Consider the following 72,089-nt stretch of genomic DNA (forward strand, 5'->3'; position numbering starts at 1 on the left):
GAGAGGAGATTCCCGAAGATGAAGAAACGAGAGTCATCACTGGTACTTTTCCTTAGTACCCTCTTTATAAATTAGTTCTTATAAATTAGTTGCTAAGTATATGGTAGTTAATTATGCTTTAGGTAAAATCTATATGAATATACGGCATGTGCTTTGTTTGACTCCAACGCTACGAGGCCTTTTGTGTCCATGGCATTTGCACGCACGTGTAACCTACCAACCCAAACATTACCTCAAGCTGTAATAGTGTCTATTCCTAATAGGAGTACGATCATCTATACCCAAGTACTTAGAAACTGCCAGCTAAGCCTGAATGGAAGAATAATGGAAACCGATCGAATCGTCTTCAATTTATTAGGGTTCAATATTATACTAGGGATGGACTGGTTATCCAAGTACTTTGCTAGGATAGATTGCCGAAACAAGGAGATTATCTACGATCTACCAGAAGTTGGACAGATCTATTACACGTGAGGGACTATGAAGGCTACCCCCCTCTAATATCAGTTTTGCAAGCAAAGAAGTGCATCACTAATGGTACTACGACTTAGCTAGCATTCATAATAGAATATTCTGATAGTAATAAGGAGATTCAAGAAATACCCATAGTTGAAGAATATCCTGAGATTTTCACTGAAGACCTACCCAGATTACCCCCGATAGAGAAACTAAATTTGTTATAGAATTGGAATCTGCTACAATCTCTATCCATAGAGCACCCTACCGTATGGCCCCATTAGAACTGAAAGAGTTGAAGGAACACATAAAGGAAAATTTGGAGAGGGGATGCATTTAACCTAGTTCTTCACCTTGGGGTGCACCAGTTTTGTTTATAAAGAAGGATGGGTCATTAAGAATGTGTATTCATTATAGGGAATTGAACAAGGTAATGATAAAGAACAAGTATCCATTACCGCGTATCAATGACCTATTAGATTAATTGCAAGGCGCATCGGTGTTCTCGAAGATAGACTTAAGGTCAAGATATCATGAACTCAAGATTAGGGAACATGATATCCCTAAGACGGTGTTTTGAACTAGATATGGGCACTATGAATTCCTAGTAATGCCCTTTGGTCTAACCAATGCCCCTGCTATGTTCATGGATATGATGAACAGAGTATTCATACCCTACCTAGATAGCTTTGTTGTCGTATTCATTGATGACATACTGATTTACTCTAGAAGTGAGGAGGAGCACAAGCAGCATCTCTGTTTGGCATTGCAAAGGTTAAAAGAGCAGAAGTTATATGCCAAATTCAGCAGGTGTGAGTTTTGGCATAAGGAGGTAAAATTCTTAGAGCATGTGATCTCAAGCCAAGGAGTGGTTGTTGATCCAAGCAAGGTCGAAGCTGTGGTGAATTGGAAGTGTCCAACTAACGTACACGAGATCCAAAGTTTCCTGGGATTAGCAGGTTACTATCAAAGGTTCATAGTAAGATTCTCCAAGCTATCAGGACCACACACTACCCTAACCAAAACGAATGCCAAGTATGTATGGATGAGAAAGTGTGTGTAGAGTTTCTTGGAGCTCAAGGAAAGACTCACAACTGCATTGGTGTTAGCACTGCCTGAACCACATAAACCTTACGTGATTTATAGTGACGCGTCTAAATCAGGACTTGGATGTGTGCTCATGTAGGAAGAACGGGTTGTCGCCTACGCTTCACGTCAATTGAAGAACCATGAGCAAAACCACCCCACCCACGACTTAGAACTAGCCGCTGCAAATTCCACTCTGAAGATTTGGAGGCACTATTTGTATGGCTTAACTTGCGAAATCTACACTGACTACAAAAACCTCAAGTAGTTATTTAGTCAGAAGAATTTAAATATGAGGTAGAGAAGGTAGCTGGAAACGATTAGCAACTACTAGTGTGAAATCAAGTATCACCTTGGGAAAGCTAACGTTATAGCAGACGCACTAAGTCATAAGATGCAAAAGAATGATTCTTCAGATTCCGCCCCAGAGGAGTCACTTCTACATAGTATGAGGAGTTTATTAATTAAGGATCTCCATCCTGATGCATCTCTCACAGCAGTACAAGAAATTGTACTTGTACCATATGTTATGATAACAATGTTAATGTAATTGATGAAATTTTTTGTTTTTGAAAGTTGAAGTGAAAAATGTTCTTTGTACGAAAATGTGCATAAAAGTTTTTTCTGAAAAAGTTATGGAATCTAGATGGGAGACAAATACTAATTTTCTACATAACATGCATTTCATAAATATCATTTATCATGCCTAATTTATCTTTGTGCACGTTGGTTTTTTAACTTACTGAGATTTCAAGTAAATCTCACCCATTGTAGACCCATTATCATTCTACTCGGGATGATATGAGTTGTATCAGGACCAAACGAGGACAGACAAGATGGACCAGTGGATCTGATTGATTGAAGAGGAGATGGACCTCGATCGAAAATTAGATCTTATATTGAAGTTCATAGCTCTAACCCTTCGTACCTTAGAGCATATGAAGGAGTTGATCTAATCATGGAGTAATGTTTATTAAGTATTTGACTCATTTTAATTTTATTGTATGCCCCTCCAAAGAATGAAATGAGGACGAAGCAATAGGACGGACATTGCCCAAGGAATAGGTGACAAAAGCTTGGACATGTTTTATGTAATGTATCAACTCATATTTTGTAAAAAGGGACTTTCTATTTAATTTAAGGAATTTTGTTGCAAACTCCATTTTAAGTTTCCAAAGCAGGTTTTAATTTTAGCTATAAAATCTTTATATCCCAAGGAGGAAATGAAAAGTCTTAAAAAGTTCAGTGATTTTCATGTCTTTCTCGAAAGCTATTTCTCAAAGTCACACCATAAGGACGGGCATTATAGTTAGATGCTACTCAATTCAAATTTAAATTAAAAAAGAATAAAAATTGATACAATGGGATTATTGCTCAATACGTATAATATTGTGTAAAGTGGTTGGGATATTGGAACTAGATTAGTTAATAAACATAGGTAGCTAAAGTTTAGACAAGATATGGTTAATTTGAAATTAGGTATATAGTATCTAAACAATTTTATTTCGAAACTCTAGGCCGATTAAAGATTAAAATAGCATTTTTTTTTTCTCTTGTTGCATATCTCTCTCCCATCCATCACATTGCACATAACCATTATCTTCAGCTCTCCTCTATCTATACTCTGCTCCATATCTCTCTCCTTCCCACCAGCCCTTAATAGATATAAATGAAATATATATATATATATATATATATATATAACATAAATCACAACATATATATTAACAAAAACCAAGACCCTAACAATAAAAATGGCATTTTCTCTCTCCTCTCATTTCTCTCCTTCCAAGCCACTGCCCTCCCATCCTCTTTTCTTCTCCCCTTCATCTCAAGGTTTAACGCCACAATGGCCACCAACCTCTCTTCTCTCTACTCTCTCTTCTCCTCCCACTTCACTCATTTTTCTCTCAGTTAGTCACAAGTCTAACCTTTGTGTTTTAAATCCTGAATTACTGTTTTTAAATATTGCAAGTGATTTTTAAATGAAGTCCAATGTTTTAAAGCCTTCGCAATATTTTAAATGTTCAAAATTATTTTAAGAGGGGTATTTTAATATTGTTGAACCAAGCCTAATTTTCAAGTAAGTCTTTTTATATTGTGAAGCCCCGAAAATAATATAGTTTTAGTGAATCATTTTATTTAAATAATTTTAGTTCTTTAAGAGTATTCATTATTTCATTCTATGTTAAAAACTCTATTTAATTAGATGGTTTTATTCTCTTAAAAATGTTTAGCAAACTTCAAAATTTTATTTTATGATGAAAGATTATATTTTTAGAATTTAAGTTGGGATTTAAATTAGTCTTAGGCCTCGTTTGTGATGGGAACCAAGGTGGGTCTACTCTTAAAGATCATTTGCAAGTTCCAGATGGGCCAATTATAAGATCAAGGGCTAAGAAGATCAGGGAAGCAATGCACGGATTGGTGCAATCCACTTGAGATGAAGCTAGCAAGAGTCCAACACTCAAGATGGGCTTGAAAGAAGAACGTTTTCACAGATGAAATAAGATGAGTTGAGATAAAAGTTGAAAGTTGAATAAAATATTGTTAGAATTTGAAAAAGTTGTAATGATTAGATTAGATGAGATGTGATGAGTTGAGATGGAATGTGAAAACAAACGAGAACTTATACTATTTCTATTTTTTAGTTAGTCTATTTTCAGTGTTTAAACCTCCATCGTCGCTTCGCGCTGGACCGAGCCCCTAGCCGACGTCAACAACTGTCCCTTCCTCCCCCGAGTTCTGCCCTCTTTGTTTCAGGTTTCCCATTGTCTCTGCTCAGATCCACTGTCGTGGTGCACTGTCGTGCACCACCACACTATACTGCGATGCCACCAAGCCCTTCGCCGGTGCCTTCTCCCCTCTCTCTCTTCCCCGTAGCTCCTTCACTCTCTTGGGGTCCTTAGATCCGCCACAGCTAGGGACACCGTGCACCACCACCTACCACCGCGACGTCGCCAGGACACTGCTGGAGCCTCCCCTGCTCCTCCATGCCCAACCGAGCCCTCCCTCTCCCTTGCTTTGTTTTGCAACCCACAACGACCAACTCTCCCGATGCCGCCATGGGCCACCCATGAACACCCCTTTCAGATCCCTCTAGACATGAGCCAAGCCGCCTCGAAACAACCCAAACAGCCACCGAATGTAGCCTTAGCCTCCACCTATGGCCTTTCCACCGCCACCCACGAACTCCCCACTATATTGGCCACCCTTCACAACCTAGATCTCTAACCAGATCTAGCCGAAAAACACTAGGTCGATCCCCCACGAAATAACCCATTTCAAGGTCACGAAAGTGACCACGATGAAATGGTCACCGCCCAAGCTAGTGGCTTCCGACACCACAGGGCCTTGCCGGACAACAAGCAACTCAACGGGTCATCCCAACCCATGGTATAAACCCTCTTCCTTTTCCTTGTTAGTTTAATTATTGTGGAGTTGGATATGGTGTCTTGGAGTTCGCTGTGTTAGGTTATGTGAATGGAGTAGTTGTGGTGGTTTGTGAGGTTGTGTATTGTGACATGTGTTTTGTCATGTTGTGGACTGTGTTGTGTCAAGTATAGTGTGAAGTGATGGGCTATGATATAGTGTGGAGTTTGTTGTGAAGTGTCGAGAACTGTGAAGCAATGTCCCGGAGTAGGTGTGATGTGACCATGTAGTCGGAAGTGACGAGCATCACTATGTAGTAGTGTCGTGGCTAGGAGTATGTGTAAAGTGACAGAGTAGTGTAATGGTTACGTAGAGGGAGTATGACAGGATGTCAGGAAGTAACGGGGAATGCATATGGAGTCGTGCATGTGATGAGTGAGGAGATGGTACAGAAGTGAAGTGGCAGGATGTCAAGTGAAGTGATGGATAACGGTGTAGCTTTGAAGTAGTTTCGAGCTACGTGATGTGATGGGAGGTGTAGTTGTGAATGTGGTTATGTCGTGTTAAGTGTTGGGATGAACTGTGAAGTTGGACGGGTAGCATGAAGGGGCTAGTCAGGTTTAAGTGAAAGTTAGTGTTGGAGTATGGAGCTTGTTTATACAAGCAGGAGTTTAATGGATTATATGTTGCTAGAGTTGACTTAAAGTTGTGTGGTATGTATGCATTGTAACAGCCCACAAGAAATTCACTGGTAGAATTTCTTTTGACCTTAGGAACCTCGTGATAACCCATACATTTTTACGAATCGACCAATCGCTCAGGTTTTAGTCTGTCATCATAATCAGTGTTATCACTCACTGTGGTGCTAAATTTACGAGTTTAATTATTTGAGGTAGTTAGAAGTGTTAGAATGCATTATGGTCTACGCCATTAGACTCAGTGGATTATTTAGGATTTTATGGCGCAATAACTTATTTTCATAATTCCGGACGAAACGTCTGTTGAAAATTGTGAAATTATTTTTAGGGGCACTTTGGGGTTGAATTTCGGTAAACGATTTTCACTATAGGTTAATATGAATATTTAGAATTTTTCAGTACTAATTTTATTATGCAATTTTTTGGAGGGAATAGTAACCTCGATAAGCGCACCTAGTGCAGTGTTTTTAAAATCACAGTGTGGAATGCCCAAATTAGGTTAGGGAAGTTTTATTTGGACACTCGGCAAGATCTTAGCCACACATAGTGAATAGTATTAGACACTTGGCACAAAGAAAAACCATTAGTTAGATTTGTGAAGGAATCAAGGTGTGAGATCATGCCACCTAAGCAAAACTGTGTTTCATCTGTTCAACCAAATTGTGCCAGACCAAAGAGGGTTTCAACCCTAGCAAAACCCTAAATGGCTGGAATCCAATTGAAACCCCAAAAGCTTGGTTGAAACCAAAACCCTAAATGGTTTTCCCAAACCCTAAAGTTGGTCTCCAAACCCTTTTTAACCCGATTTCTAGCATTGTGTTTAATCACTTGATTAAATCACTTCCACATGCTATTAATTAATCAAATCCTTGTTATGACATCATTATTCAACCTTTCAAACCTTGGTAATTTGATTGGGCCAAGAAAAATTGATTTTGGGCTTGATAGCATCTCAAACCCTAACCAAACCCCCTTTAAACCCCAAATTGAAGCCCACTTGGTGGGGCCCACCAAGGCCCACGAAATTGGCCACCTTGGCAAAGCTTCTTGGAGAAGTTTCCTCCCCCACATGGCAGACCATCCACTGCCATTGGCTGCACCCAATTGTGCCTTAATGTGAAGGAGAAATCCACTCCATCAACCTCCATCTCTCACAGCTGCTGTAGGCAGTCCATGCCTCTCACTATTCTCTACTTTATGTCACATAGCCAACTCCAATCAAGGGTCTTTCAAGTCCATAACTTCCCCTTCCAGGAGTCTAAAGTCGTGCAAGACACACTTCTCTCCATTTCATCACTTCTTTCCCCCGTTCTTAGAGAGAAACCCAAAAGCGCTCTCTCGGGCAGATTTCTATGTATTTTTACGTGGCTATTTTCGACCCTTTGTAAGTATTTTCGCACGATTTTTCCTTCATCTAAGTTGTTCTTATTTGAGTCTAGTTTCCGTAGATATCTTATTCGTCTCAATACATGCTCATTTGATTAGTAAAAAGTATTTTTAACCATGCAAAGGTCATTCTGGGCGTGAAACTGGAGAGTATGATATGTTTTGGAATTTTTGACCAAGCTAATGGACATATCTTGGTCCGAAAATTTTATGGAGTATTGTTAACATGTTTTTATGAATGTTCATTGAGGTTTTATTGCATGACTAAGCTTTTGATGTTAGATTTCCTTAGATTTAGAAACTTGAAAACTGGAGGTGGGAAAACAGTTTTTGTTTTGTGAAAGTTTAAATATTTCGTAGTATAATCTTATTCTAAAGGCTTTGATATTTTTATATGATGATCCTAAGCCTCTTATATACATTTTAGGATGTTATTTCGAAGATATTTAGTATTATTTTTCAAGATATGATTTTTCTATGTAAGAGGATTTCGGTTTGGCCTAAGATTTGATGTTTTTGGGTTAGATCCATGTTTTGTTGAATTTTAGCCATGTGATTTTAAGTTTGATGGTTAGATCTTCTTTAGGACACATTGTTATACCATGTGATGTTTTAGTTTGAAGATCACATGTCTTTAAGCCATGGATCAAGAGATTGATCAAATGTAGTTGAGAGAAAAGTTTCTGTTTTGGACTATGTTTAAAACCAAAAACTCCAAGTGTTGTTTTGTGATTTTTGGTGACTTTTGTTTGATGATTTAAAGCATGGTTGATCTTAGAATGATGTTATGAATATGTTAGAGGTAAGATTTGATTTTTTGGAATTCTTGGAGATGTTTTTATTAAGGTCAAAACTTGTGATTTAAAGGGCTTACTTTTTGTTAAAAAGTTTGGGTCTTTACAAAACGTTTGGTGTTGATGAATACATTTTTCCTAATGGATATTTTAAGTGTGTTTTTAAACTTAGGATAGGAAGATCTTTGTTACAAAATTTTGGTTTAATCATGAGTTTTGAATTTTGAAAGAATTGAACCAAAATCAAGAGAAATGGCCTATGTAGGTTTCGGCAATAGTGAGTTTCCATAGTTGTGAATGGTTTTAAATTTTTCTGAGTTGATATTTGAGTTTAGGATAAAATTTACATGAGGAATGTAAATTTTGGTAACTTTTGGAGATAGGATATGAAATCCTTAAGTTAGGGGTAAAATAATCATTTTCCCACTTGTAAAGGGTAAAATGGTAATTTTACTCTAAGTTGCCTCTTTTCACATTTCTAATTGTTAGTAATTAATTTCTAACTTTTAGAATACCCTCTTACAGTTCCTCGTGTTTCACACTTATTCTCGTAGAACGCGACTATCGAGGTAAGTTAGCTTTTAACTTACTATCAGTTTAATGTGTATGAGTGATAAGTAAGGGAACTAAAGTGTATGCATGCATGTTATCATATGTTTCATGCCAAGTCATTACATATTTATCTGTTACACAGAATTTATTCTATCACGAATTATTCATCTGTTACATAAGATATTCTGTCACGTATTTCTATACATTGCTATGCATTGCAAGTATGTCATGTTAAGTTAAGTATGCCATCTGTTATATGTATTTCATTCCACGTAATATTCACTGTCATATGTTATGCCATGTTACAGAATATTGTCTGTTATATGTTATGCCATGTTAAGAAATAATATATGTTACATGTATGCCATGTTATAAAATATTTTCTGTTACAAGTAAGTCTCAAAGTAAGTCATGTATGTCATCTTCTGTTCACGTCACGTTACGCTATGTCAGGACTTCTGTCTTTTCATATTCATGTCATTCCGTCTTGAATACAGTTTGTGTATCTCGAGAACAGTCTTGTTAAGTTATTCAAGTCAATCACGACCCTAAGTGCTAGGATGGGGTAATATCCTAGTGAAACTCCTTTGTTCACGCTGGAGTGTCTAAATAGGTGTGAAATTTCCTGGGTTGACGAAGTACAGTCAACAGGTTGCGAATAGGGCCTAATTAGCTGGTCACCGGAGCGCGCCAGGCACTAACGCCGATGGAGCCAAACTTTATTTTACGTGTGTCCACAGCAAGTGTGGCACAAACAATTCATGGGGCCACAACAACTGTGGAGCATGAAGTATGGGGCCACAACAACTGTGGAGCATACACTACGTGAGACACAGCAATTGTGACACGTAGGATACGTGGGGCCACAACAACTGTGGAGTACGTATTAACGCACTCACAGCTGGTATAGACACCTGTGTTGTGATGCGGTAATCGGCAGGGACACACGGCTCAAGGGGACCTGTGTAGCACCCGTATGGTCACTTTAATGACTAAGTCTACTGAATAAGATTCCAAGTTCATGTATTTCACGTTCAAGTCATGTTTCACGTTATGTTATGTTCAAGTTTACGTTCATGTCAATTTCAAGTTTATGTCACGTCAAGCTAAGTTTCAGTTTCAGTTCAAGTTATGTCAGCTCATGCCATGTTATGTTTACTATTGACTTTGATTGTGCATTTATGCCTTTATTGCCATGCATGCATCATTAACCTGTGTGAAGGTTTTTTGTTAACTTGTTGAGATTTGTAATCAAATCTCACTGTGGTAGTCCCAACTACCATTCCCCCCGAATGGTAGATCTTATTACAGGATCTGAAGGAGAACTAGGGATCGACCAGCTGGAAACGGTCGACTAAGCGACGGTGGGACTTAGATGTAGTTACCCTAGATTACTACTTGTATTTTGTGGAGTGCATCTCCAGCACTCTTTTGTTCACAATCATTTTGGACTAGTATTGTGATCTCGGTTGTTAGTATGCCTTTATGTATGAAGTATGTTTTAAGTATTTGGGATATTATAAGTTTGGTGCATGGTATTGCCAAAAGAAAAAAAAATTTATCCGCTGCAAATATTGCATAATGCTAGACGCATGTTAGGAACATTGCATCTTATATGTCATGAATGAGGGCAGGTAACCTTGTGTTGCATGTCCCGACGCTTCAGATGTCCGTCCGATCCCAAGCGAAATCTGTGGGCGTCACATGCATGGTTGAGAATGAAGATGAAGTGTGGGTTAGGGTACGAAAAGGAAGGAAGTGACGTATGTATTGACTAGAATGGGGTTGTATAATTTGGTTGGTCCAAGTTATGCATCGGGATGGAATGGTTTGGTAGAAAGCATGTCAGGAAGTGTTAATGTGTCTTAACTTTAAGGTGAATCGTGGAGGCTCACTTTAAGGATAAGCACTTGAAGTAGTTTGGAAAAGGTGACCTCAAGAGGATCACAGAAAGAGGAAACGTGATAAAGGAAAACATAGAAGATAGGGATAGAAAGAAGATGGTGTCTAAGTGATGAAAGTTCAAGTGAAGTGTAGCTTGTTTTTCTAAGTTTAGTTACTTATACACTTGAAGAGCGAATGATGTGAGGTTATGTATGCATGTATGTTACCATCTGACACGCACATGAATGGACTGCATGAAATGAGTATGGCATGGAGGCCAGATAAGTATTATGTTCATACTTTTATAGAGTTTTCTAATTGACATGAAATGAAAATGAGATGTTTTCTATATGATGCTTTATGAAATTAAATGAATGATGTTTTATGCTAAGTATAAATGTTTAAAGATATATGTATGTAAAGATCATCCTTGGCAGCCCCTACTTATGCACCCAAAGTAATAATTGCATGCATGTGAATGGATGCTATATGTAGTATGTATTGTATGTATTTTCAATGAAACAAAATGTTGAGATTTATGCCTGATGCTTTGAATGATGTTTTAAATGATGTGATGAAAGTATTTTTAAGTGACGCTATTAACTAAGTTTTAAATGATTCCATGAAATGATGTTTTAAAGATGCCATGAACTGAGTTTTAAATGATGCCATGAAATGATGTTTATGATGATGTTTAAGCTCATACTTTTAAATAATGTTTATGAAATGAATGGACTGATGACTGAAATGAATGAAAAGGAAATGACTAGAATGAATTAGGGGTGTAAAACGGTCGGTCCAGACCGGACCGGACGGAAAAAATGCATGGTCCGGTCCAATAAGTAGAGGAATTTCGATCTTCGGTCCGGTCCCGGGTGGAGATTTCTCGGACCGGACCGGACCGATCGAATAAAAAATAAAAAAATATATTATATATATTATTTATATAATAATTGTACAATTAATAATATAAAATTTTAAATATATTATTAATACTTGTTAATATTCTATAAATTAACAATATTTTATATATATCTTCATCTAATCTATCACTATTAACAATATAAAATTTTAAATATGTTATTAACACTTGTTAATATTCTATGAATTAACTAATATATAATATCAATTAGTTAATTATATAGTAATTATATAAATTAATAATGTAATTTTCATTGACTATATAAAATATTTTTTTATTGAGTTTGTTACATAATCTACATTAATAAATCACTTAATTTAATTTAGTATTTTTTATAAATTTTTTTATTAATTGATTTAAAAAAATAAAAAAAAGGAAAAAAAAATTAGGCCGGTCCAATGATGGACCCATCGCCGGACCGGACCGTTTGCACCCCTAGAAGGAATGAATGATGAAATGAAATGTTAAGGTTTCTGCTCAATGCTTTTAAATGATATTTAAAGTGACACGATGAAAGTGTATTTTTAACTGACGCTATGAAAAGGATTTTAAATGAGGCTATGAAACAATTTTAAATGATGCAATGAACTGATGTTTACGATGATGCTTATGCTTTTAAAGGATGTTTTAAATGTTGAGGTTCAAGCTTATGCTTTTGAATGATGTTTATGAAATGAATTGATTGTTGACTGAAAAGAAAGGGAAAGAAAAGGACTAAATGAATGAAAGGAAATAACTGAAATGAATGAATGTTTTAATGTATGAAAATACTTAATGGCCATAACTAAATGAATGATGGTACCAAAGGACTGAGCAGATTGCAATGCTAGGTAAGTAGTACTAGCGATGCACCCAGTGGTACCCCCTGACTAAAAGGGATTCCGAGCATGTGGCCACAAGTGGAATCCGGGTCTAAAGGAAGACTACTAACCCTAACACCAGGGGGTAATAGTGTGTACCGGCCAAAGGAAAGTGAAAAGAATGAATAAATGCATCTATGTTTTAGTTTCTTTATGAATGAAAGTATAAGGTATGGGAAATGTTTTCAGAAATGAAAACATTTTTAAAGAAAAACTCCACCTTGTAATATTTTAAATGAAATGAATGCTTATGTAAAATATGTATAATGAATGATGAATGCATGAATGAAAACTTATGTTAGTATATTTTAACTATATGAAGTAATGCTTACCAAGTATTCGACTCACTTTAATTTTTATGTATGTCTCTCCCCCTTTCAGGGACAAAATGAGGACGACATAGGTTATGTATATATAATGTTTGCAAGGTAAATCACCAATAATGGCAGTAATAGAGAATGCGAAAAACAATACAAATATTTTTACAATACTTATCTTAATGTTATAAAAATAGACATCTATTGGATAAAAAGCAATAAATGGTATATCAAACCTATAATTTTATAACTTCAAGATAATTTCATCAACCTGTCATCACAAAATCTCTTGCAAAGAATAAAAATAAATTAAGGAAAATAATAGTATACAACAACAAATATCAATAATGATAACGATAATGATAGATGAGGACGTAACGAGATGGATTGCGACAATCATGAAGATGAAGATGCAATCAGATCATGATAGTATAAAAAGAAGATCAAATGATAAATGGTGAGATGATTATAAGTATGCTGACGTAAAGAGATGAATCGTGATGGTTATGAAGATGATGTAATGAGATCATGATGAGATGAAACAATGATGTAATGATAAAAGATATGAAAAGATGATGATATAAAAAGATTACAAGTTAAGCTGAGCAAATTTGTAATACCTTGTATTTTAGTGTATTTTAATTGAATGGTTATTTTTATTAATTTAAATATTGGTTCTTTTGTTTTAAGTTTATCGAATTTTTTCTTGGTTTATTTTTATGATTTTTAAGTTGTAAAATTTATTTTGATATGTTTTCTTAATATTAATTATTGTTATGCATTTAAATTGCTCTTCACTTTAAATTAGTTTATTGTTGGATTTAATTATTTTATTTTTATTTAATCATTACGTTTAAATTATTTTATTTAACATATTGTTTTGAAATCCTTTTTGTGACTCAAAGATGTGAGGATTGGACCTCATTTCTTTCCCTTACTTTTTCTTTTTCTTTTTTTCTTTTCCTCTTTTTCTTTTCTTCTATTCTTTTTCTCTTCATTTCTTTTTCTCCTCTCTCCCTCTCTCCCCCCCGTCCGTTGCGTCGTCCTCCACAGCGCCGCCCATTTCCGTGACCACCCCTCCCAACCATCTCCCCACTGGCCGGCGACCTCACCCCCTCCATTTTCTGCCCCTCTAGTGCCACCGTGAGTCCCAATGCACGGCTTAAAGCCGCGGCACCCATTGAGCTTGAGCGCTACTGTCGAGCCGCCGTCGCGCCACCATTGGCCACCACCTCTTTACCACATCACGGGCGACCCCCCAGCTACCTAACCCACTCATTCTCAGCCCCGATCCGCCACTGATGAAGCCCATCCATCTCCATTTCCGTTTTGAGCTTTTTGGACTCCAACCGCTGCCCACGCTGCCACGGCCACCCACGGCCAACCACCATCACCATTAGCTTCACCAACATCTTTAAGCCCTTCCTTTGTAATCTCAAGTTTTCGTTTGTCTCCATTCAAAATCTAGCATATTTTGAGACCCACGACCTTAGTCCAATCCATTTTTCACTATTACATTGATGTGTCGCCACTTCTAGTATGCACTTAAGTATTTTTTCAAAGAACTTTTGAGATTTAAATGTATTTTTGCACTAACTCATTTTTACTGTGAATTGGTTGGTTGTGCCGGACTAAGTCCGAGGAGTAAGGGGGTCGGTTGAATTGGAGGATGGAGTTGTTTCTGTGACTGAACTATGTTAGGATTTGTTGGTTGTTGGATATTATGACGTATCATGTACATTGCATAATTGCACGCATGTTCATGTTTAAATGAAAACTAGGTTTTCATTTGAGAAATGGTTTTTGGGTGCATGTGTATCACGACCCCAAGCCGAGATGGGGCATTATCTTGGTGGAGCTTCTCTGGTCACTCGGGAGAGGAATATACTGAGTGACGTCCCCTGGGTTGTCGCTGGGCAACAACGGGATCGGACGGGATAGTAACGTTCCCGTGCCGACTCCGTGGGCCCTCTGCTAGCAGGTGTTAGATGATGCTTGACCACGAACGCGCTGGGCGCGGAATTGGGCATTGCTCATTACGAAGTCACTCGCACGGTCATTACCCATGATGTGACAAAAGGAGCCAGGGTGTGCAGATGATGGTGCGTACGGTTAAAATGGAAATTTGGTCATTTTCTGGGAAAATGGTGGATTACTGATTTGGGCCAAATTCTGGGAAAATGGCAGGAAAATATTTTTATGGAAATATTTCGGGCCAAAAATGGGATTTTGGCGTGCGTTGGAAAATATTTATTTTCAGGGAAAATGTTGTTTTGGGTCTAATGCATATTTCATCATATGCATGCATAATTGCTGGTTGCATTAATGCAATTTTACTCTCGAGGGTTGTTTGGATTATTACTTACCTGCAGTTGATGCAGTTGATGCTGAGGGCGAGCCTGAGGATTCGGCTCCACCAGAGTGGGATCACTCGTTTATACATTTGGGCTTTGTATTATATTTTTCGGGATAACTGTATAACTATTTTTTAAACGTTTTACTGAATTTGTATTATACAATTACTTAAACTATCTGTTGTGTTGTTCATTGTACACTGTTGCATGTATACACACTTGACACTATCGTTGGAATGCATGACTGTGTTGTCATCATTCGGGCGTCTCGATTCCCGAACTTGTGTATATGGGAGTCGGGGACGCCACAGGAGGTATCAAAGCAGTTTGATTCTGGGTAAAATCGCGTGCAGTACCAGAAAATTTTAAAATTGTAAATTGAAATTATTTATTTTAAAGTTTCAATTTTAACATATGTTATATTATTTTATTTTACCTTATTTTATTTTTGGTGTTGCTTTTGGTTGTGTTTGATTTTGTCCGGAGTTTATATTTTTCGGGATAACTGTAAGACAGGAAGATGGTAAGACCAAGAAGGCAATCCAATGAGCCCGATGATGAAGATGGGAATTACGCCATGGCAAGGGCCTTAAATTGGATGACGGAGTTCCTCCAGCAGAATTTTTGGCCGCAATAAGGAGATCCGAATAGAGCAGTTTAAGCCGGGTGCACCTACGAGCGCTTCCTGGCGCATTGTACCCCTGCCTTTACTGGTGAAGAGGATCCATCAGGCTGGAAGGTGGATTGAAGACCTCGAAAGGCGAATTTGTGGGAATTACCTACTAAAAGGCAAATTTGTGGCAGACGAAGCGGCAACTCCTAGAGATGGAGTTGGGATCTTTTGCAGTTGTGTCTTGGCAGCGCTTCAAGAAAGAGTTTGACAACCGTTTCTTCCCTATTTTTGTGAGACGACATAAGGCACGGGAATTCAATAACTTGGTCCAAGGGGATATGACTGTTGAGCAGTATGCCAGAAAATTTATGGAGCTTGGGCGGTTTGCTACCCACCTCATTGCCACTGAGGAGTTGCGAGCCGAGCATTTTCAGGAGGGTTTGCGACATGAGATACACAAACAAGTAGCTTGTCACCAGATTTCAAATTTTTAGAGGTTGGTTGATATGGCCACTTTTGCGGAATGTGAAAATAGTTTTACGATAGGCTCTCCAGGTCATAAGAGTTTTGCTGGTGAAGGAAGTAGTTCTGGGTCACCACACAAGTTTGTGCAGAGGACTGGGGCCCAACACAGGCAGCCTCTAGTGTTCATGTGGGAGGCTGAGCTGCTGAGCTCCAGATGTAATAGGTGTAACAGAGCCCACGAGGGCGGGCGACTGCGATCAGAGGGGGATCTAGCCTGGGCACTTTGCTCGTGAGTGTCCTAACCAAGCTCAGGGAGGTCGAGGAGGTCAACGTGGTGGAAGAAATAACAGAGGCAGCTGGTGCCTTTGGTGCAAGCTCGGGTTTATGCTGTGACTCCCAGAGATGTTGATTATGAGGATCTAGAGACTCAAGATGCCGGGGTGATTACTGGTATGCGTTTAGTTTAATCTTTATGGGTTATTTTTTTTGAATTTCACTGGCGTCTTTGTTTGCCTCAGGTAGAGTTCATCTGTATGATTTTTATGCCTGTACCTTATTTGACTCTGGGGAATCTTTAGCCACTTTTGCACGGATGTAGTCACGAAGCCTTTATCACAATCTTTGGTAGTGACAATTCCAAATTGTGTGTGGTGCTCTAAAGTTTCTTTAGGCTGTCCTTTGGATTTTGGTGGGAGGACACTTGAGGCAGATTCAATTGTATTCAAGTTGCTTGAGTTTGACATAATTCTGGGAATTGCATCGGTATTCTGCAAACATTAATTGTAGAAGTCGGGTAATTAGTTTTCAAGTTACAGAAGGAGACTATTTGGAATTTGTGGGAAGCAAGTTGAAAGTGAGACCAACAGTTATATCTGCAATTCAAGCGAAGAGAGACATAGCTTATGAAGCAGATGCCTTTTTAGTTCAAGTGGTGTCTATGCCATCTGAGAAGAAGTCTTTAATGGATATTCTAGTTGTGGAAGAATTTCCTGACGTGTTCGTGGATGAGTTGCCCGGATTGCCTCCATTTCGCGAGATGGAATTTGTTATCGATTTGGAACCTGAAGTGGCTCCTGTGCATAAGGCTCCCTACCGTATATCACCGACTGAGTTAAAAGAGTTGAAAACTCAATTGCAAGAACTGGTTGATATGAGATTTATTCAGCATAGTACTTCGCCAGAGCGCCTGCCTGCTTTATTTGTTAAGAAGAAGGACGGTACTCTCAGGATGTGTATAGACTATCGAGAACTTAATAAGGTGACTATAAAAAATAAGTACCCTCTTCCTCGGATCGATGATTTGTTTGACCAGCTTCAAGGAGCAGTTGTCTTCTCGAAGATTGACTTGAGATCGGGGTACTACTAGTTGAGGATAAGAGATAGGAGATAAGAGATAAGGATGTGGCCAAGACTGCTTTTAGGACAAGATATGGGCATTATGAATTTAAAGTGATGTCTTTTGAGTTAGCTAATGCCCTACTGCGTTTATGGATTTGATGAATTGGGTGTTTCGACCTTATTTGGATTCATTTGTGGTGTTCCTTGATGACATTTTGATTTATTCTCGAGATTTGAAAGAGCATGCTTATCACCTTTGTTTGGCGCTTGGGAAGTTAAGAGAACATCAGTTGTATGCAAAGCTAAATAAATGTGAATTTTAGTTGGAAGAAGTCAAGTTTCTTGAACACGTGATTTCCTGAGAGGAGTGGCCGTAGATCATAGCAAGGTGGAAGCTGTTTTGTCGTGGCCTCGCCCTTCAACAGTGCGTGAGATACAGAGTTTCTTGGGACTTTCCGGGTATTGAGTTTGTTTGGTGCGAGAAAAGTTTCCAAGAGTTGAAATATTGACAACAGCACCTGTTTTGGCACTCCCGAAGTCACATAAGTCATTTGTGGCTTTTTAGCGATGCATCCAAGTCTAGGTTAGGATGCGTTCTTATGCAGGAGGAACGAGTTGTTGCTTATGCATCTCGTCAGAGGAATTATCTCATGCATGATTTGGAGTTGGCGGCTATAGTTTTTGCACTTAAGATTTGGCAACATTATTTGTATGGAGAAGTCTGTGAAGTTTACACTGACCATAAGAACTTGAATTCTCAGAAGAATCTCAATATGAGTCAGAGCGATGGTTAGAGTTGATTAGCGACTACAAATGTGAGATCAAGTATCATCCAGGAAAGACGAATCTAGTCGCTGGTGGACTCTCTCCTTTGTGGGATGAGAAGACTTCTTATTGAGAGTTCGCAGCATGAAGAATTGTTATATTCGGTTTTGGATGTCCGAGTAGTTGATTTTGAAGAATTGAATACTCTCCAAAGAAGGGATCCAAAGTTGTTAGCCATCAGGAAGAGAGTCAGGAAGTCTAGAGGACCTTTGCTTTATAGTTAGGATAAGGATGAATTGAATAAGGAGCCGCATGAGCTTCTGCCAAAATTCGCTCTTTAAATTCTGAATCTCAGGGAATCACTCTATGATCCCAAAACCGATATATCGAGATTTAAAGAGAAATTTCTGGTGGGAAGGGATGAAAATGGATATCGCCATGTTTATTGAGAAATGTGACACGTGCTGTCAAGTTAAGATTGAGCATCAAAGACCTGTTGGTAAACTTCAACCTCTCCCTATTCCTGAATGAAAGTAGGATGACATTTCTATGGATTTTGTAGTGAGTTGGCCGAGGAGCCCTAGTGGAAAGAACTCGGTTTAGGTGATTGTTGATCGGTTGACCAAGAGTGCCCATTTTTTGCCTATCAATAATACCGACTCTTTGGGAAAGTTGACTCGGTTGTATGTCAAAGAGATAGTGCGTTTGCACGGAGTGCCCAAGAGTATTGTGTCGGATCGGGGACCCGCGGGTTCATGTCCCATTTTTTGGAAGAGTTTGCAAGTAGTTTTAAGCACTAAGTTGAAGTTTGGTACTGCATATCACCCTCAAACTGACGGTCAATCAGAGCGCACTATTCAGACTCTTAAGGATATGTTGCCGGCTTGTGTCATGGAATTTTAGGGGAGTTGGAAAAATCATCTGCTACTAATAGAGTTTGCTTATAATAACAGTTTTCATGCCTCCATTCAGATGGGCCCGTATGAAACTTTGTATGGAAGGAAGTATAGATCACCTATGTGTTGGCGTGAGTAAATTAATTGGGCCTGAGATAATTCAAGAAATGAAATATCAAGTTCGGGTTATAAGGACTAAAATGGAGGAAGCACAAAGTCGTCATAAGAGTTATGCAGATATGAGGAGAAGAGACTTATCCTTTGAGGTAGGTAATTGGGTTTACCTCAAAGTCTCTCCTATGAAAAGCGTTAAGCGCTTAAGGAAAATTTAGTCTAAGATATGTTGGCCCTTTTCAGATTGTAGAGAAGGTTGGACCTGTTACTTATAGAGTTGCATTGCCGGACTATTTTGGCGAAGTTCACGATGTGTTCCACGTATCGTCATTGAAGAAGAGTTTTAGACAACAAGAGCCATGACACTTTCACAAAAGATATCGTCTTGGACCTTAACCTTTACTCTTTCCAACCCACAATCTGCATCGGGGCAACTTCATAAGTAAGTAAGGCTAGGCTAAAGTTGAATGCGTTCTAGGTCGACAGAACGTGGTTCTTGCTGTCCAAAACTCTTCTTCAACAACACATGGAACACATCATGAACTTCCCCAAAATAGTCTGGCAATGCAACTCTATAAGCAACAAGCCCAACCTTCTCCACAATTTGAAAAAGGCCAACATACTTTGGATTATTTCCCTTCCTCAAAGAATAAGTCTCTTCTCTTCGTATCTACATAACTCTTCTGACGACTTTGTGCTTCCGCCATTTTAGTCCTTATAACCCGAACTTGATCTTTCATTTTTTGAATTATCTCAGGCCCAATTAATTTACTCTCACCAACTTCAACCTAACACAAAGGTGATCTACACTTCCTTCCATACAAAACTTCATACGAGGCTATCTGAACGAGGGCATAAAAACTGTTATTATAAGCAAACTCTATTAGCGGCAGATGATTTTTCTAACTCTCCTGAAATTCCATGACACAAGCCCGTAACATATCCTCAAGAGTCTGAATAGTGCGCTCTGATTGACAGTCAGTTTGAGGGTGATATGCAGTACTAAACTTCAACTTAATGCCTAAAGCTGCCTGCAAACTCTTCCAAAAATGAGACATGAACCGCGGGTCCCGATCCGACACTCTAGGGTATTCCGTGCAAACACACTATCTCTTTGACATACAACCGAGTTAGCTTTCCTAAAAAGTTGATATTATTGATAGGCAAGAAATGGGCACTTTTGGTCAACCGATCAACAATCACCCAACCGAGTTGTTTCCACTAGGGCTCCTTGGCAAACCCACTACAAAATCCATAGAAATGTCATCTCACTTCCACTTAGGAATAGGGAGAGGTTGAAGTTTACCAGCAAATTTTTGATGCTCAGCCCTAACTTGACGGCACATGTCACATTTCTCAATAAACATGGCGATATCCATCTTCATCCCTTCACACCAGAAATTTCTCTTTAAATATCAGTACATCTTTGTGCTTCCAGGATGAATTGAATAAAGAGCCGCATGAGCTTCTGTCAAAATTTGCTCTTTAAATTCTGAATCTCGGAAAATCACTTTATGATCCCGAAAACGAAGAATACCATTTTTATCCAAACTATAATAAAAGGATCCTCTAGACTTGCTGACTCTCTTCCTAATGTTCAACAACTTTGGATCCCTTCTTTGGAGAGTCTTCAATTCTTCAAAATCAACTACTCGGACATCTAAAATCGAAGATAACAATTTTTCTTGTTGCGAACTCTCAATAAGAGAGCACTCTCATTGGATTAACTAAAAGTTAAATCCATTGAAAATTTGGCTATTAAACCATAAAATGTGATCACATTGGAATAGCTAAATTCCAAATTAGAATTTAGCTACAGTCACTTCTAAAATAATTTCTAAATTTGAAAGTAACTATTCATTCGTCAAATACATTTTATATCAATTATTTCTCTCTCCCTTTTAAATGATAATTGAAAAAATATAATTAGAATATGATTACTAATTAATATATAATATTATGAATAGTAAAATATGATAAAAAAATTAAATTTACAATTAAAAAAATTAAAATATTTTTGAAATTATTAATTACTCATTATTATATAATGAATAAATGGATAATCCAATGTGGAGATTTGATGTGAATAGTCAAAACTAAATTCATCTTATATTATTTTATAGTCATATAATAAAAAAAATGACTATTCCAATGTAGAGACTTATGTGAATGGAATAGCTAAAAGCTAAATTCATCTTACATTCATAAAAAATGTACTTTAGCTTTAGCTAATCCAATGAGAGTGCTCTAAGAATTCTTCTCATCCACAAAGGAGAGAGTCCAAACTTGATGACTCTGCCTCGTCCACGTCCACTAGTTGAGACTTCCTATTCAAAGCATCAGCGACTAGATTCGCATTTCCTGGATGATACTTGATCCCACATTGGTAGTCGATAATCAACTCTAACAATCACCTCTGTCACATATTGAGATTCTTCTAAGAAAATAGATGCTTCAAGCTCTTATGGTCAGTGTAAACTTCACAGACTTCTCCATACAAATAATGTCACCAAATCTTAAGTGCAAAAACTACAACCGCCAATTCCAAATCATGCGTGGGATAATTCCTCATGAATTTTCAACTGACGAGATGCATAAGCAACAACTTGTTCCCTGCATAAGAACGCATCCTAACCCAAACTTGGATGCATCACTAAAAGCCACAAACGGCTTATGTGGCTCCGAGAGTGCCAAAACAAGTGTTGTTGTCAATCTCCTCTTCAACTCTTGGAAACTTATCTCGCATCTGTCTGACCAAACAAACTTAGTATTCTTCCTAGTCAAAGCAGTGAGAGGTTCGGATAATCGAGAAAATCCTTCCACAAATCTCCGATAATACCTAGCAAGTCCCAAGAAACGCCGAATCTCACGCACTGTTGAAGGGCGAGGCCACGACGAAACAGCTTCCACCTTGCTAGGATCTACGGCCACTCCCTCTCGGTAAATCACGTGTCTAAGAAACTTGACTTCTTCCAACCAAAATTCACATTTACTTAGCTTTGCATACAACTGATGTTCTCTTAACTTCCCAAGCGTCAGACGAAGCTGATAAGCATGCTCTTCCAAATCCCGTGAATAAATCAAAATATCATCAAGGAACACAACCCCAAATGAATCCAAATAAGGTTGAAATACCCGATTCATCAAATCCATAAAGGCGGCAGGGGCATTAGCTAACCCAAAAGACATCACTTTAAACTCATAATGTTCATACCTCGTCCTAAAAGCAGTCTTGGACACATCCTTATCTCTTATCCTCAACTGGTAGTACCCCAATCTCAAGTCAATCTTCGAGAAAATAGTTACTCCTTGAAGCTGGTCAAACAAATCATTGATCTGAGGAAGAGGGTACTTATTTTTTATAGTTATCTTATTAAGTTCTCAGAAGTCAATACACATCCTGAGTATATTGTCCTTCTTCTTAACAAATAAAACAGGCGCTCCCCAAGGCGAAGTACTAGGCTAAATAAATCTCTTATCAACCAGTTCTTGCAATTGAGTTTTCAACTCTTTTAACTCAGCCGATGTTGTACTGCAGGGACCCTTATGCACAGGAGCCGCTCCAAATTCCAAATCAATAACAAATTCCAACTCGTGAACCGGAGGCAACCTGGGCAACTCATCCACGAACACGTCAGGAAATTATTCCTCAACTGGAATATCCACTAAAGACTTCTTCTCAGATGGCGTGGACACCACTTGAACCAAAAAGGCATATGCTCCACAAGCTATATCTCTCTTCGCTTGAATTGTGGATATAACTGCTGGTCTTGCTTTCAACTTGCTTCCCACAAATTCCAAGTAGTCTCCTTTCGAAAGTTGAAAACCAATTACCCGACTTCTATAATTAATGTTTGTTAAATACCGATGCAACCAATCCATTCCCAGAATAATGTCAAACCCAAGCAACTTGAAGACAATTAAATCTGCCTCAAGTGTCCTCCCACCAAAATCCAAAGGACAGCCTAAAGCAACTTTAGAGCACCACACAATCTCACCATTTGGAAGAGTCACTACCAAAGATTGTGATAAATGCTTCGTGACTAGATTGCACATTCGTGCAAAAGTGGCAGACACAAAAGACTGAGATGCCCTAGAGTCAAATAAAGTACAGGCATAAAAATTATATAGACGAACTCTACCAAAGTCAAACACATACACCAGTGAATTTAAAAAAAAAAAAATCAACCCATGCCAAACATCAAATCCAAAGATTAAACTAAACGCATACTAGTAATTACCCCAGCATCTTGAGTCTCTAGAGTCTCGTAATCAACATCCCGGGGAGTCATAGCATAAACCCGAGCTTGCACCAGCTACCTCTGGTTATTCCTACCACGTCGACCTCCTCGACCTCCCTGAGTTTGCTTAGGACACTCACAAGCAAAGTGCCCCTGCTGACCACATCTAAAACACAGGATCCCCCTATGACCGCAATCGCCCTCGTGGGCTCTGTTACACCTATTACAAACTGGAGTTCGACCTACATGAACACCGAAGCTTCCTGCGATCGGGCCCTAGTCCTCTACACAAACTTGTGTGGCGATCCGGAACTACTCTCTTTACCAGCAAAACTCCACCTCTTATGACCCGGAGGGGAGCCTATCGTAAAACTATCTTCACGCTCTGCAATAGTGGCTATAGCAACCAACCTCTGAAAATTTAAAATTTGGTGACAAGCTACTTGTCTGAGTATCTCATGTCGCAGACCCTCCTAAAAACGCTCGGCTCGCATCTCCTCAGTGGCAATGAGGTGGGTAGCAAAACCGCCCGAGCTCCATAAATTTTCGGGCATACTGCTCAACAGTCATATCCCCTTGGACCAAGTTATTGAATTCTCGTGCCTCTTATCGTCTCACAAAAATAGGGAAGAAACGATCGTCAAACTCTTTCTTGAAGCGTTGCCAAGACAAAGTTGCAAAAGATCCCAACTCCATCTCTAGGAGTTGCCGCTTAGTCTTCCACCAATTTGCCGCTTCGCCTTGCTGCAGATAGCTCCCATACAACACCATCTGGGCCTCCGTGCACCCACAGACTTCGAATGTCCTTTCGAGGTCTTCAATCCACCTTCCAGCTCGAAGTGGATCCTCTTCACCAGTAAAGGCAAGGGTCCTATGCACTAGGAAAAGCTTGTAGGTGCACTCGGCTTGAACCGCTCTATTCGGATCTCCTTGCGGTGGCCAAAAATTTTGTTGGAGGAACTCCGTCATCCGATTTAACACCCTTGCCATGGCGTAATTCCCATCGCCTATCGGTAATTCATCTTCGGCCTCATTGGTTGGCTTTCTTGGCCTTACCACCCTCACTTCTCTTTTCCTCAATTCATTTCAGACATTCACGCGTCAATGGCCACCATCCCTTCTTCTCTCTCTTTTTTCTTCTACACCATATTTCTCATTTTCTCCTCCTCTTTTTAATTAGCTTCTCAGTTCATTGCATTATCTAGGGTACTCATGGCCAACACGCAGTCTACGATGGTAATACCACAGCTTGGTCGTGGGTCTCTACGACCCAATACCACGGTCTTCGCCATGAGTCTATAAGTTAGAGAGACCCACAACTGTGACTATAAGTGACGGGTCTGTAAGTTTAACGATCCACCATGGCGACCATGGGCCATAAAGATCTGTGACCCGAGACCACAATATGTGGGTCTGTGCACGATTATTAATTGGTTTCATTTTTGTGAAACGTTTTGGTTTTTTGTTGGATTTGTGATATTTTCATATATGTAAGTTTGTTTGTTTTAGATCTGTAAGTTTGTTGGTTTTTGTTTGGATTTTTATTGGACTTTTTTTGTAAAAAAGATGGGGTCGAACGGGGTGGTCTAACTATGGTGGCTCCAATCTGCCTCCCACTATCCAGATGTGGGCACCCACCTACGGGATAAGTCCCCCCTCCCCGTCCATGCATGTAACAATTATAGTAAAGAGTTGATGCTTTGCAAAATGATAGTAAAAACCCCCGTGCCTATTTCTCCATATTTATTTAGCCTATCTCTCAAATCACAAGAGACAACATAATTTATGAATATATTATGTTTGTATGGTAAACCATCAATAATGGTAGTAATAGAAAATGCAGAAAACAATATAAATAATTTTACAATACTTATCTTAATGTTATAAAAATAGACATCTATTGGATAAATGCAATAAATGGTATATCAAACCAGTAACTTTATAACTTCGAGATAACTTCATCTCTTAAGAACCTATCATCACAAAATCTCTTGCAAATATTAAAAATATATTAAGGAAAATAATAGTATACAAAAACAAATATCAATAATTATAAAAATAAAGAAACTAATGATGATGCTAATACGAAAAGATGAAATGATGATGTGATGAGATCATCATGATAGTTAAGGATGTAACGAGATGGATTGTGACAGTCATGAAGATAAAGATGCGATAAGATCATGATGGTATGAAAAGATGATGAGACGATAAATGCTGAGATGATTATGAGTATGTGTAAGAGATGAATCGTAATGGTTATGAAAATGATGTAATGAGATCATGATTATGATATAATGATAAATGATATAAAAAGATGATGAGATAATAAATAATATGAAAAGATTACGAGCTAAGCCGAGCAAATCGGTAAGGGTAAAACCCAACAGCTTAGTCTACAATACAATGGAGAGCAAGTCTGCTACCTGCCTCCATTCCACTGGTGGATGAGCTTTAATTCGCCCATTTTAAAGTCTAGTGGGCGGGTGCCTAGTTGGCCTTTGGCCCACCCAGCCTTTAATATATATAAATATATATATATATATATATTAACATAAATTGTAATATCATATATATTGAAAAAACAAGACCCTAACTATAATACCACTTTTTCTCTACCTCAATCTCTCTTCTATCGTATCTTTCCTTTCTAGCAGACGTCCCCTCCCCCTTCTCTTTTCATCATTCCTTTCAGACTTTCACGCCTCAATAGCCACCATCCTTTCTTCTCTCTCCTTTTTCTTCTCCTCCATATTTCTCATATTCTCCTATTTTTAACCAGCTTCTCAATTTTTTCCATTATCGTGGGTACTCATGGCTAACCCGTAGTCTATGATGGTGTAAGACAGTGGCTTGGTCATGGGTCTCTACGACCCAATACCACGGTCGAGTCTATAAGTTAGAGAGACCCATGACTGTAACTATGAGTGACGGGTCTGCAAGTTTAACGATCCACCATGGTGACTATGGGCCATAAAGATTTGCTCACATAGCTATTAAGATATGTGACTGAAGACCACGACCATGGCCTGTGGGTCTGTGCACGATTATTACTTGGTTTTGTTTATTTGTTTTTTTTATCTGTAATTTTGTGAGTTTGTTTTGGTTTTTTGTTAGATTTGTGATATTTTTCTAATATGCAAGTTTGTTTGGTTTGATCTGTAAGTTTGTTGGTTTTTGTTTGGATTTTTATTGGACTTTTTTTTGTAAAAATATGGTGTTGAACAGGGTGATCCGACGATGGTGGCACCAATCCATCCCTAGTATCCAGACAATAATGGAACCAATCTAGCATTGCAATCTGCTCATTTCCTCTTAGTATCATCATCTGTTTCCTCATGGCCATTACATAACTTCATATATTTAAACAATTCATTCCTTTCAATCCTTTCATTTTAATTCTTTTCATTCATCAATCAATTTTATTTCATAACATAAAGTATAAAACATCATCATTTCATGGAACATAAAGTCAATAACGGCTATAGATAACATCCATTTCATATGCATACACAACTATTCTTGGGGTGTATAAAAAGGGGCTGCCAAAGGAGGTCGTTACATACATATACTTTAAAACATTAATACTATTTCTTAAAACATGATTTCATTTCTAAGAAAACATCTCATTTTCTTTCATTGCATAAAAAGAACATTTTTCTTATAAACATCATTTTTTATTTCATTTTCAGAAAAAGAAGCATCATTTTCATTTTCATAGAAAATTCTAGAAGAGTATGAACATAATACTTACCTGGACTCCTTGCTATTTTCATTTCATGCAGTCCATTCATGTGTGTGTCAAATGAGAACTTACATTCATACATAGTTGTACATTATTTCTTTTCAAGTGCATATGTAACTTAAACGTTAAATTTGCATAAACTACCCTTTACTTAAATTTCCACCACTTAAACATACTTTATTATCCAAATCCTTCCTCCATACATGTATCATTCAATCAACCTAGTGTAACACCCAAGACCCAACATACATACATTGATCCAACACTTTAACTTCGTACATAATCAAGCTCCATCCACAGTCATCTAACCATCATTTTAATATGTGTAAAATGAATAGAAAGGAATAGAAGTTATACCAAGACAGAGACTAGAATCCGAGTGTTGAAAGGTGGCTATGAAGATGGCCCAAAGTATTGGCAACTGCGGCTCATGGTGAGTCTTCATTGTGCAGTGGCTTGAAATGAGGCTACTGGTGGCCATTTGATGGTAATGAAGTGATTGACCTTGCGTAATTGCTGATAATTTCCATGTTCTTGTTTCCTTTTTGCCATTGTTGTCCATACCTTATTCTTGGTGGAAACATTTTGGCTTGGCTATGGAGGAGTCAAAACAGAGGAAAGGGAGTTGTATGCGTGTTGTTTCAACAGTTTAAGGAAAATAGAAAGGGAGTTAAGAAGGTTAACCAATAAGTTGGACCACCTGCTGCTATGGTTATTGATTCTGCTCCTAGTTGAGATTCAAGACTGCTATGGCTAGTTAGGGTGAAGAAGAGAAGATGATACCTGATTTTAAAAATTAAAACATTAATAATAGAGGGAAAAATGATGAAGAAAGGATAGCAATTAAAACAAACATTGAGCGACTAGGGGCAGAAAACTGTTGCAGTGAATTTACAGCATAACTTCTAGCTTGTTTCTCATTTGCTACATGGCAGTTGCGGTTTGACACTTTTGTTGAGGCTGGTTAATGCTACTATAAGGAACCTTTAGGGGTGTGGTCAATTAAGGCTTACGGAAGTGAAATATGAAAGGTGAAGTACTAGGACAGATCATGAAGTAGAAATTGAAAGGAACTTCAAGAAACCAAGGTTGGAAGATGTTGCAGCCACCTAAAAATTGGGCTGGTTCTATGCCTACTTTTATATGGTAGCTGAATGGTCCCTTTACAAAGTAACTTGGGTGGAGTATCTAACTATTGTTTGATGGAAAGGAAATTGAGTGGTGAAGGGCTGGATAAACAGCTGCTGCTGCTATTTTTCTACTGCTGTTACAGTTGTTGCTGCACTACTTGGATGTTATTTGTTGTCATGGCCACGGTTTGGTTTGGATAGTGAGTTGAGATGAGATAAGTTGAGATGAAAGTTGAAAAGTTGAATAAAATTATGTTAGAATATTATTTTTATTATTATTATTATTTTAGGATTTGAAAAGGTTGAATTGTTTATTATATTTTCTATGAGAATTTGGAAAAGTTGTAATAATGAGATGAAATGAGATGAAACAGTTGTTGTATCCAAACAGGGTCTAAGTTTTGGTTTTTGTCATCACATAGTAATGCTATAGTGCAAATAGACTAAAGGAAATAAAAGGAAGGAAAGGAAAATAAGTACTTTAAGTACTAGGCGTAAAAGAACCAAAAGAATAGAAGAGTACAATGGGAAATTGGAGAAAGCTGAGAAATTGCAGCACTGCTGCTTTTTCTGTTTTGCTGTTGTTTAGGTTGCTATTTTCAGTTCCTACCACTACTATGCGCTTGTTTATAGTGTTATTGGGGTACAGGAATTTAATACACTTATTGTTGATGCTAAAAAGAAAGAAGAAGAAGTATAAGTTTCAGAAAAACTCAAGGGACTAAGGGCTGCAAATTGATGCTGTAATAGCTGTAGAATTGTTGGGTTGTTTCAGATGTGCTATGATGCAGCTGCTATTTTGACACTTCTAAAGATTGATTCTTATACAAGGGGTCTTGAATGATGTGGCCAATTATGGCTTGAGAGGAGAATTTGGAAAGGTAAAAGGGCTGGAACAGATCATTACATCTGTTGAGATTTTCCTTTTGTCATGCAGTAGCGACTGTTACTTTTTGCATCACTCTTAGCTGCTGTTTGATCTCTCTATGAGGAGTTATTTCAAGGGTTTAGCACAAATTCATGGAGAATTAATCAAGGTCAAGATGAAACTGAAGAGAGAAGAGGAATGGGACTGATTTGCAGCAATTAAATCAAACCAGAAACATAGTAAAGATAGATGACAGTTTTTTTTTTCACCTCAAACTTGAACTAGGTTAAGTTGTTTCTCTAGCCTTCGAGCTTCCTCCTTTTTCTATAGACTTCACTATTGTTTTCGTGGTTTCTATGAAGTCTTTTCTACCTCTTGACGTGGCTTGAAACAAGGGAATGGTGGAGAGGATGAGAGCTGAACAATAGAAAGAAAAGAGGATGAGAGATGAACAATAGAAAGAAAAGAGAGGAGCTGTGTTGCTGTTCCACTCAGTTCCAGCTACTTAGAGCTGGTTTTGGTCTGAGATTTTAACGTCATTTGATACTCCTAATGTCACATATTAAGGTTGAGTTAAAGAGATGAGATAAAGGCAAACTAAGGGGCTAGAACTAAAGAGGAATCAGAGCTTAAGTTGCTGAATTTTCTGCACTAGCTTGTAGAGCCAATAAGTAAGTTGTATACCTGTTTCAAAAACCCCCTCCTTCAACTATAATCCCAACTACACAAGCAAAGAATTAGCGTTGAAGAAAAATTGGAAATAAGCATGATTTATGGGTAGACATAGCATAAAAACAGCAAGAGATAGTACTTGATAAACCAGAAAATTCTACGAGAAAACTTACCAGTTTGAATGAAATCCTTAGTTGTTTACCTAGTTATAAGCTTGAGTAGAAGGTAAAAAATACATACTGATCTCTACTAGTTTAACACATAAAAATGGAGGCCTAAACATAATTGAAAAGTGATTCAAATAGAGGAAGAAGTATAGTTAAAACTATAGCAGAACTTTTTTGTAGGAACTGTACAGCTTGGAACAAAACAAGGCAGAAAATCATCTCACCTCTTCAAGCAGTAGATTGCACGAATTATGCATGTTTCTACCTTCCCTCCACTTGGTTGCACACCCAACTAAACAAGTATTAGGGGGAAAATGTAAGGACAGATGAGGTTGGAAGACATCATGACAGAATCTGTTGCAGAAAATTCCAGAACTTAGAAGTGTGTTGCTGCTATCTTTTTAGGTGCTAAACGGGGAACTAAGAGAGGGAAAATTGAAGTTTTAAACTAAACTGAACTTAGTCTTCTTACAAATGAAATTTAAGCCAAAGTTCCAGCCTTGTAAAGTGAAGATATAAGCTAAAAATGAAGGGGAAACTACTGCAGCACAAATAGAAAACATCACAAATTTCCTGATGTACTTTGAGCTCTAACAGGTGAGTTTAATCCAATTTACAGATCCTATTTTCCTTCCTTATGATTATCCACTCAAATACACATGATATAGAAGAAAGATGTGAGAAAAGGAAGGTGAAACTCACAACATAAATTTTGGACAGTAGCAGATATTCAAAGAAAAGCTAAACATGGTTGTTGTTTGTGTGTATTGTGCAGGCTGCTGCTCTTGCTTATTACTTGAATTTCCACTGCCATCCCTTGCTTCAACTGTTATCATCCATTTCAGCTGCTACATGATGGGAAAAAGAAGAGGAAAGCAAGATAGCAAGAGCCATGGACTTTCGGCTGAAGGAAGTGAAGATGATGGCTGTTTTGGGGCTCAAGGTGTCGACCGATTGTGGGTGTTAGGGAAATATGTAGTCTTAAAACAAAGATAGAAAAAGAAAGAGATAAGGATGGAGACGATGAGTACCTGGTAGGATCACAAAGAAACATTCAAAATAGTCCATACAGAATACGTTCTCAATGAAGAGTGCGGGTGGCCTGGGCTGAATATTCCTAGCCAAGAGGATGAGCCAAACCAGAGAAGTATTAGAAGTGGATTTGCATTAAAACTAAAACATCAAAATACCCCCGTGGAGAATTATAAACATATCTGAATCAATTTTCACTAGAAAGATTGGGGAAAAGAAAAATTAAAACATTGACTGCATTCGTTTCAGATACGAATTTATTTGAAGATATAGAGGGGAAAAAAAACAAAAAACCGATTTAAAGATATGTTGCAAATCGTTAATGGTAAAATTCCCCCACCCCCCCCCCCCTCCTATCACCTTCACTTACATATGACCCGCAGAGGCCTTGCAGAACCACGATCGTAGTAGGTCTGCCTTGCCGTGAGAAATCTTTGAGGTGCTTCTCACTGCAGGATAGTTGAGGACCTGTGAGGCAAAGAAACAATAAAAATCGTGTAGACCCAACGGAATGATGTGAGGAATACTCAAGCTAGTAAATTTTCAAGCTAATAAGAAGAAGAACCAGACAAGAAAAACCTTAACGGAATAATGTGAGGAATACTCAAGGGAATAATGTGAGGAGTATTCTTAACTAAGAGGAAGAACCAGACAAGAAAGACCTAGCTAGCAAAAGAACAAGAAGCATATGCTCATCAATCCAAAAGGGAGAAGAGAAACGGATGAGATAAAAAGACGTACATACCATCAATCTTTAATTCGAGCAGACAAATGATTTCGTGCCCGAGCACATCTGATTCTCACGACCTCGACTTAGATTAGAAATCACCACTAGCATTGAAAACAATTAATCGAGAGGCAATTTTTTGCAACAGAGGTACAATGATTGAGCAAAATCGAGGGCAAAGACCAAACCGACACAGGTGAGGATTAACGAGGAATTTCACCGGAAGTCTCTCTCTATTCAAAATTCAAATTGGACAATGGAAAGAAACCAACGGCTAAATCTATTGTTTCCCACCGTCTCGTGGATGTATAAAAGCTGAGGGCTTTGTGGATTTTTTCTTCTTCTTTTTTTACCGTTGCTGGAATGGCTTGAGTTTTGTTTTTAAAAATTTTTAAAATGGAAATAGAACAACGGAAAGAATGGCTAAATTTCTCACTTATAAAATGATTCAAAAACCCACATTTAATTTGGAAAAATATAAATATAAATATAAATTTTTTGGTTTAATTTTTTAATTTTATGTTTAACGAAAATTAAGAAATGTAAAATTGTGGGTTTATTATAAAATTAATAAGACGAAATTACACTTTGTATCTCAAAACTAAATTAAATTTAAGATTGATGAATTCTATGCATTAGCTACTATTCACTTTCACGCCTCAAACTTATATTTTTTTTTTTCACAGGGTGTGGGTATTAGACAATATACATAAAGCCCAACCTTCAGTTCTAAAAGCCCAAGTTCAAGATACCAAAGCCCATGATCAAGCTTCCAGCAGTCTTCACCTTACAACAACTGGAAGTCATCCAGATACATTGCATAAGAATAAAAAGGGATGTCTGTAATTTCATTTGTATTACTTGTTTTTATTTTCATTCTTCGTAATATTTAGAATAATTAGCTAGATTCTATTTTTAAGTGTAGAAAATTATGTTAGGTTGTTAGAGAAAACCGTGTATATGAGGAGCTGTTGTACACTCATTTTCGCATTGCAATAATAGAGTACTGAACTTTCAGCTCCTGCCTTGCACACTGCTCTCTGCACATCAGTGCTTTATTCCTGCTTTTCAATTTCTTACATGATATCAGTCACCCGAGAGCAAACCTCCATGGACCACTCACCTGAACACTCCTCCGATACTCTCTCCCACCACTCTGATTCTCCTTCAGTTCACTCAAACACAATCCCAAACACCTTTCGTGCCAACAATATGGCTTGTTTTTTGAACCTCAGTGACCCCAGCAACCCCTTCTACCTTGACAACGACGATAACCCAATCCTCATTCTTGTCACTGACTTGCTCACCACCGACAACTACGCCATCTGGTCTCGCGCCATGCGTCATGCCTTGTGTGCCAAAAATAAGGTGGGTTTCATCACCGGTGATATCCCACGACCCCATGAACCCGATGACCCCTTGCTTGAACTTTGGGAGCGCTACAACAACATGGTCATTTCCTGGATTCAAAATTCGATCAGCTCTTTAATTAAATCAAGTGTTGTGTTTGTTGATGATGCACAGGATATATGGCTTGACCTCCAGGATCGCTTCTCTCAACAAAACAGGCCACGCATCTTTCAACTCAAGAAAACTCTTGCCAGTCTCCTCCAAGAATAGGAATCTGAAGTGTTTACTATGGTAAACTCAAAACATTGTGGGATGAGCTTTCCATTTATGATCCTATTCTCGTTTACAATTGTGGAACCATGTATACTCTTTTAGATCATTATCAACGTGACTGTGTTTTCCAATTCTTAATGGGTTTGCATGACTGTTATTCTAATGTACGTGATCAAATCCCATACCCTCTGTTACTAAGGTTTTTTCACTGATACAACAACAAGAACGACAACACCAGCTTACTCATCATGCTCCATCACCTAACTCAATGGCCTTAGCCACTAAAAAGCCTTTTTTTTCCACAAAAATTTCCATCCCAACCACAGCCTAACCAAAAGAGTGAAAGACCATTTTGCACTCACTATAAAATTACAGGCCATACACTTGATACTTGCTTTAAAGTTGAAAATGCCGAACCCCCTTTATGTTCTCATTGCCATTTGTCTAGACATACATAAGACAAATGCTACAAGTTGCATGGCTACCCACCGGGCCATAAACTTTTCAACAAGCCCACCAATAATGCAGTTTTTGCCACCCAATCCTCCATATCCAAGTTCTCCCAACATGAGGAAACTAGTGATGACAAAGTGGGTTTAACTAAGGCACAATTTCAGCAACTAATGGCCTTGCTTCAGCCCAAGGAGTCTCCCATTGCTGCTCAGCATTTGGCTAACCAGATTCAGTCCAAGTTACCTTCTCATTCCAACTTCTCTAATATATCTCTTTCCTCATCCAAATACATACAATACACTGACATCCAACACTTTTCCTTGGATAATAGACACAGGTGCAACAGACTACATGGTTTGCTGCCCCTCATTGCTCACTTCTATGACCACACTTGTTTCCCAATCTGTCAAATTACCAAATGGCATTGAAGTTCCTATCTCACACATTGGAAATGTTTAGCTCGCAGGATCCATTTGCCTCACCAAGGTTTTATGCATCCCTTCATTCACTTTTAATCTTCTTTCAGCTAAGAAACTTGCCACTTCTCTCACTTGCTGCCTCATTTTTTTTCTTATCTTTGTTTTATTCAGGACCTTCTCACTTGGACAACGATTGGGAAGGGTGAAGTGAGAGATGACCTCTATCACTTGCTACTAAATGAAGTCTCTCATTCAAGTCTAGTCACCACACTTTCACAGCTTTCCAACACTACCTTTACTGTTTCAACATCTGTTTTGAATAATATTAATGTCCCTAACCTTTGGCATTGTCGTCTAGGCCATCTATCTTCCCCTTGTCTTAGTTTGATTGCTAATCCTATTATAAAGAATAGAACCTCTTATATCAATAGTAAATCTTGTTACATTTGTCCAATGACTAAAATGCATCGTCTTTCTTTCTCGACTAGCCAACATAAAACATCTCATTCTTTTGAAATTATACATTGCGATTTATGGGGCCTTTGTTCAAAAACTGCATATGATGGATCTAAATATTTTTTAACTATAGTGGATGACTATACTCAATGCACATGGCTTTACATTCTTCAAAATAAGTCGAAAACCAGAAAATGCATTGAGACTTTCCACAATCTTGCTAACACTCAATTTAATCTTAAAATTAAAATTTTAAAAAGTGACAATGGGGGTGAATTTTGAATGACTAAATTTTTTAATAACAAAGGAATCATTCACCAGAAAATTTGTGTTGCCACCCCCCAACAAAATGAGATTATAGAAAGAAAACATCAACACTTGTTAAATGTGGCTCGTGCTTTAAAATTTCAAGCTGGTCTTCCACTTGAATATTGGATTGATTGTGTTTTAACAACCACTTATTTGATAAATAGAACACCTAGCCCACTTCTTCAAAACAAAACACCATATGAGCTTTTATTTAACTCTCCACCAACTTCTACTCATATGAAATTTTTTAGATTCTTATGTTTTGCTTCTACCCTTTCCCATGGTAGGAAAAAGTTTGATCCTCGTGGTTGCATATGTATTTTTCTTGGGTATCCATTTGGTATTAAAGGCTACAAACTTCTTGATCTTGAAACCATAACTACTTTTATTTCTAGAGATGTTGTGTATCATGAATCCATATTCCCTTTCCATTCAATGCCTTCACTCACTTCTATCAACACTAACCCTTCACATTTGGTTTTTACCAAGCCCTTACCTGACATTCTCGATTTTCCAGCTCCACTTAACCCTACACCACATGCAAATCACAATGTTTCTGACCCCACACCACATCCAGATCATGATCTCCCTTCCTCATCCATTTCACAACCTCATCTTCCTACCCCTCCAACTTATGGTTCCACTTCCATCCTCCTCTTCGCAGGTCAACTAGACAAAGGAGAGCACCTTAGTACTTGCAAGACTTTCACTGCAAGCAGGCCTCCCTCCAAGACCCAGCTCAATCACTGTCCAATTCATGCATAGACAAAACTGGTACATCTCATCCTTTAACTCAATATCTCTCTTATTAGGAATTTAGTCCTTCTTTTAGTGCTTTTTCAACCTCCATTTCTACTGTTTCTGAACCAGCCACTTACAAACAAGCACTAAAACACCCTGGCTGGTGCCAGGTTATGGAAACTGAATTAAATGCCTTAGAACAAAATCACACTTGGATTCTCACTGATTTACCTCTTGAGAAACAAACCATTGATTGCAACTACGTATACAAAATTAAATTAAACTCTAATGGATCAATTGAGAGGCTAAAAGCCAGGCTTGTTGCCAAAAGTTTTATGCAACAAGAAGGCATAGATTACACATAAACTTTCTCTCCTGTTGCCAAATTAGTCACTATCCGGGTCCTACTTTCTATGGCAACAATCCAAGGCTAGTCTTTACATCAATTTGATGTACATAACACATTTCTCCATGATGATTTAGACAAGGAGATTTACAAAGAAAACCCATAGGTTATACTAAAGGTGAACCTTAACAAGTGTGCCAACTAGTTAAGAGCCTTTATGACCTTAAACAAGCTTCAAGGCAATGGCATTCAAAGTTCTCTTCTTCTTTTATTGCTTTTGGGTTCAAGCAATCTAGAGTTGACTATAGTCTCTTCACCAAAGCAGATGGTAGCTCTTTTACTACATTATTAGTGTATGTTGATGACATTATTATTGCTGGAAACTGTACACATTCCATTACTTCTCTCAAAAACGTTTTGCACACTAAGTTTAAGATAAAAGATCTCGATTGCTTGCGTTACTTTCTCGGTTTAGAGGTTGTACGATCCTCTAAAGGAATACATTTGTGTCAACGAAAGTATGCATTGGACATACTTTCATATTCGGGTTCTCTTGGATGTAAGCCACTCAAATTGCCACTTGAACAAAACTTTAAGTTGAGTAAAGATTTTGGACAGCCTCTTTCAGATCCAAGTCCATATCGAAGACTTGTTGGACGTTTGTTGTATCTCACGATTACAAGACCTGATATAAGCTTCACTATCCAACTTTTGAGCCAATTTATGGATCACCCTACATTTGTATACCTGTCCACAACTCACAAGCTTCTTCGATATCTCAAAACAAATCCTGGTCAAGGAATATTGGTGCCCTCCACATCTCAGCTACAACTTAGAGCCTATTATGATTCAGATTCGGCCTCATGCCCCAACACACGCAAATCCATCACAGGTTATTGTATTTTTCTTGGACACTTTCTTGTTTCTTGGAAAACAAAGAAACAAACAGTGGTCCCTTGCTCCTCAGCTAAAGCTGAGTATCGTTTCATGGCATCCACCTGTTCTGAACTTACTTGGATCAGATTTTTACTAACTGATTTGCAAGTCTCACATCCACAAGGTGCCTTGCTTTATTGTGACAATCAAACGACTACACATCACCGCTAATCTCGTATTTTGCAAAAGAACAAAGCACATAGAGTTGGATTGTCACCTCATCCGAGACAAGATTCAAGAATGTAGTATCATCACCTCTCATGTTCCCTCACAAGCTCAATTGGCAGACATCTTCACAAAAGCATTGCCTGCCCATATCCTTCAGCTGCACTTGTCCAAGATGGGAGTAGTTAATCTCTACTATCCATCTTGCGGGAGGCTATTAGACAGTACACATAAAGCCCAACCTTCAGTTCTAAAAGTCCAAATTCAAGATACCAAAGCCCATGATCAAGCTTCCACCGACCTTCACCTTACAACAATTGGAAGTCGTTCAGATATATTACAACAATTGGGGTATTTTCATAGGGTGTGAGGATGTTTTTCATAGAATGTAAGGTGTGGAGTATTGAATAGTGATTGATAAGAAGAATTTTTCTTTAAGATTTAATTGTTAAGCTCAAATAATAATAAATTAGAAGAGATGATTTAGGGAGGAAGAGAAATGATACTTGATTATATAAAAAAAAAGATATTTATAATCATAGAGTGCACAAGTGTCGCATGAGATCTACATGAAAAAATTATTTTTTTAATAGTAAGCCCCTATTTTTCAAAATGAGTGTGCACAACTCATTACTGTATCTAACATGAACTGGTAGAGATTTTAATTGATATTTCATCTTGCATATATTGGAAGAGCCTTGTTAAGTAGAAGCGAGTTCGCGCACCAAATCCCGTACCGATGCTTACATAACTTCTTTTATTGAAAAGAAAAATAAAAGAAAAAAATTGAAAAAAGAAGAAGATTCTCTATCTCATGAAAATCGTTTCCGTTTTCAATTCACACCGTTTCGTTAAACATATATCTTACATATCAATATCGGTGTTATTTGGTAAGCGAACTTGTTTGCAAGAAAACTTTTTCATCTTGCAAAGAATAATATTATATACAATTTTAGAGTATTCAATCATCGCACACTCCATTTAAAACACCATAAGACTTGCCTTAAAAAATAATTTTTCCTGAATTTTAAATTACTCATTTTTTTCAAAATAAGAGTAGTGATAAACATACAACATTTTACATAATACTTTTTACAACATATTATAAAATAAGAATATTTTTGTAAAATGATATTAATTTTATAAGATATTTTATAAAAATACTCCTCTTTTTAAAATATTATTGTATAAAATATTATATAAAGTGTTATATATTTATTATTTTTTTAACAATATTATATCTTCAATGTACTGCACAATCTTTCCTATACAATAAATGATGTGAAGACCTTGAACTTGACCTTGACGCGTAAAGTTGCGTGATCTTCTTTGCCAGTTGCCACCAAATTTGAAAGTGCTTTCATCATTGAATCCTCGTGGTTTTTGCTACATAATCTGAAAGAATAATGATAAGCTATTATTATTCATCTATTATTTTTTTTTATTTGATTTTTTTTTTATTTTACTAAATGATTAAGAAAGTGAATATTAATAAAGTTATATATTTTTTTAATTTTTTTTAATAATTAAAGATGTTAAAAAATACTTTAAAAAAATAAAAAAATAAAAAAAATTTGAAATACACTTAGATAGTAGATAGATAGTAATACAGTAGTAAAGCCTATCACTACTCAATCTGAAATAGATTTCTTTGTTTGAATCGATGCACCCAAAAATAAATTATTGCATGGTTTATATTTTTGTCAAATAAAACATTGAATTAAAGGAAAAATCTATTTTGACTCTCAAGTTGTACACTCAAATGTATCGATATTTTTTTTATATACTTAATAATTAAAGAATTGATTTTAAATATATTAATGTATTTTTTTATTTTTTAAAAATATTTAAATATATTAAAAAAATGAATAGAAAAATAAAAATAAAAAATTATAAAAGTAACTAGCGATACTACTTAGGCGATAGAGTAGCATTGCTCTGGATTAAATTCTTAAAATAATGATATATACACAACACATTTTTACAATATATTTCACAATAATATTATAAGATAATAGTATTTTTGTAAAAAGATATTAATTTTATAAGATGTTTTATAAAAATACTATTATTTAAAATATAATTGTGTAAAATATCACGTGAAAATCATTTTCCAAATTCTGCTGATTCTTATGTGTAAAGTGTGAAAGTGTGAAAGTGTGAAAAACGATTGCCGCTAATTCTTATGAGTAATGCTAAGATCAACCTCTGTTCACGGTTGATCCTTTGACCTCTTCACCTGGCCTCGCTTTCTATTCAGAGACTCCTTTACGAACGTCAAACATTCTGGCTGACCTGATAAGAACGAAGACGACGAAGATGAAGACGAAGACGAAGCCGCGGTGGATATGTCGTTTAGGAAAAGACAGAAGTAAGGTATGAAAGCCCAGAAAAGTGAGACTTTTGAACAAAATTGCTTGCACTATATTCAAACATTCTGTGTCGGTTTGGTCTTTGCCCTCCATTTTGCTCAATCGGTATACCTCTGTTGCAAAAGCCTCTCGATTAATTGTTTTCAATGCTAGCGGTGATTTCTAATCTAAGCCGAGGTCGTGAGAATCAGACGTGCTCGGGCACGAAATCATTTGTCTGCTCGAATTAAAAATTGATAGTATGTACGCCTTTTTATCTCCTCTGTTTTGTCTGCTCGGGGTTAAAGATTTGCGATATGCTTACCCCTTTCTGTTCTCCCTTTTGGATTGATGAGCATATGTTTCTTGTTCTTTTGCTAGCTAGGTTTTTCTTGTCTGGTTCTTCCTCTTAGTTAAGAGTACTCCTCACGGCCTCTGCGGGTCATATGTAAGTGACGCTGATAGGGGGGAAATTTAACCATTAACGATTTGCAACATATCTTTATAAAAAGTGAGACTTTTGAACAAAATTGCTTGCACTCTATTCAAAGTCAAAAAATTTATAGTCTCGCATTCTCTTCCTTTGAATTTCTTTGCCAATATTTGCTCATTCTTCCATGATCTTATTTACTTGATTTTTCTTCGTCTTTATTTCTTTAATGTCTAACCTTGACGTCCAGTGCAATACGCGTGTAATTTCAGCACCCGGTGGAATTCCAAACCAGACAGAAGCCTCCAACTCCAACGAAACAATATGAATCTTAAAACTTTCCTCTGCCTCCTCAGCCTCTTTATCTCTCTATGTCACTCCTTTGCAGCCCCGACCTTGCTATTTCAGGCATGGCATGCAACCCACTTTCTTTCTCTTTCTATATTTTCTATGTAACTGCATTCACGCATCGTAATAATTGTTTATAATCGTATGGTATGATAGGGGTTCAATTGGGAATCTAGTAATAAAGGAGGATGGTACAATTCACTAAAGAACTTTGTTCCTGATTTAGCTAATGCTGGAATCACTCATGTCTGGCTTCCTCCTCCCTCTCAATCTGCTGCTCCCCAGGGTATCTCCAATTTCTTGTTCTTGCCAAGTTCATTTCATAACTGGTCAGAGTTTGGCCTCACTTTTTTGGCCCAGGTTTATTTGATCACATATTGTTACAAATGATGCCATGTTTAGTTGTCTCAATCTGTTTTTCTAGCTAGAAAATTGAGTATGTGGTGTGAATTTGGGTTGCCTGTTGGGTTAATTGCTTTTGGGTTGGCCTACTTGAAGGTTTTCCAATATGTTTTGTGACTTATATCTGATTCTCATGGAAGTATGATTGTTCAAGTAACATGCAAACAAGAAAAACGTGCATATAAATAAGATGTTGAGCTACAGACAGCCAAAATTAAATGTTTATTTTTATCATCTATATGATCCTGTGCTTGGTCTTTTGACAATAGAGTAGCTAAGAGATGCTCAACCTAAACTCGTTATATTCTAGGATACTTGCCGGGGAGGCTATATGATCTTGATGCCTCAAAATATGGATCTAAGGATGAACTGAAAGTACTGATTGCGGCTCTACATGAGAAGGGAATTAAAGTCGTTGCTGACATAGTGATAAATCATAGAACTGCTGAGAAGCAAGATGGCAGAGGAATTTGGTGCATCTTTGAAGGTGGGACTCCAGATGCACGTCTTGACTGGGGTCCATCCTTCATTTGCAAGGATGACACAGCTTATTCGGATGGTACTGGGAATCCCGACAGTGGAGAGGGCTATGACCCTGCACCTGACATTGATCATCTTAATCCACAGGTACAAAAAGAGTTGTCAGAATGGATGAATTGGCTCAAGACTGAGATTGGATATGATGGGTGGCGATTTGATTTTGTGAAGGGCTATGCCCCTAGTATTATAAAATATTATGTGGAACAAACCAAGCCAGATTTTGCAGTAGGGGAAAACTGGAATTTTAATCGTGGTGTTCTAGCTGAATGGGTTGGGTCTGCGGGTGGGGCTGTCACTGCATTTGATTTCGCAACCAAAGGGATTCTGCAAGCAGCTGTGAAAGGGGAGTTATGGAAGTTAAAGGACTCCAACGGAAAGCCACCAGGATTGATTGGAATAAAGCCAGAAAGTGCTGTGACATTTATTGACAACCATGACACAGGGTCTACTCAAAATATTTCGCCATTCCCCTCTGATAAAGTCATGCAGGGATATGCTTACATTCTAACTCATCCTGGCATCCCAACCATTGTAATTTCCATCTTACTTATTCGTATAATTTTTTGTTCTGAAGATGGCTAATAATTCATCATGGTATCATAACAACTTTGTTGACTGAAAGAGATTGTTTTATGCTTTGCAGTTCTATGATCATTTCTTTGATTGGGGTTTAAAGGAGGAAATAAGCAAATTGACTGCAGTTAGGTCGAGGAATGGGATCAATACCAGAAGCATTGTGAGCATACTAGCATCTGATGGTGATTTATATGTAGCTAGGATTGATGACAAGATCATCATGAAGATTGGACCAAAGATGAATCTTGGAAACCTCATTCCCTCAAACTTTCAGGTTTCTACCTCTGGCAAAGATTACGCTGTGTGGGAGAAAAAGTGAAGAATAGAAATGATTTTGTGCTGAATCAATGTCATAATACCCTGTTACTAATACTTTAATGTAGAATAAAGAGCTGCTCAATTAAGCCCTTAAGGGGTGACCAACATCAGCCACCCCCGTAGAATTGTTGCAAATTCAATGAATATTGTTTTATAAAGAGACTATGAAGAGACAAGGAGAGGCAACATGCGTAATACATCCCTATAATAAATAGCAACTCAAAAGTAAAGAAAACAACAGGATCCAAAATATGAGATAAACTAAAACAGCCTACTACTTGTTTTTTTCTTTTTTTTTTTTTTTTTTTTCCATAGTTATAAAATTTAATTGAAGTTTACTAAGGGTTCACCTCCTCAGAGGTTGCACAGTCAGCTTTCTCAGTTGTTTGAGTTTTACCAATGGCCATCTCTCAAACACTTTCTCGAAAGGCAGTCGCGTGCCCACATTCAACCTCCCCTCCCACTCCTACACTATCAATCAAATTAGTCAAAACTGAAAACTAGACACAAACATATCAAATCAAACACAACTAACCCAAACATGGAATCGGGCGTGCGCGCGCGCGCACACACATCTAAGTACCTAGACTGAAGCTTCACCAAACGAACAGGTTTATTATGTCGAGAAAGGTCGAGTTAACACACACACACATATATATCCAAGTACCTAGACAAAAGCTTCACCAAACGAACATGTTTATTAAATTACTATAGCGAGAAAGGTCGAGTTAACATCTTAAAATGGAGATTAAATATAATTTCATTGAGGCGTTTTATGTTTGCATTATAAAAATAATCTCCAAGGATGAAAATGTGCACCTCAACCAGAAGATTGAGGAAAGGCTGGCTGGATTAATAAAATACATGCGGCTCCAAATAACCTAAAACTACAAACCAACAATGTTGTAAATTAAGGTTTAACATATCCATTCCTATCTTCATTGCCCACATTAGATATGTATAAAAATTACAGAACTTACTAATCAAATGAAAAGGGCAAGATCCAGGGAGAATGTATGCAAATACTCTGGTGCCAAAATTGTTCCATTTCTCATATAATGAAAAATAAAAGTTTGCAAAATTATCCAAATAAATAGAACTTTGTTTTTTTTTTATCGATAAATAAAATTTTATTGATCATAAGAATGCAAAGCCCAAGTACACGGGTCCTATACAAGAGTAACGCCTAGGAGTGATATTCTAGTGATACAACTTTGTACTATTAAGTTACTGGTAGCAGCTATCTAGTATTGTGAGCTTTGGCCAACTTCTGTCTTTTCTTCATGGCTTTAGGCACTTTACTCTTCTGAGCCTCCCTCTTCTCCTCTTTTCTAGCAACTTTCTTATCCACAGGAACCTCTAACTCAGTTTCTGAGGAGGAACTCTCTTATGTATCGCTGGAGTTCTCTTTATCACTAACTTCTTGAGACTCGATTACAATCATGGGAGGACTAGACCGAGAAGTTGGATTAACAGAGGAATCTTTACCAGGGTCTGCTTCCTTTTCAATGGGAGTACGCTAAGCAATTGAAAGAGCATGCTTGAGTCCCGTGATAGTCTGATAGTACATATCTCCCGTGTCTTGGCCATTGGTTATCCATTGCACATCCTCCCCAGCATTCTTTACATGTTCTAGGGTCTTTGGAATTAATGACTGTCAAATCATACAAAACAAATAGAACATTCAACCATTTTTACATAACACAATTTAATGGGGTCCATTCTATCACTGAGTATCTTTCAATTTTTCAGAAATGCACATACCCATACATGCAAAGATGTGCACACACCAGCTTCAAGTATCAAATCGAACCCCAACTTCAGTCCCCATAAAAACCAAGACGAAAAGTAATTTCCATTTCATGGATTTATGAGTATTATGCAAATCAAATTGAGGGAAATGTCAATATCTTAAACATTAACATAGTGAAAGGATGTTTTTCAAAGATATAGGCAGTGGTTCTATTCGGGAATGCTTTGCCTGTGTACACATGAAACTTGCATTCCCATGCTTGAACCTGTCAATTGATCCAGTAGCTGAGGGAATTGATAGTTATAGGAGTCAAAAATATATTGTGATATTAATTTAATGTATTGAAAACCTTGATTAGCAAATATTGGTGTACGACATCAAACCAGCTTCGGTAAGAACTGGCTCAGGCTGCCTACTTGGCAAAAAGATGGTATGTTTAATGTTTATGAGATCTGCTTAAAACTGCTATGTAATGGTGATAGGTCATGAATAGAAACTCCAGTAACATGATATACCACTGCCAAGAAAGTTACCTGCACAAAGACAGTCTGCAATTTCATCCTCCACAGATATGTCTCCTCTAGCCAAAAATTTTTGTTGCACGTAAAATAAGTTGGAAGCAATCACGATAAAGATCTCCTGGTGGTCCTGTGTAAATTTGACAGTATAAAGCAACAAACCTTTTCCAGATAGCTATCCACAGCTTCATCAGCAATAAAAGAATCAACTATGAAATCAAACAGTTCTCGAATTGTCATAACAGCTACACCATGTTTTTTAAAGAAATCTTGCATGTCACCAATGCGCAATTAACTCATATTGCTAATACTAAGCCAAAACAAGAAAGTCTGATTTACTTGAGCTATGCCTCTTCTCATTAATAAAATTTCTTCTTTACTGATAAGAAAAAACTCATATTACTGATTATCAACGTTTTTGTTGGATACTTTCATAAAGAACATACCGAAACATGAAGACAATCTTCACGAAGAAAATTGAGGGCATGGGGATGGTCAAGATCAATTGATTGAGAGACATCTATAATATACAAATGACCCTGCAAATCACAAGATAAATCTAGATGTTCACCAAGTGCACATGGAATCAATTCAATATTAGGAAAGAAAATGATGAATACATCTGTATGCGTGCGCGCTCACACACACACACACACACCTCAAAATAAAGTATGTTATACTCGCTTAGGTCTCCATGCACCAGTTTGCACTTCTGATATAGTGCTCGCATTGCAATAATCATCTGAAAAAGAATGCAAAAAATACTTTATCATTTAAACACAATAGCAAAATAATACATGAACTTTTTCAATTGCCAAAAGAAGGGGGGAACCTCATAGAAATCAGGTTCCACTTTTACACAACCCAAAATTCCTGAAGAATGACTTAAAGAATATGGACACACCTCCACATAACCTTCACAAAACCTGTCAAGAGATAAAGCAGCATCCTTAAGACGAGGTGCAGCCCAACCTACTTTTCCTGTGCAAGCATAAAGACCAAAATTTAACCAGAGACGTAGCTGTACGTTTGAAGCCAAAACCCAATTCCATCCATAAGAGACCAATTAGAAGGAAAAGAAGAAATATCTACAATAAACACTTGGTTTAAATGACTATGAATGTATTCAGTCTGTATCAAGGATAACTACCAGAACTACAGACTACTAGCACATCTATTCATCAACACGATACTTTTTTTAATAGGAGATTAACTATTTTTTTATAAGTGATTATCAACACAACACCTACAAACTCCATGACCAGAACATGAAGTCTCAAAAGAATTGGAGTAGGGCAGTGAATTCCCGCTGCCTTTAGCCTGCACTTCACAACGACCGTATTAAATACTAGATAATAGGACCAATTCTCAAAAACTGGAACAACTTCAGAATATGCCACAAGATCGCATTTCTACTCCAGCAGAACTTGAATATGTGCCAATATCTCATTTACTTTCCATTAAAGTTCAATATCCTAATGATATGTGAAATCATCAGGAACAATGTGTTGGCCTTACCTCATAAGGTTCCTCATCTCTTTCTCAGCCCATGTTTTTACCATTTTCCTGGGGTTATGCTTGCAGTATCCATATTTGAAATGGTAGTCACCTTGTATATAACAATCTGTCCCTTTTTTTTTAGGTGCAACAAGTTAAATTCATTACTAACCCACAAACAAGTACACGACCTCTGATCCATGGACTATATTGCAAGCAAAATTCACGAGCAAACTAAAAGTGCTGCCTAGACATACTTAAATACAAGAAAAAAAGTCTTATATACTTTGATTGCCAGTTCCTGACCAATAGATCTGGTTGCATGATAAACATTTGCCTGTCGCAAAAAGATTGCATGATAAAAAAAGATTGCATGATAAGGACATCTAACCCAACAATACCGACCTTGTAAGAATGAAACAAGAACATACATGAGGTATCGGTACAGAAACTAAAGGTAGCAGCGTCTACATACTTCTTTTCCAGTTGAAATGCAGCCGTTTATATCATGAAATACACCTCGATTTAGCATCTTGGATGAAACCATGCGAGTTCTAGGATCAATGGCCTGGAGGAATTGGACGTTAGTCAGGTATTCCATGTAATCTAGTTTTTGATGCATCCAAAGCAAAAATATTAAGCTACAAACAATCTTCAAAAACATGTTATAAATTGAAATGAGGGCTGGTCAGAAAAATAATGCAGTTATAATGCAGCTATGTACCCAACACAACCAAGGTATGATAACAACTATTTAAAAAACAAATTCTTAAAAGACAGAAAAATGGTTAGATTATTAAACATCATTGTTGATTATGCTGAAGTACTAAGAAGAGAAACTATACACAACCGAGGGTCATGTAGATAAATAGCCCCAAAAAAAAATTCCAAGATCTTCTTCACCACACCGGAGGGATGCATAATGAATAGCAACTCCAAACAAAAAAAATAAGATAAACTATGACAGCCTACCATTTAATCCTTGTTAACAGAAGTTTACTAAAGTTTTGCCTGATCAACAGTTGCACAGTCTGCTTTCTCAGTTGTTTTAGTTTTACCAATGGCTATATCTAGAACACTTTCTTGAATGGCAGTCGTCACAGAGTTCGACATGCCCACATTCAACCTCCCCTCCCACTCCTGCACTATCAATCAAATTTGTTAAAACTGAAAACTAGATACAAACAGATCAAATCAATCATAACCAACCCAAACAGGTAACGGGCGTGCATAAATACATACATACATACATACATACATATATATATATATATATATATATCTAAGTAACTAGACTGTTTATCATGAAGACTAGTATTAAATGAAAAGATAAACCAACTATGCAATTAGAACCCCTAGGGGTTGGTTCAAGTGGTAAATGCCTTGGTCTAGATGATATGCTGTTTCTAGGTCTAAGGTTCGAATCCTCATGGGTGCAAACAATTTCTAGGGACCATTGAAAGATGGGAGCTTCCCCTTGAATTACCCAAGGTGCACTTAAAGGAAATTCCTTGCCAAGAGCTTATGCACCTCGGGATTAGTCTGGACTTTATTCTTGGACTCAAAGTGCTAATAAAAAAAACTATGCAATTAGCATAAAAACATTTCTTTTCCCTACAAAATGTTTTAAAATCCACTTTAGCGTTGAAAACATAATCTTCAGTGCAAAAAAAGCTCTAAAATATTACCTTTTAACAAATCAACTATCTCCAAACGTGTTGAAAAGACAATCTAAATTGTATATCACATACTTACTCGAGTTTCACCAACATAATCGAAACCAAAACAGTCCAATTCTTTTAAAGATGATTAGTATAACAATACCCAGAAGACGAAACTAATTTATGGTCTTTATGAACTATATAAGCAATTTTACTCCAAAAAAATAAAAATAAAAAAGCAACCCGTTGCTGCCTCTTTTGATGATAAGCCACAGTTAACTTATAATTGAGCAAAAATACAAAATGAAATGCTTACCATTAGTTCCTATTGGAAAATTGCACAAAGAATAAATATAAGCAAAGAAGTTACATGTACCTTCAAAGGCAAAGCGCCAATGTGATGGGTGAACCTCTAGTTCCGATTTGAGAGTGGCTGGAGCGTGGATGTATTATGTCGAGAATGAAGCCCTCCATGAGCATTGGGACGCCACGAATTGAGAAAAAAATTCCCCCCGACAGCTTGGTCATCGTCCTTGGAGTCCAGCCAGTCCAACGTGTCTCCGACTTCCGAGTCTGATGACCACGAAGGTTCTTCATCTTCCTCTTTCTCTTCGTCTTCTTCTAGGTCTACTGGTTTCACTTCCATATCTGCCATCCGAGCTTCTCGTTAGGGTTTTGCAATCTTTATTCTCAACCTCTGTTTCTTCTAAGGAATGTGTAGGTATATATATTTTTCTCTCGAACATATTTTTAGAAAAAAGTCGTGAACTTTATTTCTGCAATTGGTAGAGAATGAGCATCGGCCCAGACTTCCCCAACCCATTAACAACATAAGCCCAAATATCCCCACAAACCTTGTAGTAGTCTGGGTAGTCGAGCAACATATTACGCCTGTCACAATACCAATAATTAGAGTTGACAGAAAATTTCAGGATTTTTAAGGCTCGGTAGGATATTGAGATTTCTCAATTTATCTTATTTAATTATTATAATCTTTTTAATTTTTTACATAAAATATTATAAAAAATTTAACTTTTTAAAATTTTAAAATAATAATAATATTCTAATAATATTTTATTCAACTTTTAACTTTTACTTTTACTGTAACGCCCAGATCCCGCAGGGATCGAAGAGTTACTCCCTGTAACTTAAAACTCACAATTTCTCAATACATTTACAGACTCCAAAAATATAAAGTCATCAGAATACTACAAAAATCTCTTAATAAAATCCGCAGATTCTCATAAATCCTCTATGAGTAATCCACCATGCTTAAATAATCATCTCACTGATGCTCCATAATCCTGATCCTTAATTGAACTATTCAAAATCATCTGAAAAATATATGGAGATAAGGGGTGAGTTATTAACAACTCAGTAAGCAGGGGACATATACTAGCGTGTAAACATGAGCATTTTCACAGAGTTCAGAATGCAGAAACAAAACATTTCAGTATCAATATGCAAATCTCAAAAATACACATTATCAGAAAATCAGAGCGACTTTTCAAACATTTTATATTCAGAAACCAACTTTTCATATTCAAAGACTCATTTGGCACAACATGACTGAACATCTACATCTTATCATATCATATCAAAGCATCATATCAGAATAGAAACTATGTTTAACTCCCGTGGTAGGATTGTGCATCCTGCGGAAAGCCAAGCAGAACATAAATCACCATGTTAACAAAGCGATTGCACTCAAAACAGAAAACTACTATTATATCCCGTGGCGGGCCAGAGGTCACTATTATCTCCCGTGACAGTGCCAGAGGTCACTATTATATCCCGTGACAGGGCTAGATGTCACTATTGTATCCCGTGACAGGGCCACATATCAAAGCAAAACGGAATCAGAATCACCATATCAAAATCAGAATCAGAGTCAGAACAGAATCAGGAAGTATTGCCAAAGGTTTTTCAGAAATCATATCATATCAGAGTACAAAACTTCTTCAGAATAGAACAGAATCAGATCACAAAACATAATTTATGCACAAAATTTCATATTCGCTCTCTTTTTCAAAGGTCAGAAACAGAATGTCAAAAATAAGTTCATGTCTACACCAGTCATGATGGAAAATACTCTCTTCTTAAACAGAATCTCATGAATAATGCAGAACAAATAACTGAGGTAGTTCAAATTTCTTTTCATAACCAAATATGTATATTTTTCAAAAAGTCAACCTCAGCTCATTTTATTTTAATGCAAAGTCTAGCATAGGAACCCCGCTTACTTGGATTTCTCAGCTTTTTCAGAATTTTCCTCAAAATGTCGAACAATAATTAATCGTCACCTATAACATAATCACGTAATTCTCGTAAATTTCCAATTAATCATACATTTCGATATTTAATCCTAAACTTCTAAAATAACCTATTTTAATCCTTCAATCCTAAAAATCCTCATAACCTTAAAATACCATCATTTTTTAAGACCATCAATATCCACTTAATCGAATTCATACTGAAGAAGAAAATTTATCGAATAAATATTATGATAATTATATAACTCAATAAAAATTAATATTCAAAATATCTAAAATACCAACAATATTTAATAAATAAAAAGAATACATTGGTTACTAAAATTTTCATAAAATAAGTCATCAAAAACTCCTCTCTTAAAAAAAGGTTTACTTCCTTTAATTAACAATATTATTAAAATACAAATATAATATTTATTGACACTTAAAGCTATACTCATTTAAACATAAACCCCAAAAATAAAACTCCTCATCCGAAAACATTAGGTTAAACCTACCTTCCATAAATATATATATATATATATATATATATATATATATATATATATTAGGTCAAAACTAGTAAGTACCCAACCTAGATTAAGACTTTCCATATATATAATATATATATATATAAAGTATGTATATATAATTATAAGCGTAAACCATACAAATAAAACACACAAGATTAACACATGTGGTGGCAGGAACTTACCCAAGGGAAACCGAGGTACGCGTCAAGGGGTGAGGCGCGACGAGGCTGGCTAGAGGGACTGCGGTGGCGTGGCTTGGAGTGGCTTGTGTGGTGCGGTGCGGTGCAGTGCAGTGGGTGGACCTCTGTTTCGGGTGGCTAAAAACAGGGGAATAAACGGCTGGGTTCTCCGTGAGAGGGTGGCTCGCAGTAGTGTTAACCGTGGTGGTTTTCATGAGGTGGGGTCACAACGTGGTGGGGCTCTCGGTCGAGGGTATGGTAGCGGTTTATGGTGGCTTTGAACGACAAGTGCACCGGCTGTGCGATGCTCTGTTTTCAGTGGCTAAAATAGAGTCTTGCGTGAGGCATTGCTGCAGTGCACTGCCGTTGCTGGGCGTTTCCTGGACGTGGAGGCAGTGGCTGTCCCACGGTGGTCCCGTGGTTGACACTAGGAAAACTTGCTGCTGGGCTTCATGCGGTGGTGATGACGGCACTGAAGTTGGACGGTGGGAGGGGCATGCAACGCACCGATGTGGTTTATGGCAGTGCACGTACTTTGTAGTTTGGGATAGCAGAGGCTTACGAGGGGGTGCACTAGTGGCGGCAGTATGGACGACGCAGGGCTGGCTTACGTGGGGTGACTCTCGGTATGGGAGTGCTTGAGACCAAGGGGATGGAGGCTGAGCTTGTCATTCTAAGGTAATGCGGCGGCTTGTGTTTGGGTAGTTTTAATAGCATGAAAAAAAAGCATATACATCTATATATATATGAGGTGAAAATCTAGAGATAAGAGAGACGTGTGTGTGGATGAAAGGCTGAATCGTGTGTGTGCATGGAGCTTCTGTGCGTGCGGAAACTGAGTCGTGCGTGAGTGTATGCATGTTGTGGACGAAAGGAACACTTACGGGTGAAAAGAAATATAGACGGAAAGAAAGAAAAAAAAAATAAACATGCAGGAAAAAATTAACGTGTGAAGAAAAAAATAAATAAATAAATAAACTAAAACAAAATAAATAAATAAAAATAGAACTTGATTGGGTCCGGGTGTTACATTTACTCATCTCATATCAATTCACTATCCAATCATCTCCTAAATATAGTACCACAGTTATCAGTATAGAGATCAAGTGTATAGTTTATGTAATAGAAAACAATGTAGACAAAAATTCCTCGTGTCTATACTATTTTTGAGAAATTTTTAGTCCAATATCTAAATACGGAGAATAGTGCAGAAAAATAATTGTGGTAGTTTTCATAGTAAGAACTTATTTTTTTTTAATATTAATCTTAATAAGTTTTGTGAAAGGTCTATTATGGGTGTAACGTCCCGTTCCCGAAGGTCCAAAGAGTTAACTCTTAATGTCTAAAATCAACTTAAATAACACAACTATAAAATCCAGAAAATCCCATAAAATGTTCATCCATTTAATCAATCCAAATATCGAAATTCCTCCATGGGGACAATAAAGAGAATCTCAATAACATAAATTAAAAACTTTCCAAAACTCGAAATTATCCTTAACTCATCAAATCATAATACCCGAAAAATAAAATCAGTTTACTAACTACGACTCTCAAATAAGCACTTGTACCCTCAGACACTTATTCCACTTCGATCATCACACCTTGATAAAACTTCCTACTCTTGTTCTCCAGCTGAACTATCAAAATTATCTGAAAAATATATAGAGATAAGGGGTGAGTTATCAACAACTCAGTAAGCAGAGGACATATACTAGTGTGTAAACATAAGCATTTACAGAAACCAGGATGCAGAACAAAACATTTTCATTTTCAGAGTGCGAAAGCAAAACATGTTATCAAAATATCAGAGCGAAGATTTAGAAATAATTTCATTCAAAAATATCCTTTTGGCATAGCATAAATGATCATCATCATCATCAGAACATCATATCAGAACAGAAACCATGTATAACCCTGTGGTAGGGTTGTGCAATCTACGGATAACCAAGCAGAACATAAATCACTCTGTCACCAAGGTGTGCACTCAAAACAGAGACCACTACTATAACCCGTGACAGGGCCGTATCCACTATTATAACCCGTGGTTAGGCCGTATCCACTATTATTACCCGTGGTTGGACCGTATCCACTATTGTAACTCGTGGTTGGGCCGTATCCACTATTATAACCTGTGGCAGGGCCGTAACTGAACAGAACGGAAACAGAATCAAATTTAGAATCAAAGAGTCATGTCAAAGGTTTTCAGAAATCACGTCTTATCCAAACAGAGTACTAAACAAAATCTTTAGAACAGAACAAAATCATATCACAACATAATTTATGCACAAATTTCATATTCGCTCTCTTTTGCAAAGTTCAGAAATAAAGTGTCAAAAATAAGCTCATGTCCACACCAGTCATGATGGAAAATACTCTCTTCTTAAACAGAATCTCATGAATAATGCAGAACAAATAACTGAGATAGTTCAAATTTCTTTTCATAACCAAATATGTATATTTTTCAAAAAGTCAACCTCAGCTCATTTTATTTTAATGCAAAGTCTAGCATAGGAACCCCGCTTACCTAGACTTCTTAGCTTTTTCAGAATTTTCCTCAGAAATGTCGAACAATAATTAATCGTCACCTATAAAATAATCACATAATTCTCGTAAATTTTCAATTAATCTCATATTTCGATACTCAATCATACGCTTCTAAAATAGCCTATTAAATTCCTCAAAACCTAAAATTCAACTAATCACTTTCTAAAATCGTCACTATTGATTTAATAACTATGACTAAAACATTTAAAAGTTTGATCTATTTATTATTGAAAACAATTTATAAAGTTTAATACTAGAATATAATTATCTCAAACTATTTTAAAATAAATCATAAATATTTTTAAATAGACTAAATCATATCTAAAGTGTAAAAACAACATTACATCAATATTATTTACTCTTAAAATAAATCTTTACTTAATAACATGTTAAAAAATACTCAAGTAACTTTTTTGTAATCCTAAATATATAAGAGTGTACTAATACATAATATAAATTAAAAGCCCATTAATATATCATGTATTAGAGGGTATTATGGTAATTTCAATTAATTCTTTGAAAACTAAACAAAACCTACGTAAATCAACAGAACATGCACGGCAGGGCTTACTCACAGGGAAAATCACGCGGTAGCGTGCGACGTAGTGAGGGGCCAGGCAGACGGCGGTGATCTCGGCGGAGCACTGGACGAGAGAGAGAGAGAGAGAGAGAGACCAACGAATGAGGAAAAACAATGAACGACATAGAGTAAGCCGAGAGAGTGACACGGAGGTGCTGTCGGTGGCTTATCGAAAGGGACGCGGCTGAAAAGGAGTGGCGTGGAGTGACCGTCGGAGTTCTCTGTGCCGGTGGTAACGACGTGGAGGCGCTGGCACCGTGTGTGGTGGCATTGAACGACAATGGCACTGGGCTGTGTTGCTCTGTTTTCGGTGGCTAAAACAGGGGAGTTTCGGATCACTCCACAGATGGTTGTTCTCGGTACTTTGGTGGTGGTGCAGCGGTGTACGGTGGAGGAGCTGGACTTCCAGTGATGGTCAAGTGGAGGTGATGCACGGCGAGGTGGAGTTGCGATCCATGGAGACGCAGTGTGCACGGGTTGCTTCGGTTTTACGTGGAGATGGAGGTGGCGGTGCGGAGGAGTTTCCTGCAAACGTACAAGGACGCAGGCTAAGATAGTGCAGTGGTTGAGGCTTATGTTCGCATGGTCTGGGCAGTGGGCACGATGGTTCGTGTGTTTCGGGCTGGGTTTGATTGAGGCAATGGCTAGGATGCTGCGCTGCGGCTGGTCTTCAAGCGGGTGAGAGGACATGCACTGAAATTGGACAATGGGAGGGCATGCAACGCTGCGGTTGCTGTTTGCGTGGGAAGAAGTTTCTAGCGGCAGCAGTGTTTGAGTAGTTTCTAATTGCATGGGAAAAACATATGCATCTATATATATGTGAGGTGAAACTCTAGAGAGACGAGAGAGACGTGTGTGCATGCATGCCGTGAACGAATGCGTGTGTATGCATGCCGTGAACGAAACGAACAGTTACGGGTGAAAAAGAAATATAGACAGAAAAAAAGAAAAAAGAAAAAAAATAAAACATGCAGAAAAAATATTTTACGTGGGGAGAAAATAAAACAAAATAAAATGAACAAAATAAATGAATAAAAAAATCAATAAATAAAAAAAAATGAGTTTAATTGGGTTCGAGTGTTACAATGGGAGTCCTGCTTACCGAAAGATGTTAATACCATTAAATTGCCTCAAAATCATGTCAAACGATAATCAATCGAAGCTTAAACATAATTAACATAATCTATAAGTTAGTAGAAATGACTAGGCTGCATTAAAGAATAAAAGAAATCACACCAAGCATATTAGATATACTTAAAAGGCAAATCTACCTATAACCTTGAATGTAATAAGACTCTTTACAACTCTAGCCACATCCGATCGATACCAAGTCCCAATCTAGTCTTTCATTTATTTACAGGCATATTCTTAAGACTCCCAACAACTTAATTACATTTCATTTCTTCCCCATTCAACAAAAACACGATTTCATTCTCGGTAAAATAAAACATCTAGAATTTTACCTTTTACCAAACTATGCTAATTTCTCTTATTCCATTTAAACCTTATACTCATACTATCCAAGACAATAAACTCATGGTTTCAAATCTTTCTAGCCTATTTATTACCCAAGTTTCAAGCCAATTCAAAAGAATTTCCATGAATTTGTCTATAGTTGTCTAGAACTACTCCAACTTTGGATGTATATATTCATATATTTCACAAACACCCACTACCTAATGTGTTGACCCACTTAATTAAGTCTAACAACATATCACCAGCCACAAACTCCAATTCTAGACACTTTCACAATTTGCATAAAAGTAGCTCAATACATCTCTACTTTTCATGCAAATAAACTTATATATTCTCATCCTTTGGTGGACTCCTTGACCGTCAAGCTTATTCTAAATTTTTTAAACTATCTCCCTAGACAAGGCTATAAAATAATTCAAGCTCAACAGTTGAACCATCAATATCATGCCAAATCTCTTACTACCCAAGACATGTACACCCAGATTTCTGTTGAAAAATAACAACCCGTGATAACATCACCAAACAAACCACTCAATGCTACTTTCATTGCTCTCGTTCCTAATAAACATGGGGCTTCAAATTTAAAAGGGTTTTCATCCTATTAATCTTCTAAGTAGGATTTGCAAGATAATTTCAAAAACTCTTACTAATCGTATGAGTTTTGTTATGAAGCAAATTATCTTTAAGCCCCAAAATTCCTATGTTCAAGGGAGACAAATACTTGATTATGTGCTTATTGCTAATGAATGTTTAGATATCGATTGAAGGAGGGCATTCCTTGTGTTCTTTGCAAGCTTGATATGAAAAGGCATATGATTATGTGAATTAAAATTTCCTTCTCTATTGCCTGGTTTTCAATGTTGGTTATGGTAATCTTGCTTGTTTTTCCATAGCTCTCGTAGTTTGAGACAATGGGACCCTTTTGCCCCTTTCCTTTTTGTCATTATCATAGAGGTGTTGGGTCAAATGGTGGATGCCGTTGTTGGGGGTAGATTTCTTTCAGACTTTTCAGTGGGTAATGCTAATAATGAGTCTATCACATTTTCTCATCTTCTTTTTGCATATGAGGCTCTTATTTCTGCAATGTTGATTGTGGTTAGATTCATGCCTTAATGGCAATATTATTATGTTTTGAAACTGTCTCAAGCCTTAAGGTGAATGTTGGAAAGTCTAAGATGGTTCTGGTGAAATGGTGCATAACATTAATAGTTTCACAAGTTTTTAGGTTGTAAAGTAGCATCTTTACCTATGAAATTTTTAGGTTTTCTATTGGAGACCCCTTTTAAGGCTAATGCCATATGGGATGAGGTTGTTGAGAAAATTGAGATAATGTTGGTCGGTTGGAAGTGGTTGTATCTATCTAAAGGGGTAGAACTACTTTAATCAAGAGTACCATTTTCCAATCTTCTCACTTTCTATCTTTATTTCCATTGTCTATAAGGGTGACCAACAAAATAGAGAAATTATTTCGTGCTTTTCTATGGGGTGGGAAGAGAGAGGAAATTAAATTCCATCTGGTTAGTTAGAATAAAGTTTTTTCTCTTATTTTGAATGAAGGATTAAGAATTTATAATTTGAGGGTTTTTAATAAAACTTTGTTGGGAAAATAGTTATGGAGATATCAATTGGACGGGAAGTCACTTTGGAATGACGTCTGTGACACCCCTAGATTCCACTTGAATTGGACGGATATCCGAAGTGTCGGGACATGCAACACAAGGTTACCTGCCCATGTTCAAGACATATAAGATGTAATGTTCCTAACATGCATCTAGCATTATGCAATATTCGCAACGGATAATTTTTTTTTAGCAATACTATGCACCAAATTTATAATATCCCAAATAGTTAAAATATAATCCATGCATACTTAAAACACTCGATTACAGCACGGGTCTCAGAAGATTGTAATCCCAAAACAACGGAGACCTAGCTCCATAATTAAAATGTAAAAATACACTATCGGGCTAGTTCGTTGAGTAACTCACGTAACTCGGCTAACGATGCTAGAAACTATCCAAAGACCTATCTATGGAGACTGCAAGCTTCATGTTGCATCTACGACGTCTAGTCAACCTCCTCCAGTCTGCCAGTGTCTGCTCCTTGCTCTGATCCTGACATATTGCCTACCATTTGGGGGGAATGATAGTTGGGACTACCACGGTGAGATCTCAGCAAGTTAATAGGAAACTTTCACACAGGTTAATGATGCATGCATGTCAGTAAAAGTATGAATGTATAATCAAAGTCATAGGTAAGCATGTCATAACTTGACATATAGTATGACATAAATGACATAACTTGAACTGAAACTGAAACTTAGCTTGACGTGACATGGCATGTACGTGAACTTAAAATATATCATGGACTAGCAACATAGCATGAACGTGAACTTGGAACATAACATGGACTTGAAACATAGCATGAACGTGAACATACATAATTTGAACATGAACTTGAACATAACATGAACCTGAGCATAACATAAACGTAAACTTGAAACATAACGTGAGCGTGAACATGACATAACATGAATATGAACATAACCTGACATGAACGTAAACTTGAAACATGATATGAACTTGAAACATAACATGAACGTGAGCATACATAGCATGAACGTAAACTTGAACATAACATAACGTGAAACATGACTTGAACGTAAAATACATGAACTTGAAATCTTATTCAATAGACTTAATTAATAAAAGTGACCATACGGATGTTACAAGAGTCCCATTGAGCCGTGTGTTCTTGTCGATTACCAAATCACGACACAGATATCGATACAAGCTATGAGTGCATTAATTTGTACTCTACAGTTGTTGTGGTCCCACGTATTCCACGTGTCACAATCGATGTGTCTCACATAGTGTATGCTTCACAGTTGTTGTGGCCCCATACTTCATGCTTCACAATTGTCGTGGCCCCATGAATTGTTTGTGACATATTTGCTGTGGACACACGTAACATAAAGTGTGGCTCTATCGGCGTTAGTGTCTGGCACGCTTTGATGACTAGCTAGTTAGGCTCTATTCGCAACATGTTGACTGTACTTCGTCAACCCAGGAAATTTACACCTATTTAGATACTCCAGCGTAAACAAAAGAGTTTCACTAGGATATTATCATATTCTAGCGCTTAGGGTCGTAATTGACATAAATAACTTAACTGACATACATGACATTTTGTAACTTGACATGACATGAACGTGACATAAAAGACAGGAAGTCCTGACGTAGTGTAATGTGACATGAACGTAAGACGACAAACATGATATAATTTGAGACATAAGTATAATAGACAACATTTCATAACATGGCATACATATAACAGACAATATTTCGTAATATGACATACTATATAACAGACAATATTTCGTAACATAGCGTAACATATGACAGTGAATATTACGTGACATGAAATACATGTAACAGATGACATACATAACGTGACATACTTGTAATAAATAGTAACATGAGACAGTATATCGTGTAACATATAAGATTTTCGTGACAGAATAATTGGTGTAATAAATAAACATATGACGACATGGCATATATAACAACATACGAACATAAATTGTAGTTTTCTTACCCATCACACATATACAGTAAACTAATAGTAAGTTAAGAACTAACTTACCTCGATCATCACGTTCTAGGAGAATAAAATGTGAAACATGAGGAACTGTAAAGAAGTAATCTAAAAGTTAAAAATTTAATTATTAACAATTAGAAATGTGAAAAGGGACAACTTAGAGTAAAATTATCATTTTACCCTCTACATGTGGAAAAATGGTTATTTTACCCCTAACTTAAAGATTTCACATCCTAACTCCAAAAATTACCAAAATTTATATTCATCATGTAAATTTTGTCCTAGACTCAAATATCAAATAAGAAAAATTTAAAACCATTCACAATTGTAGAAAACTCACTATGGCCGAAACATTCATAGGCTATTTCTCTTGATTTTGGTTGTAATTTCTTCCATCTTCAAAACCCATGATTAAACCAAAATTTTGTAACAAAGATCTTCCTGTCCTAAGTTTAAAAACACACTTAAAATATTCATTAAGAAAAAGCTAATCATCAACACCAAACTTTTTGTAAGAAGACCCAAACTTTTTAACAAAAAATAAACTCTTAAATAACAAATTTTGACCTTAATAAAAAATATCCAAGAATTCCAAAAAATATAAAATCTTATTTCTAACAGATTCATAACATCATCCTAAGATCAACCATGCTTTAAATCATTAAACAAAAGTCACCAAAAATACAAAACAATACTTGAAGTTTTTGGTTTTACACTTAGTCCAAAAACATAAACTTTTCTCTCAACTAACTTTGATCAATCTCTTGATCTATGGCTTAAAGACATCTGATCTTCAAACTACCACATCACATGGTTTAAAAATGTGTCCTAAAGAAGTTCCAACCATCAATCTTAAAATCACATTTTTAAAACTCAATAAAACATGGATCTAACCCAACAACATCAAATCTTAGGCCTAATCGAATTCTTCTTGCATAAAAAAAATCATATCTTTAATACTAATACTAAATGTATTCAAAATAATATCCTAACATATATATAAGAGGTTTAGGATCATCACATACAAATATTAAAGCGTTTGGAATAAGATTAAACCATGAAATATTCAAACTTTCACAAAACAAAAACTGTTTTTCCACTTCTAGTATTTAAGTTTCTAGATTTAAGGAAATCTATCATCAAAATCTTTATTCATGCAACAAAACATCAATGACCATTTATAAACACATGCTAACAAGACTTCATAAAAGTTTTGGACCAAGATATATACATTAGCTTGGTTAAAATTCCAAAACATAGCATACTCTCCAGTTTCATGTCCAGAATGACATTTTCATAGTTAAAAATACTTTTGACTGACCAAATGAACATGTACTGAGACTAATAAGATATCCACAGAAACTAAACTCAAAGAAGAACAACTTTTATGAAGGTGTTATCGTGCGAAAATATTTAAAATGGGTCAAAACTCTCCACGCAAAAAGACCCAGAAATCTACCCAAGATAGCTCTTTTGAATTATTTTCTAAGAAGGGGGTGAAGAAGTGATGAAAGGGAGTGAAATGTGTCTTGCATGACTTTAGAATTCTGGAGGGGGAAGTTATGAGCTTGAATGACCCTTGATTGGAGGTGACTATGTGACATAAAGTGGAGAATAGAGAGGAACAAAGATTGCCTGCAACAGCTGTGAGATATGAAGGTTGATGGGGTGGATTTCTCCTTCACATCAAGGCACTATTGGGTGTAGCCAATGGTAGTGAATGGACTGCGATGTGAGGGAGGAAACTTCTTCAAGATGCTTTGCCAAGGTGGGCAAATTCGTGGACCTTAGTGGACCTCAACCAAGTGGGCTTCAATTTGAGGTTTAAACGGGGTTTGGCTAAGGTTTGAGATGCTATCATGCCCAAATCTAATTTTTCTTGACCCAATCAAATTTCTAAGGTTTAAAAGGTTAGATAATGATGACATGACAAGTGTTTGATTAATTAATAGCATGTGGAAGTGATTTAATTAAGTGATTAACCACAATGCTAGAAATCGGATTAAAAAGGGTTTGGAAGCCAACTTTAGGGTTTGGGAAACCATTTAGGTTTCAGTTTCAACCAAATTTTTGGAGTTTCAATTGGATTCTAACCATTTAGGGTTTCGCTAGGATTAGAACTCTCTTTGGTCTGGCACAATTTGATTGATCAAATAAAACAAAGTTTTGCTTAGGTGACATGATTTCACACCTTGATTTCCTTCACAAATTTATCTAATGGTTTCTTATGGTGCCAAGTGTCTAATACTATTCACTATGTGTGGCTAAGATCTTGTCAAGTATCCAAATAAAACTTTTCTAACCTAATTTGGACATTTCACACTGTGATTTTGAAAACATTACACTGGGTGCGTTTATTGAGGTTACTATTCACTCTGAAGAAATACATAATAAGTACTGAAAAATCATAAATATTCATATTAACCTATGATGAAAATCGTTTACCGAAATTCAACCCCGAAGTGCCCCTAAAAATAATTTCACAATTTTGAACAGGCGTTTTGTCCGAAACTATGAAAATTGGCTATTGTGTCATAAAATCCTAAATAATCAATTAAGTCTAATGGCGCAGACCAAAACACATTCTAACACTTCTAGCTACCTCAAATAATTAAACTCATATTTCTAGCACCATAGTGAGTGATAACACTGACTATGTTGACATACTAAAACCTGTACGATTGATTGATTTGTAAAAACTTATGGGGGTTTTCAAGAGGTTCCTAAACTCAATAGAAATTCTACAAGTGAATTTTTAACGGGCTGTTACAAGGTTATTGACAGAAAATATGGAAGTGTTTGGGGGTTGGTGTTCTAATGGTCTTTGGAAGTTCATTAGAAAATTTTGTGTGAGTTTTGTTAGCCTTGTTAGTTATGCTATTGGAAAGGGACCTAGAATCCGTATTTTGTTTGATATTTGGCGTGGTAATTGAACTCTCAATAGGATATTTTCGACTATTTTTAGTTTGGTTTCCTATCGATATGCATCTATTTATAATCTACTACTTCGTTCTGTTATTTTCAGTGAAAGGTTTGTTTTACTAGAGCTATTAATGATTGGAAGTTGATGAAATTTCAGCTTTTTCAGTCTTTTTTATTCTTTAAAGCTTGGTCATAATAATGAGGATTGGATGTTGTGGAATCAAAGGGGAGTAGAAAGTTTAATGTTCGATCGTATTATAAGTTGTTGACTTCTCAGATGAGTACTCCCTTTCCTTGGAAGTATATTGGAGCTTTCACATGCGTTCTAAAGTTTTTGTTTTCATATGGACTTCCTCTCTTGGAAAAATGTTGACAATGGACAATTTAAGGAAAGGTGGTCTTGTTGTTATGGATTGATGTCTCATGTGTAAGCAGTATGAGAAAACTATGAATCATTTACTTTTACATTGTGAGGTGCCATGGGCATTGTGGGATGTAACTTTTTAGAACCGGTTGGGTTTGGGGGATTGCTTTTGAGAGTTGTTGATCTTCTTGTATATTGGAACGGGCTGCATGGTTGTTGTACACTCTTTAATGAATAATGTCGCTTCTGCTCATAATTAATTGTCTTTCTTACTTATAAAAAAAATCATCCAACAAAATCATTTTCACTCTCTGTCTGTACTACTCCCAAACCAGATTTTCAAGACTAGCCTTTACATAAATTGAATTCATGAGCATTCCAAATTCCCTAAACAGTAAAATATACTTCAACTAAAACATAACATCCAAGTCAAGTTTTATAACTATTGTTTGGTGGTGGAGACTTCAAGTTGATAAAAGGAGTGGCACGATTGTACAAAAGAGTTATGCGGTAAAGAAGAAAAATACAGTTAATATCAATCATGGGTTGAGCTAAAAGTTCATGAGTGCTTCATGGTCGATTGATGTTGATGGGAAGAAACCATAGAGAGAGCTAAGTGAGAGGGACTAAACAGTGATAAAGAAATGGTTAAAGAGAATATAGTGCGAGGAGAGGGATAAAAGGAGGGGGAGAGAGAGAGAGAGAGAGAGAGAGAGAGAGAGATCATGGTTCAATATGGCTTGTGCTTGTTGGACAGTGCAATTCATATGGATAAACTTATGGGTTAGTGCAGAGACAGCTTTAGGAGCCAAGGTGGCCGATTGAGTGAAAGAGATAGAGCTTTAAGTGGAAGGATTATGCGATGCGGCAGAACAGCGATGAGCTAAGTGACACCCGGGCTTCAAGTGGTGGGAAGGACAATAAGGTTTAATAAGAGACTTGTAAGGTTTAATAAGGTTTAAGTTAGTTGGTCATTGGGTCTCAAATAGGTTGGGCTTCTAAAAAGGTTGGGTTATGACATTCTCCCTTTTTTAAAGAATTCGTCTTTGAAATCTGCTTTAGCATAACTATAGTTACTACAAATGACTCATGAAGTCAATAGTCTCTACATTTATTTTCATGAAAATACTACACAGATACATATGTGCATGGCGAGGATCACGCTCACTCTTACAGCTACGTGCATCCCTTAATTAAACATGGCAATGAATCATCCTCTCAGTTAACACATATATACATAGGCATTGCGAGGAATAATCCATCTCATATAACTACAAAGGAAAATGCTGCTTAGCCCCCTCAATGTTACCGCTAAAAGTTGCCACTCGAGTATTTTTATTTTTATTTTATTTCTAGTTAAGGAAGTGACTATTAGTGAAGTTGTATACTTTTTAATTTTTTTTCTTAATGGTTAAAAATATTAAAAAAATGCTTAAAAATGAAAAAAAAAAATAAAAGTTCCAAATACACTAGGGGCATGCCCAACAATACAAACCGGGCGGCCCCTTAGCATTGTTCAAGCACAAAACCTGTAAAAGTTAGTATTCGGCCTATTTCAACTCAGTAACATTCTTCCATCACACAAGTTCTCTTCGCATAAATATTCGCCACATAGGTAGGTATTCACCACACAAACATATATTCAACACAGAGGCATGCATTCGCCACATAGGCATTCCTTCGCCACACAGTTCATTCGCCACACAAGCATACATTCGTCACACAGACCTCACCAAGAGAAACTTGTTGCACCGAGAATACTGCTCTATCCGACCAACCAACTCGAGGACACCACCATGTGATACGCCAAGGGATCCCACATCCGAACTATTAGGTGTGGCCAAATATGATCCCGTTCCACCCCACTTCCTACGAGGCATTCTCCTTCTTATGTAATGTATGTGGTAACGTTTCGTGGAATGGTCCCGGAGAATTCTTCGTCCTGTACCATGATTATAGATTCACGTTACTGACTTTTCAAACAGAGACAAGCACACTCACACCGACATCAAGGGTTACCACACATAATTTCAGCATCAGGTATTGAAAACAGTTAAAACATCAAAAACATGAAAGTATTGAGAATCAGTGAATAAATATAACGACCAAAGGAAAAGAAAGGGAAGACAAAAGAGAAAGAACAAGAAAGCTTGTAGAGATGGCAAAGCAGGCAACTAAGGGAGGGTCTTCATTCCTTGACAATACATTGTTAGTCAAAGATATAAGGAAACTAGTCATGGGCAGTCAAGGTTAAAGTCATATGCACATAATTAATCGACAATGGATATGTCTTAATGCTATCTCTTGCTCACAAGCGCCCATGCTTACACAACTTAATCGTTCACATAATGCATCACAAATATGGGTGGAAGCTGATAACATAATTGTTGATGTCGTGTTTCACAACCCGAGCAACTCCGCGCACTGGGTTGATCCATTCCTGCGTAAAGAAGAAATGAAGGCTCAGGGTGGTGGGGGATACCTCTGATGCCTAATTAGTTTGAGTTCTGAATTCGTGATCTACGTGAGCGTCTAATTAATGTATGTGTGAGTAGAGCTTTTTGCCCCTGAGGGGGAAATATTTATACCTGTAGGGGCGATTCTTTGTCAGGTTGATCATGGTGGTGCCACTCTGTTCCCAGGTCGTGTCCTCTGCCAACTCACTGCCATGTGATAGGCCATCCATGCCTGATCGTGGCGACCGTTGACAACCCTAGGTCCTTGTTGTGGTATGCCTGCATCCGTCTTCCATTAAATACGGTGTGGCCTCGGTCAGGTGGGCCCACCTTCCAGGCCTGTCCATCTATCGCTGCTCAAGGACCTGGATTATCCCTGACCCTATGCGTGCAAACTGTCAGCCAGTAGACATGTCAAGCCTCCTGGCTTAACCCCATGTCTTGCGCATGTTACTTTACTGCTTCCTTATGGGCTTTTTGGGCCGAACTCGCCATTCAAGGCCCGACTCGGACCATCCTATTCTCTCATATTGATTTAGTCTTATTGGGTTGTCCTTAGGCCTGCCCGAACCACATGGGTCAGGCTCGTGTGGTCGGGCTCATTATTAGGAACAACTCCCCTCACAATAATGTACAACCCGAGATCGTCTATGAGTAAAACAAACTTGATAGCTAGCCAATACTTACGTTCATTTTGAGTTTTGTATAATTTATGTTTCTTATTTTGTATTCAATTTACTTATGTTAAAAAACAAGGTTTGTTTGTTTTTGTTCCTACATGACATCAAACTGGTCTTTGGATCTCAGCTATAGGCTAGGTCTTTTGAACGTGAGATTGGCATTTAAGTAATTGATCAATAACTTGCCTTTTAACAAATGCTGGTGGAAAGTGTGGAAGCCAATTCAGTATGGAGCCTTCTATTAGCAAATGCTCATCCTGAATATATATCTATTAATTGTTAAGCAATGAAAAATGGTGCCGTCAATGACATTTATTTGATTGAGTGGGGCTACTCAACCGCCATACTCTTACAGTTGCGCATACCACCGAGTGTTTTTTTTTTTCATATTTTTTAATACATTTAAATATTTTTAAAAAATAAAAAAATATACCAATATACTTAAAATCACTTCTTTAATCACTAAGTAAGTAAAAAAAAAAAAAAAAAAAAATTTGACCAGCGGTCAAATGGAGCGGTCAAAGTTGGGAGGCAAAGTAGCTTTTCCCTGGGCTAAGAGTGGGGTACTTTGCTGCCCCACTCTTACCACTGGGCGGTTACGCTCAACGTTTTTTTTTTTTTTCCTTTTTTCTTTTCACTTTTTTTAATACATTTAAATATTTCTAAAAAATAAAAAAATACACCAATACACTTAAAATCACTTCCTTAATCACTAAGTAAAAAAATATATATATATTTTGACCAGCGGTCAAATGGAGCGGTCAAAGTTGGGAGGTAAAGTAGCTTTTTCCTTGGGCTAAGAGTGGGGCTACTCTGCCGCCTCACTCTTACCGCTGAGCGGTACGTCCAATGGTTATTTTTCCTTTTTTTTCATATTTTTTTAATATTTTTAAATATTTTTAAAAAATAAAAAAATATACTAATATACTTAAAATTATTTTTTTAATTACTAAATAATAAAAAAAAAATTGATTACCAGTAAATAGAGCGATCAAAATTAGGGGATAAAATAGCTTTTTTTTCCTTATTTGATTACTCATGATCATGTAAAGAACTATCTGAAGTAGTACTGCTTTACGAGTCATTTCCCCAGAAGAACTGGGTTTCCCTTGTAGGATTCTATATTTTTTTCTAAATTCAAGTAATAACCTTTTTCTCTCTAGAGGCTAGGGCTCTCACGTGACACCGCCTCACCTTCTTCCTCTCTCTGTCTCCCTACTACTAAACACCTGCAACAGTTTGATTTCTTTGCTTTTTCTGGTTCTATTTTTCTGTACACAATTTTCCTTGGGCTTTCGCCATGGAGAACCCATCTCCATCAAACCATAACCCCGTCTACCCAAAATTGAAAGATAAGCCAGATGCTCCACCAAAGTCCTATGCCGCCATTGTCAAAGATACTAACCGGCTAGATCAGCTCTCCTCGACCCTGAGTGGAAGATATCTATTCCAATCAAACAACCACAAAGTAAAAATGGGAAGCTGGCAGTCCATTTCACTGCTCTAGAGGTTCAACAATCAGAGGCGCCCCTCCAATTTGCACTAGTTGCAAAGTTTTCAAAAGGACGCTCGCAAATGGACGCCATACAACATCATGTCACTTTAAAATGGAATCTTCAACATCCCCCTATCGTGGGACTGTTCGATTCATGCCATGTATTGATTAAACTTCAATCTGTGGAAGACTTGGAGAAAGCTTGGACCAGGGACTCTCACATCATGTAAGGCGCCATGTCCAAGCTTTTCAAGTGGACTAGAGATTTCTCTCCCAAAGAGGAGTCTCCGATTGTGCTGGTGTGGGTAAGATTCCCCTTACTCCCCTTGAATTTTTGTGTTTATTTGAAAGCTTTGGTCCAACCCTTAGGAAATTTTTTGGCACGAGATTTACCTACACTTACACATACCCCTCCCTCATTTGCTCGAGTGTGCATTGAAATCGACCTCTCTGTCCAAAGGGAGGATGTGATTTCGATTAGTACTAGTGACGATGGCTTTTGGCAAAAATTGAGTACGAAAGGTTCCCAAGTTTGTGTATCTATCGTCGACTTCAACAACAAGTTGTTCATGAGTGTAGGAAGTGGTTGGGCAAGGAACCCAAACAGAATTTAGTGGTTGATGCTCTGGCACCTATCACTGGAAAAAAAAGGGATCCCCAAGCATAAACCAGAGGCCATTCCTGAGACTAAACAACCTTAGCCTATCTCTATTTGAATCCCCCAAAGAGGTCTAACCTAGTTCTAATAACGATAATATTCCTGAGAACCAACCTGTTTTAGACCCCCAAATTGATCACCATCTTGAACACACTATCGAGGCTAATCTGGTGTCAAATCCCTCTTTACCTCTGTTGAATGCAACGTCTGAAAAGCCTCTTGAAAATCAGGACTCTACAGATGTTACTAACCAAACCTCTAATGGAAATGAGCCTACTAAGGAGATTCCCATCTTTAACTCCTCTGCTATGCTTGCTAATGATCTTAATCTGGACTCTAGTATAGCTATTATTGAAGAAGATCCACAGCCTTCAAAAGCTCATTTGTCGGATTTAAAAGCTATGGTGAATGCTTCCAGAAAGAAAGGTAAACATGTAACACGCGTAACACGTATTGTCCCTAACACAAAAACTCAAATTATATCTTAATGAACTCTATTCTTATCTGAAACGTACATGCATAGCCAATCATGGTACTATGCTTCATTTGAAACATTTGATCTACACTCATAAGTTGTCTTTAATTGTTTTGCTTAAGCCTATGGTCCCCTTTGTTAAAGCTGCTGATATTGGTAAAAAATTTGGTCTCCCCCAAGTTTTTTCTATTGAAGATAAAGGGGACAAATCTGGGTTTGTGCTAAATCTGATATTTTTATTACTGTACTTCATTCTTTTGAACAAAATTTCACTTTCTTTACGGATTTGTGTGGTTTAACCACTATATTTTCTATTGTGTATGCATGCTAAATGTAATTATTTGCTTAGGAGATCCCTTTGGAATTTTCTTACAAATATGTGACCCTCAACCACCCCTTGGATTCTAGTATGCGATTTTAATATTATTTAGTGCGATGATGAGAATTTCGGTGGTGTTCCAACTCCTCAATCCGCCAAGGCTGACTTCATTGATTTTATTGAGAACAATTCCCTTTATGACATGCCTTTTCTTGGTACCAAGTTCACTTGGCCATGTAGAAAGATGATATATATACTTGGGAGTGACTTGATCGTGCTCTTGTCAATCAACCTTGGTCCCAACACCTCTCTCAGGTCACCCTTTCTCATAATGAGAAAAACCATTCGGACCATTCCCCGCTTTTGTTGGAGAATAAAACGTTTCCAAATTTGGTCCATCATCCTTTAAGTTTCAAAGGATGTAGATCAAACACCGTTCTTTTTCTTGACTTTATTTCCTATAATTGAAACTTAACTTGTCATCTTAGTGGTCTTCATAATCTTGTTTTCAAACTCAAGCGTCTAAAAATTCCCTTAAAAGACTAGAATTTCAATATTTTTGGGAACTTTTTTTAAAATCTTGCTGAGTTACAAGATAAAACCCAGATTGCTGAAAATTCTCTTCAAAATCTTGGTTTGGAATCTGACCAAATTATTTTACAAAAATCTCAAAAAAGCTATGATGACATCTTGCTCTAAGAAGAGATATTTTATAAACAAAAGTCAAGGGTTCGATGGTTATCTGAGGGTGACAAAAACACCATTTTTTTCCATCAATATTGCCACCCACAAAAGGAGCAAGGCTGCTGCCACTTGTCTCATCCTTCCGGATGGTACTTTTTCTTTGGATCATCTCACCATTCATAATACTGTTGTTCATTATTTGAAGCTCGACTTACGGCCAAACCAACTCATAACGCCAGCTCTTTACTGGACCTTATTCCTAATCTTATCTCCAATATTGATAACAGTTTTATGCTCCGTCTTCCCTATTTGGAGGAAGTCAAAGAAGCTGTCTCTAGTATCCCTATCGATTCTGCCCCTGGCCCGATGGGTTCTCTTTCTTTTTTTACTTAGCTTGCTGGTATGTCATCCACCCTGATCTTCTTGAGTAGGGCTGCAAATGGTCGGTCCGGTCCGGTTCGGTGATGGACCAAATATTTTCTGTTCGGCGATGGACCCATCATTTTTCCAGACCAAACTGGACCGAACACCCATAGGGACCGGACCGGACCAATTGCTATCAGTCCAGTCGGTCCATTCTATAACACCCCGTATTTTAGTGTATTTTCACTGAAGGATTATTTTTATTAATTCAAAAATTTATTCTCTTGTTTTAAATATATCGGTTATTTTTAGATGTTTTATTTTATGATCTTTAAATTGTGAAAAAATTAATTTGCGATGTTTCCTAAATATTCATTATTGTTATGCATTTAAATTGTTATTCTTTTAAATTAATTTAGTGTTGGATTTAATTATTTTATTTGCATTGTATCATTACGTTTAAATTATTTTAATTGACTTGCGGTTTTAAAATCTTTACCGTTGGGATCATTTTTGTGACCCAAGATGTAGGGATTGGACCTCATTTCTTTCCCTTCATTTTTCTTTTTTCCTTTTTCTTTTCTTTCCTTTTTCTTTTTTTGCTTTTCCTTTCCCCAGCTTTCCCCCCGTGCGACACCTTCTCCCCTCCTCTCCCGTGCGCTTCTCTTTTTCCACCCAACCCACTGCCGTCGCACTGCCGTGCACGACACCGCCCCTGCCGTTCGCTTCCCCTCCGGCCGGCGACCACCTCCCTCCATTCTCAGCTCCTATCGCGCCGCCGTTTGCCCCATGAGCCCCTCTAAGCAGCGGCGCATCTTGAGCTCCAGCGCCGCCGTCACGCCACCACCAGCCACCATCTCTTCACCACTTCATCCTCGACCTCCTAGCAACCCAATGGACCCAACCCCAGCTCCGATCCGTCACCGGTGAAGCACATCCAACCTCATTTCCGATTTAGGTATTTTTGGCCTAAAACCACCCTTTGCGCCGCCACCCACGACAAACCACCACCACCATTGGCTTCACCGACCTCTCTAGGCCCTACCCTATCAATTTTGGGTCTTGGTTTGTCTCCGTTGAAAAGTGGGTTTTGGAGACCCACGGCCACAGTGTATTTTACACTGTTACGTTGCTGAACCGCCACTTCTTGCAGCTTCGTGATCCTTCGGAAATTATAATATAGCGCTGTAAGTATTTTTCCAAAGAACTTTTGTGATTTAAATGTATTTTTGCACTAACACATATTATTGTAATCTGGTTGGACATGCCGGACTGAGTTCGAGGAGTTCGGGGGTCGGATGGATTATGGATGGAGTTGTGTGTTTGGTTGGTATTGTGAATTGTTGGTTGTGGTGTTGTTTCATGTATATGACATATTCGCACGCATGTTCATGTTTGAAAATGAAAACTGGGTTTTCACATAATTGCATACATGTTCATGTGCTTATCTGAAAATTAAATTTTCATGTGAAATGATTGAGTGTGTTTGAAACGAGTAGATTGACTGGTTTGAGAAAAAGAAAGAGACTATGGGGATGGTGGTAAGCAGGGACGGTGGTAGAGTCCCGCCTGTGATTCCCGCCTACGGTGCAAGCGATAGGGATGGTGGTAAGCAGAGATAGTGGTTGTATCCCGCCTGTGATTCCCACCTATGGTGCACGCGGTAGGGATGATGGTATAGTCCTGCCTGTGATTCCCGCCTACAGTGCTTTGATAAGTATTCCTTGTGTGTGATAAGTATTCATTTTATGGAAATGAACTGTAGGGATGGTGGTAAGCAGGGATGGTGGTTGTGTCCCGCCTGTGATTCCCGCCAATGGTGCACGCGGTAGGGATGGTGGTAAGCAGGACGGTGGTAGAGTCCCGCCTGCAATTCCCGCCTACAGTGTCTGATAAATGGTTTGTTTTGTGTGAATCATTTTCTAGGAAAATGACAGACTATGTTTTTGGGCCAAAATGAAATTTTTGGCGTGTGTTAGAAATAATCATTTTTCTGGAAAAAATGGTATTTATGGCTAAGTGTATTTTGTCATATGAATGCATGTTGGTTGCATTAATATGTTTTTATCCTGAGAGTTGTTTGGTTTATACTTACCTGCGGTACTATTTTTTTGGTAACGCAGATTTCAATGCAGATGAGGCTGAGGGTGAGCCTGTGGATTTGGCTCCGCCCGAGGAGTGATCTGGGATCACTCGTCTTGGTTTGAGACTTGTAAAATATTTATTTTTGGATGACTGTATAAATTTTTAAACCTTTTTTACTAATTCTTTAAATTGTATTAACAATTCTGTTACTTAGTTGTATTAATTATCCACTGCGTTATTTTTTTACACTGTTGCATGTACACACACTTGACACTATCGTTGGGATGTGTGACCCTGTTGTCATCATCCCGGCGTCTCGATTCTCGTGTCTCCTTACATGAGGTCGTGGGCGCCACACATTTGGCCCGGCCTATTTTTTTTTATTTTTTTAAATAATTAATAAAAAAATTTTATTTAAAATACTAAATTAAATTAAGTGACTTATTAATGTGGATTATGTAACAAATTTATTAAAAAAATATTTTATATGGTTAATGATAATAAATTAGATGAAAATTATATTATTAATTTATATAATTACTTTATAATTAACTAATTGATATTATATATTAGTTAATTCATAGAATATTAACAAGTGTTAATAACATATTTAAAATTTTATATTGTTAATTATACAATTATTATAGAAATAATATATATAAAATATTTTTTTATTTTTATTTTTCATTCGGTCCGGTCCGGTCCGGAAAAATCCTGGACCATGGACCGGACTTTTCGGTCCTTTAAAGCGTGGACCAAGACCGACTGGTCTCAGTCTCGATTCGGTCCGGTCTGGACCGAAACGGTCGGTCCGAACGGACCGTTTATCACCCCTATTCTTGAGGTTGTTCTTGAGTTTTTAATGGGGGCTACTTTTCATCTTCTTTTAAGCACTCTTTCATTGCAATGATTCTTAAAGGTGACAATCTCACTTCCCTCTCAGACTTCATATCTATTAGTTTTTGCCAAGTCTCTTACAAGATTATTTTCGAAATCTTGGCCACCTGTCTCGCCTTCTTGATGCCCAATCTCATATACAAGCATCAAAGGGCTTTCGTGACGAAGCGCACTATCTCTGATAGTATTTTCCTGGCTCATGAGCTTACCCATAGCCTCGGTAGGAAA

The 72,089-nt window shown here is 37.2% G+C and overlaps 2 protein-coding genes and 1 long non-coding RNA gene across 12 annotated transcripts; 1 reads left to right on the forward strand and 2 right to left on the reverse strand.

The window, feature by feature from the left end:
• Positions 1–12,421: 12,421 nt before the first annotated feature.
• On the reverse strand, positions 12,422–31,808 carry LOC121241842. Of its 6 annotated transcripts, XR_005935810.1 has the most exons (6): positions 31,473–31,808; positions 31,098–31,195; positions 30,398–30,812; positions 29,920–29,987; positions 25,045–25,086; positions 12,422–12,563 (listed from the first exon to the last, which is right to left on the reverse strand). It is a non-coding gene; the product is annotated as an uncharacterized LOC121241842 (long non-coding RNA). The 6 variants fall into 6 exon arrangements; XR_005935809.1 differs by lacking the exon at positions 12,422–12,563 and having other exon boundaries at positions 24,973–25,086; XR_005935811.1 differs by lacking the exons at positions 12,422–12,563; positions 25,045–25,086 and adding an exon at positions 27,367–27,641.
• Positions 31,809–39,135: 7,327 nt separating this feature from the next.
• LOC121241840 (alpha-amylase-like) lies at positions 39,136–42,018 on the forward strand. 5 transcript variants are annotated; one of them, XM_041139693.1, is made up of 6 exons: positions 39,296–39,513; positions 39,639–39,701; positions 39,934–40,091; positions 40,188–40,318; positions 40,739–41,504; positions 41,617–42,018. In XM_041139693.1, exons 3-6 carry the CDS (start codon positions 40,008–40,010, stop codon positions 41,866–41,868), a joined length of 1,233 nt encoding a protein of 410 aa, XP_040995627.1. In that variant the 5' UTR covers positions 39,296–39,513; positions 39,639–39,701; positions 39,934–40,007; the 3' UTR covers positions 41,869–42,018. The 5 variants fall into 5 exon arrangements, with proteins under 5 accessions (XP_040995628.1, XP_040995627.1, XP_040995626.1 ...); XM_041139695.1 differs by having other exon boundaries at positions 39,441–39,513; positions 39,635–39,701; XM_041139694.1 differs by lacking the exons at positions 39,296–39,513; positions 39,639–39,701 and adding an exon at positions 39,136–39,278.
• A 1,368-nt stretch (positions 42,019–43,386) lies between these two features.
• LOC121242176 (serine/threonine-protein kinase rio1-like) lies at positions 43,387–47,951 on the reverse strand. The gene is made up of 13 exons (XM_041140072.1): positions 47,814–47,951; positions 47,613–47,621; positions 46,647–46,775; positions 46,111–46,203; positions 45,922–45,972; positions 45,385–45,550; positions 44,971–45,119; positions 44,797–44,880; positions 44,585–44,677; positions 44,154–44,268; positions 43,849–43,904; positions 43,632–43,685; positions 43,387–43,521 (listed from the first exon to the last, which is right to left on the reverse strand). The coding sequence occupies exons 1-13, from the start codon at positions 47,949–47,951 to the stop codon at positions 43,387–43,389; spliced, it is 1,272 nt and encodes a 423-aa protein (XP_040996006.1).
• Between the last annotated feature and the right edge of the window lie 24,138 nt (positions 47,952–72,089).

Source organism: Juglans microcarpa x Juglans regia, chromosome 8D, assembly GCF_004785595.1.
Source record: "Juglans microcarpa x Juglans regia isolate MS1-56 chromosome 8D, Jm3101_v1.0, whole genome shotgun sequence".
Taxonomy (NCBI): domain Eukaryota; kingdom Viridiplantae; phylum Streptophyta; class Magnoliopsida; order Fagales; family Juglandaceae; genus Juglans; species Juglans microcarpa x Juglans regia.

Excerpts from the sequence above, each read along its gene's own strand:
- LOC121241840 (XM_041139691.1), top strand. Across the intron at positions 40,092-40,187 it reads CCCCGACCTTGCTATTTCAG|GGGTTCAATTGGGAATCTAG; the intron begins GCATGGCATGCA and ends ATGGTATGATAG. Across the intron at positions 41,505-41,616 it reads ATCCTGGCATCCCAACCATT|TTCTATGATCATTTCTTTGA; the intron begins GTAATTTCCATC and ends TATGCTTTGCAG.
- LOC121242176 (XM_041140072.1), bottom strand. The coding sequence starts at position 47,951 with ATGGCAGATATGGAAGTGAAACCAGTAGACCTAGAAGAAGACGAAGAG. Across the intron at positions 45,120-45,384 it reads TCTGGTCATGGAGTTTGTAG|GAAAAGTAGGTTGGGCTGCA; the intron begins GTGTTGTGTTGA and ends ATGCTTGCACAG. Across the intron at positions 44,881-44,970 it reads TGGAACCTGATTTCTATGAG|ATGATTATTGCAATGCGAGC; the intron begins GTTCCCCCCTTC and ends ATTCTTTTTCAG.